Here is a 72,089-nt window from a genome sequence, read left to right on the forward strand (position 1 = left end):
GCTTTTGTATCAAAGCACTCAATTCCTGTTTTGCCTCGGTCCATTCCGCTTGCTATTGAGGCCATTGATGGCAGGCCCCTTCAGCCCGCATTCGTTACTCACGAAACTGTTCATGGCTGTTGGGGTTCTCCATTTTGAAACCCTCCAGTTCCAGGTGATAAAATTATCCGCATTTTCCAGTTGTTCTGGGTTATCCCTGGCTCCAAAAGCACAATCCCAGTCTCGACTGGCGCAGGTCCGAAATTTTGTTGTGGTCCCCGCAATGTATTTCCACTTGTCTTCAGAAACCAGTTAAAGTCTTGTGCACTTTTTTGGTATCTCAATTGCCAGAGGAGTACCGAGAGTTCAGAGACATATTTGACAAGGTGCGTGCCGGTACGTTGCCTCCTCACCGGTCTTACTATTGTGCCATAGACCTGTAACCCGGAGCCATTCCTCCTCGGGACCGGGTGTACCCTCTGTCTGTTGCAGAGAATTGTGCTATGGAGGAGTATGTTGCTGATGCTCTGTCGCGGGGGATCATCCGCAAATCCTGCTCTCCTGCAGGGGCTGGCTTCTTCTTTGTGAAGAAAAAGGGTGGCGAGTTAAGACCATGTATCGATTATAGGGGTCTTAATCGTCTTACCATTAAGAATGCTTACCCTATTCCGCTCATTACGGAACTCTTTGACCGCCTCAAGGGAGCTACGGTCTTTTCTAAACTTGATTTGAGAGGAGCGTACAATCTCGTTAGGATTAAGGAGGGTCACAAATGGAAAACAGCATTTAACACCAGGGAGGCGGGCATTATGAGTATCTTGTAATGCCCCTTTGGCCTATGTAATGCTTCTGCTGTTTTTCAGGAATTTATTAATGATGTCCTACGAGATATGATGAAACAGTGTGTTGTGGTGTACTTAGACGACATCATCATACACTCACCCACACTTGAGGCTCATCGTTCTGATGTTACACAGGTTCTTCAGAGACTACGTGAGAACGGCCTGTTTTGTAAACTTCAGAAATGTGAGTTCCATCAGACTCAAGTAACTTTCCTAGGTTATGTTATCTCTGTTGCAGGTTCTCCATGGATCCTGACAAGTTATCTGCAGTTCTGCAGTGGCCTCGCCCCAGTTGGTCTTCGGTCTATTCAACGTTTTTTGGGGTTCGCCAATTACTATAGAAAGTTTATTAAAAACTTTTCTTCCTTGGTCAAACCTATCAAAGACATGACCCGTAAAGAGAATGATCCACTCCATTGGTCACCTACTGCCATTGAGGCCTTTGATAGTCTTAAGACTGCCTTTGCTGCCGCTCCAGTTCTGGCTCATCCTAACCCTGTCCTGCCTTTCGTTCTTGAGGTCGATGCGTCTGAGACTGGAGTAGGTGCCCTCTTGTCTCAACGTCCTACGCCTGACGGTTCCTTGCATCCATGTGGTTTCTACTCTAAGAAATTGTCTCCAGCGGAGTGCAATTATGAAATTGGCGACAGGGAATTACTGGCCATAATTTTGAGACTCAAGGAATGGAGGCATCTTCTCGAGGGTACTAGCGTGCCAGTGCTCATTCTTACTGACCACAATAATTTAACTTATCTATCTGAAGCAAAACGTTTGTTGCCCCGACAGGCCAGATGGGTGCTATTTTTGTCTCAATTTAATTATGTGGTCTCCTACCTGCCTGGTAGTAAGAATATTAGGGCTAATGCCCTCTCTCAACAATTTTCGCCTCTGTCCAAGGAGGAGTCTGTACCTACTCCTGTTATACCTCCTGACCATATTTTGGCTACCATAAGTACTAATTTGACTTCTCCCTTGGGGGAGCAGATCCTGGCTGCACAAACCAATGCCCCGCCTGAGAAACCTAGTGGTAAGTGTTTTGTTCCTGAGAATCTTCAAACTAAACTTATGCACACTTACCACTATCCTAAAGCCGCAGGTCACCCAGGCAAGAACCAAATAATTTAGTCTGTCACTCGACAATTCTGGTGGCCAGGTCTTCGTTCTGATGTTGCTGCGTATGTTGCCTCCTGCTCAGTTTGTGCACAGAATAAGACTCCCCGTCGTCTTCCTGTGGGTCTTCTTCAACCTATTGCTAATGGTGAGCGTCCTTGGACACATCTTTCCATGGACTTCATTGTCGAGCTCCCTGTTTCCAATGGCAATACTGTTATCCTTATGGTGGTTGACCGTTTTTCTAAAATCTCACATTGCATTCCCCTTGATGAAGCTGCCTACCGCTCAGGAGCTTGCTTCAATTTTTGCCCGGGAGGTCTTCCGTTTACATGGGTTACCCAAGGAGATAGTGTCGGACCGTGGTAGCCAGTTTGTCTCCAGATTTTGGCGTTCCTTTTGTGCTCAAATGGGGATCCAGCTTTCCTTCTCCTCAGCATATCACCCTCAATCCAATGGGGCTGCAGAAAGGTCTAATCAAGCTCTGGAACAGTTCCTCCGTTGCCTATGTCTCAGATCACCACAATAATTGGTCTGAACTGTTACCTTGGGCAGAGTTTGCTCGTAATAGTGCTATTAATGCTTCCTCCAAGTTATCCCCGTTCATGGCGAATTAAGGGTTTCAACCATACTTGTTGCCCAATTCATTAATGTCTCAGGGTATTCCGGCTTTGGAGGAGCATCTCCGGCAACTCCGTTCAACGTGGGTGCAGATTCAGGATTGCCTTCATCGTTCTATGCAGCGCCAAAAGTTCCAGGCTGATCGTAGGCGTCTGCCCGCACCTTCCTACCAGGTTGGTGAGAGAGTTTGGCTGTCCTCCCGCAACTTGAACCTTCATGTGCCTTCCAATAAATTGGCTCCCCGTTATGTTGGTCCTTTTCGAATACTCCGACGGGTTAATCCTGTGGCCTACACTCTTGACCTTCCTCATGCTATGCGCATCTCCAATGTTTTTCATGTCTCTCTCTTGAAACCATTGGTTTGTAATCGGTTTACCACTGTGTTGCCTCATCCCCGTCATATCTTTGTTGACAACCATGAGAAGTATGAGGTCAGCAGCATTATTGACTCTCGTTTGTCCAGGGACCGTGTACAGTATTTGGTTCACTGGAGGGGCTACGGTCCCGGAGGAGCGTTCTTGGGTTCCCTCCTCTGATGTTCATGCTCCCGCCCTCCTCCGTGCCTTCCATGCCCGTTTCCCCAATAAGCCTTTTGTCCTCCCGCGGGGGAGGGGTCGTTGAGGGGAGGGTACTGTCAGGGTTTTTCCCTGTTGTGTTTGCCATGTTCTACTGGCAGCCATTTTACTCACCTCTCTTCCTGACTTGGTGCATTGTGGGGGATGCTGCTCACTTCCAGCACTTCCTTGTATGACCAGACTGTTGTGCATCATCCATGTGAGACAAGATGCAGTCTCAGAATTGTGATGTCATCATTTATTATTTAAAGGGCCTCTGTTCAGTATGCTTTGCCTTTGCGTTGTCTGAGACCTGTTTGTGAGAGTTCCTGTGTATTACCTGGCTGCCTGACGTCCTTCCTGGTTCCTGATCTCTGGCTTGTTCCTGACTCTGCTGTTCTCCTTGTTCCTGATTCCGGCTAGTCTGACTATTCGCTTTGGCTCCTGACTCGGCTCGTCTGACTACCAGCTCTGGTTTTGACTCCTGGCTTGTTATTTGACTTGTGGACATTTTTAAATTTTTTGCTATTAATAAAGGTGTGATTATTTTTGCACTTCTCGTCTCAGTCTGATTCCTGGCACCCTGACACAATGACCGACTCAGAGAAACCACGCTTTGATAGAATCAGGCGTTCAATCACCAAGCAGTCAGACACAGAGAAATTAGATTTGGATGCTTGAACAGACCCTTGGATTAGAAGGTCCTGCCTCATTGGCAGAGTCCACGGTGGAACAGATGGCATGTCACCAGGTCTGCATCCCAAGATTCAAGCAACCAGACGTGGCAGGAGAGGAAACGGTGGAAATACATAAGCCAGATTGAAGGACCAGGGCACTGCTAGAGCATCTATTAGTACCGCCTGGGGATCCCAGGACCTGGACCCGTAACAAGGAAGTTTGGCGTCCTGACGGGACGCAATAAGATCCAATTCTGGTGTGCCCCATAGCTGAGTCAACTGGGCAAATACCTCCGGATGGAGCTCCCCAGGATGAAAAGTCTGACGACTTAGGAAATCCGCCTCCCAGTTCTCTACCCCTGGGATATGGATTGCTGAGAGATGGCAAGAGTGATCCTGCGCCCATCGGATTATTTTGGTTACCTCCATCATCGCTAGAGAACTCCGTGTTCCTCCTTGATGATTGATATAGGCTACAGTTGTGATGTTGTACGACTGAAATCTGATGAATTTGGCCGCAGCTAGCTGAGGCCACGCCTGAAGCGCATTAAAAATCGCTCTCAGTTCCTAGAATGTTTATCCGGAGGAGAGATTCCTCCCGAGACCATAAGCCCTGTGCTTTCAGGGATTTCCAGACTGCACCCCCAGCCTAGCAGGCTGGCATCTGTCGTTACTATGAGCCCACTCTGGCCTGCGGAAACACATTCCCTGAGGACAGGTGGTCCTGAGACAACCACCAGAAAAGAGAATCTCTGGTCTCTTGGTCCAGATGCAGTTGAGGAGATAAATCTGCATAATCCGCATTCCACTGTTTGAGCATGCATAGTTGCAGTGGTCTGAGGTGTAGGCGGGCATAAGGAACTATGTCCATTGCTTCTACCATGAGTCTGATTACCTCCATACATTGAGCCACTGATGGCGAGGAATGGAATGAAGAGCTCGGCAGGTGATTAAAAGTTTTGATTTTCTGACCTCCGTCAGAAATATTTTCATTTCTACAGAGTCTATCAGAGTCCCTTGGAAGGAAACTCTTGTGAGAGGGACGAGATAACTCTTTTTTATGTTCACCTTCGACCCTTGAGATCTCAGAAAAGCCAACACGATGTCCGTGTGAGACTTGGCTAGCTGGAAAGTCGACGCGCTCTGAATTAAGATGTCGTCTAGATAAGGCGCCACTGCTATACCCCACGGTCTTAGAACCGCCAAAAGGGACCCTAGCACCTTTGTGAAAATTCTGGGAGCCCGTGGCCAACCCGAAGGGAAGGGCCACAAACTGGGTAATGCCTGTCCAGAAAGGCGAATCTGAGGAATTGATGATGATCTCTGTGAATAGGAATGTGTAGATACGCATCCTTTAAGTTCAAATAGTCTCCATCTTGAAAGATGGTACCCTGAGGAATTTGTTTAGAATTTTGAGATCCAAGATTGGTCTGAAAGTTCCCTCTTTTTTTGGGAACCACAAACAGGTTGGAGTAAAAACCTAGCCCTTGTTCGCTCTTGGAACTGGGCGGATCACTCCCATGGTATGTAGGTCTTCTACACAGCGTAAGAACGCCTCTCTCTTTGTCTGGTTTGCAGGACAATTGAGAAATGTTAAATCTCCCCCTTGGGGGGAGTCTTTGAAGTCCAGAAGATATCCTTGGGGACACAATTTCTAAAGCCCAGGAATCGTGAACATCTCTTGCCCAAGCCTGAGCAAAGAGAGAGAGTCTGCCCCCTACTAGATCCTGTCCCGGATCGGGGGCTACCCCTTCATGCTGTCTTAGAGGCAGCAGCAGGCTTCTTGGCCTGTTTACCTTTGTCCCAAGCCTGGTTAGGTCTCCAGACTGACTTGGATTGGACAGAATTCCCCTCTTGCTTTGCTGCAGGGGAAGCTGAAGCGGGACCACCCTTGAAGTTCCGAAAGGAACGAAAATTATTTTGTTTGGTCCTCATCTTATTTGTTTTATCCTGAGGGAGGGCATAGCCTTTCCCTCCAGTGATGTCTGAAATAATTTCTTTCAGTGCAGGCCCAAATAGGGTATTTCCTTTGAAAGGGATGTTCAACAATTTAGATTTTGATGACACATCAGCAGACCAGGACTTAAGCCATAACGCCCTGCGTGCTAAAATGGCAAAACCTGAATTCTTTGCCGCTAATTTAGATTTGGAAAGCGGGCATCTGTAATGAAAGAATTAGCCAACTTAAGGGCCTTAATTCTATCCATAATATCTTCTAATGGAGTCTCCACCTGGAGAGCCTCTTCTAGAGCCTCAAACCAGAAAGCAGCTGCAGTAGTTACAGAACAATGCATTCAATAGGTTGGAGAAGAAATCCTTGATGAACAAAAATTTTCTTTAGGAAAACCCTCTAATTTTTTATCCATAGGATCTTTGAAAGCACAACTGTATGCGATAGATATAGTTCTACGCTTAGCAAGAGTAGAAATAGCTGCCTCCACCTTAGGAACAGTCTGCCACGAGTCCTGTATGGTGTCAGATATGGGAACCATTTTCTTAAAAACAGGAGGGGGGCAAACGGAATACCTAGTCTATCCCACTCCTTGGTAACAATAGTCACAATCCTCTTAGGGACTGGAAAAACATCAGTGTAAACAAGAACCTCTAAGTAACTGTCCATTTTACACAATTTCTCTGGGACCACTATAGGGTCACAATCGTCTAGAGTAGCTAATACCTCCTTGAGCAATAAGCGGAGGTGTTCAAGCTTAATTTAAAGGCCGTCATATCAGAATCTGTCTGAGGGAGCGTCTTTCCTGAATCAGAAATCTCTCCCTCAGATAACAAATCCCTTACCCCTACTTCAGAATATTGTGAGGGTATATCGGATACGGCTACTAAAGCGTCAAACGGCTCAGCATTTGTTCTTAACCCAGAGCTGTCACGCTTTCCTTGTAAACCAGGCAGTTTAGAGAAAACCTCTGTGAGGGTTTTATTCATAACTGTGGCCATGTCTTGTAAAGTAAATGAATTAGACGCACTAGACGTACTTGGCGTCACTTGTGCGGGCGTTACTGGTTGTGACACTTGGGGAGAGCTAGATGCTAAACCCTCATTTCCTTCTAACTGAAAATCATCTATTGGAATATTTTTTAAGTGCTAAAATATGCTCTTTATAATTTATAGACATATCAGTGCAAGTGGGACACATTCTAAGAGGGGGTTCCACAATGGCTTCTAAACACATAGAACAAGGATTTTCCTTGGTGTCAGACATGTTAACAGGTAGTAATTAACACAACAAGCTTGGAAAACACTTTAATCAAAGAAAATAACACTTTAAACAAAAACGGTACTGTGCCTTTAAGAGAAAAAAAGCTGCACACACTCTGCAAAACAGTGTAAAAAAGCAGTAAACAAAACAAAATTTTTACAGTAGCATCATAAAGCCTTAGGCCCTAGATTTAGAGTTGGGCGATAGCCGTGAAAACCAGCGTTAGAGGGTCCTAACGCTGGTTTTGGGCTACCGCCGGTATTTAGAGTCAGTCAGGAAAGGGTCTAACGCTCACTTTCCAGCCGCAACTTTTCCATACCGCAGATCCCCTTACATCAATTGCGTATCCTATCTTTTCAATGGGATCTTTCTAACGCCGGTATTTAGAGTCGTGGCTGAAGTGAGCGTTAGAATTCTAACAACAAAACTCCAGCCGCAGAAAAAAGTCAGTAGTTAAGAGCTTTCTGGGCTAACGTCGGTTTATAAAGCTCTTAACTACTGTGCTCTAAAGTACACTAACACCCATAAACTACCTATGTACCCCTAAACCGAGGTCCCCCCACATCGCCGCCACTCGATTAAATTTTTTTAACCCCTAATCTGCCGACCGCCACCTACGTTAAACTTATGTACCCCTATTCTGCTGCCCCTAACACCGCCGACCCCTATATTATATTTATTAACCCCTAATCTGCCCCTCACAACGTCGCCGCCAGCTACCTACAATAATTAATCCCTAATCTGCCGACCGCAAAGCGCCGCCACCTACGTTATCCTTATGTACCCCTAATCTGCTGCCCCTAACACCGCCGACCCCTATATTATATTTATTAACCCCTAATCTGCACCCCACAACGTCGCCTCCACCTGCCTACACTTATTAACCCCTAATCTGCCGAGCGGACCCACACTGCTACTATAATAAAGTGATTAACCCCTAATCCGCCTCAATAACCCTATTATAAATAGTATCAACCCCTAATCTGCCCTCCTTAACATCGCCGACACCTAACTTCAATTATTAACCCCTAATCTGCTGACCGAATCTTGCCGCTACTGTAATAAATGGATTAACCCCTAAAGCTAAGTCTAACCCTAACACTAACACCCCCCTAAGTTAAATATAATTTAAATCTAACGAAATAAATTAACTCTTATTAAATAAATTATTCCTATTTAAAGCTAAATACTTACCTGTAAAATGAAACCCTAATATAGCTACAATATAAATTATAATTATATTATAGCTATTTTAGGATTTATATTTATTTTACAGGTAACTTTGTATTTATTTTAACCAGGTACAATAGCTATTAAATAGTTAAGAACTATTTAATAGCTAAAATAGTTAAAATAATTACAAAATTACCTGTAAAATAAATCCTAACCTAAGTTACAATTAAACCTAAAACTACACTATCAATAAATTAATTAAATACAATATCTACAAATAAATACAATGAAATAAAACTAACTAAAGTACAAAAAATAAAAAAATATTTACAAACGTTAGAAAAATATTACAACAATTTTAAACTAATTACACCTACTCTAAGCCCCCTAATAAAATAACAAAGCCCCCAAAATAAAAAAATGCCCTACCCTATTCTAAATTAAAAAGTTCAAAGCTCTTTTACCTTACCAGCCCTGAACAGGGCCCTTTGCGGGGCATGCCCCAAAGAATTCAGCTCTTTTGCCTGGAAAAAAAAACACATACAATACCCCCCCCAACATTACAACCCACCACCCACAGACCCCTAATCTAACCCAAACCCCCCTTAAATAAACCTAACACTAAGCCCCTGAAGATCTTCCTACTTATCTTCACCATACCAGGTTCACCGATCCGTTCCTCGGAAGTCTTGATCCAAGCCTCGGAAGTGTTGATCCAAGCCCAAGCGGGGGGCTGAAAAGTGACGTCCATCCTCGGGCTGAAGTCTGGATCCAAGCAGCGGCTGAAGAACTCCATCATCGGGCTGAAGTCGGAAGTCCATCATCAGGATGAAGTCTTCTATCAAGCCGCATCTTCAATCTTCTTTCTTCTGGAGCGGAGCGGAGCCATCTTCTTTCCAACTGACGCGGATCCAACCTCTTCAACCGACGCCTACTCGCCGAATGACGGTTCCTTTAAATGACGTCATCCAAGATGGCGTCCCTCGAATTCCCGATTGGCTGATAGGATTCTATCAGCCAATCGGAATTAAGGTAGAAATATTCTGATTGGCTGATGGAATCAGCCAATCAGAATCAAGTTCAATCCGATTGGCTGATCCAATCAGCCAATCAGATTGAGCTTGCATTCTATTGGCTGTTCCAATCAGCCAATAGAATGCGAGCTCAATCTGATTGGCTGATTGGATCAGCCAATCGGATTGAACTTGATTCTGATTGACTGATTCCATCAATCAGAATTTTCCTACCTTAATTCCGATTGGCTGATAGAATCCTATCAGCCAATCGGAACTCGAGGGACGCCATCTTGGATGACGTCATTTAAAGGAACCGTCATTCGGCGAGTAGGCGTCGGTTGAAGAGGTTGGCTCCGCGTCGGTTGGAAAGAAGATGGCTCCGCTCCGCTCCAGAAGAAAGAAGATTGAAGATGCGGCTTGATAGAAGACTTCATCCCGATGAAGGACTTCCGACTTCAGCCCGATGATGGAGTTCTTCAGCCGCCGCTTGGATCCAGACTTCAGCCCGAGGATGGACGTCACTCTTCAGCCCCCCGCTTGGGCTTGGATCAAGACTTCGAGGACGGATCAGTGAACCTGGTATGGTGAAGATAAGGTAGGAAGATCTTCAGGGGCTTAGTGTTAGGTTTAAGGGGGGTTTGGGTTAGATTAGGGGTATGTGGGGTGGTGGGTTGTAATGCTGGGGGGGGAATTGTATGTGTTTTTTTACAGGCAAAAGAGCTGAATTCTTTGGGTCATGCCCCGCAAAGGGCCCTGTTCAGGGCTGGTAAGGTTAAAAGAGCTTTGAACTTTTTTAATTTAGAATAGGGTAGGGCATTTTTTTTATTTTGGGGGGCTTTGTTATTTTATTAGGGGGCTTAGAGTAGGTGTAATTAGTTTAAAATTGTTGTAATTATTTTTCTAATGTTTGTGAATATTTTTTTATTTTTTGTACTTTAGTTAGTTTATTTCATTGTATTTATTTGTAGATATTGTATTTAATTAATTTATTGATAGTGTAGTGTTAGGTTTAATTGTAGATAATTGTAGATATTTTATTTCATTAATTTATTGATCGTGTAGTGTTAGGTTAATTGTAACTTAGGTTAGGATTTATTTTACAGGTAATTTTGTAATTATTTTAGCTATTAAATAGTTCTTAACTATTTAATAGCTATAGTACCTGGTTAAAATAAATACAAAGTAGCTATATTAAGGTTTATTTTACAGGTAAGTATTTAGCTTTAAATAGGAATAATTTATTTAATAAGAGTTAATTTATTTCGTTAGATTTAAATTATATTTAACTTAGGGGGGTGTTAGTGTTAGGGTTAGACTTAGCTTTAGGGGTTAATCCCATTTATTACAGTAGCAGCGAGATTCGGTCGGCAGATTAGGGGTTAATAATTGGAAGTTAGGTGTCGGCGATGTTAGGGAGGGCAGATTAGGGGTTAATACTATTTATTATAGGGTTATTGAGGCGGGAGTGAGGCGGATTAGGGGTTAATAACTTTAATATAGTAGCGGTGCGGTCCGCTCGGCAGATTAGGGTTAATAAGGTGTAGGCAGGTGGAGGCGACGTTGAGGGGGGCAGATTAGGGGTTAATAAATATAATATAGGGGTCGGCGGTGTTAGGGGCAGCAGATTAGGGGTACATAAGGATAACGTAGGTGGCGGCGCTTTGCGGTCGGCAGATTAGGGGGTTAATTATTGTAGGTAGCTGGCGGCGACGTGTGTGGGGGGCAGGTTAGGGGTTAATAAATATAATATAGGGGTCGGCGGTGTTAGGGGCAGCAGAATTAGGGGTACATAAGTATAACGTAGGTGGCGGTCGGCAGATTAGGGGTTAAAAAAATTTAATCGAGTGGCGGCGATGTGGGGGGACCTCGGTTTAGGGGTACATAGGAAGTTTATGGGTGTTAGTGTACTTTAGAGCACAGTAGTTAAGAGCTTTATAAACCGGTGTTAGCCCAGAAAGCTCTTAACTACTGACTTTTTTCTGCGGCTGGAGTTTTGTCGTTAGATTTCTAACGTCTCACTTCAGCCACAACTCTAAATACCAGTGTTAGAAAGATCCCATTGAAAAGATAGGATACGCAAATGACGTAAGGGGATCTGCGGTATGGAAAAGTCGCGGCTGGAAAGTGAGCGTTAGACCCTTTAATGACTGACTCTAATACCGGCGGTAGCCCAAAACCAGCGTTAGGAGCCTCTAACGCTGGTTTTGACGGCTACCGCCCCAACTCTAAATCTAGGCCCATATCTAGGCGTCGTAACTTTGGCACCACTATGCAAATAAACAGTTAACCCTTTAATGTAAAAACCGGATTGAAAAAACTTCAAAAGCGGTAAAATAACGTTCAGCACCTTGCCACAGCTCTGCTGTGCCGCCTACCTGCCTTTTAGGAACGATTTGTGGAGGAAAAAACCTCTTTTCAGCCTCAAATACAGCAGGAATCTCTGGAGAAGTATCTGGATGCTTCTGAGGTAAATAAACTGTGCAACTGAAAATAGGCCCCTCCACACTCACTCGATGTTATGGGGCCTAAAAGAAACACACAGAGTGTTTCTTAAACTAGCCATGTGGGTTAATAACCCTTAACAAGCCACAAAGACCCCTTAAAGTCCCTCAAAAACGTTTTATTTGTAATTAAACCAAAACGTTTTTTCGTATTAGTGTCACCAGTAACTATGAGCCCTTTATGCAAGCTTGGATTCCTCTTTTACTGAATACAGCTTACCTTTCCCTCATGGGGATATTGCCAGCCTTTTCTAGAAATAACACAGTCTGTCTAGAAAAAAATATACTTAACATACCTTAATGCAGTTTAGCCTGCAAACTGTTCCCCCAACTGAAGTTTTCCTCTACTCTTCAGCCCTTGTGAGAACAGCAGTGGATCTTAGTTACAAAATGCTAAGATCATCATCCTCCTTGCAGAAATCTCCATCCCTTTTCTGCCAGAGAGTAAATAGTACACACCGGGTACCATTTAAAATAACAAACTTTTGCTTGAGAAAATAAAAACTAACATTTTTGTCCAGCACACTCCCTTTGCCCTTCCTAGCAGTTAAGCAGGCAGAGAGAATGACTGGGGGGTGGAGCTAAGGGAAGGTGCTATTATGGACAGCTCTGCTGTGGGTGCTCTCTCTTGCCACTTCCTGTAGGGAAGGAGAATATCCCATAAGTATGGATGAATCTGTGGACTCGATACATTTTACAAGAGAAAACATTGCGCGAATAACATAGCATATTTGAATTAGCAAATGTGAAATTATTACAATAAATACATAGTTAAGATCTTTATTAAATATGAATATTGCATAAAATATGTTTTATCATGTTTTCATCTACTTAATGGCAAAGAGTTATAATACACTATATATATATATATATATATATATATATAATATATAAATATATATATGTGTGTGTGTGTACATATATATTAATGTTTTATATTGCTAAAAGAAACAGAAAAAGAAAACAGAAAAAGAAATTGCTAAAAGAAACAATACTTTCCAAGACAAAAGGTATCTATATTATACATGGGCTCAAAAAGTGAGCCTGAAAAACCCTTAAAACATTTTAGGGGCTAGATTACAAGTGGAGCACTAATTTATTGTGCACCCATAAATGGGCAAATTCGATAAATAACCAGTCACTACTTGTAATGGCTGGTTGTTGCTACCGCGAGCTCGCAGTAGTAATAGGCACTCCAAAAATTAAACGAGAGATCAAACGTTTGGTTAATTTCAAAATGTCCCCAATTGCCCCCAAATTAAGTTTAAGGTAGTTTTTTTATTTTTAAAGAATGTAGCTTTTAAAAAAAAAAAAAAAATAACTGTACAAAGCAGTTGTTAGGGGTTAACGTGAGGTGGGTGTGGTGTCCTTTACATTGCGGTCTATTGGGACTGTGTGTTCCCTGTAAATATAAATGCATATGCTTATATACAGTATCTCACAAAAGTGAGTACACCCTCCCATTTTTATAAATATTTTATTATATCTTTTCATGTGACAACACTGAAGAAATGTCACTTTGCTTCATGTAAAGTATGATGTATGATTAAAGGGGAGACCCGAAACATCACTATTCGTTCTTATGCTGTTACCAATAAAGTTAATACTTTTATAATAGTGCTGAGGACCATCTACGTGTTTTATCACTTTTTTTGGGAAAAGGCAGTACCCCAGGTCTTCACGTGCACTGCATTGGTTCTACTCACAGCTGTATAACTTGGTGGATATTACAATGTAGTGAGTGTGCAGCCTGTATAACAGTGTAAATTTGCTGTCCCATCAAAATAACTCAACACACAGCCATTAATGTTTAAACCCGTTGGCAACAAAAGTGCGTACACCCCTAAGTGGAAATGTCCAAATTGGGTACAAAGTGTCAATATTTTGTGTGGCCACCATAATTTTCCAGCACTGCCTTAATGTCAGGGTTTTACCCTGCTTTGTGTGCTATTTGCTGCTGGCTGCCATTTTACTTACCTCTCTCACACTGAATCTGCTACAGAGTGTGTAACACTGCTCACTCATCTGGGTGCCCTCTTATGGCCAAACTGGTGAACATCATCAGTGTGAGACAGGTTGCAGTCCCCAGGATATGATGTCACACTTATTATTTAAAGGGCCTCTGTTCAGTGATGCTTTCGCCCTTGCATTGTCTCAGACTTGTTTGTGAGTTCCTGTGTTCCAGTTCCTGGCTTGTCTGATGGGCCAACTTTGCTTTTTATTTTTGTTAATAGGTGGTTGTGGGTAGCATAATTTAACCACTAGGGATGTTCATCCTGGTTTTACTTAATAATAATAAAGTAGAAAAGTTTTTATTTTATATCTCCAATTAGAGTGAGAGTGAGTGCTACAGTAACCCCTTACTTTCCTGTCCTTTGTTCCAAATATAGATTTGAGGGGTAAGCACCGGAATTTTATAAATCCTATCTCATCTATCATTACAGTTGTAGTGCCAGTTTGTCCTTTCTTTTTGTTCCTTGTCTGATGTCCCTTCTGGTTCCTGATCCCTGGCTTGTTCCTGACTTTGCTGTTTTCTAGTTACTGATCCCGGCTCGTCTGACTACTTACTTTGACTCCTGACTTGGCTCGTCTGACTACCAGCTTTGGCTTTGACTCCTGGCTTGTCATTTGGCGTGGGAACTTTCTATTATTTCTTGTTATTAATAAAGGTGTGATTATTATTTGCACTTCACGTCTCTGTCCTGATTCCTGGTACCCTGACACTTAACCCTCTTGGGCATAGAGTTCACTAGAGCTTCACAGGTTGCCACTGGAGTCCTCTTCCACTCCTCCATGATGACATCATGGAGCTGGTGGATGTTAGAGACCTTGCGCTCCCCCCACCTTCTGTTTGAGGATGCTCCACAGATGCTCAATAGGGTTTAGGTCTGGAGACATGCTTGGCCAGTCCATCACCTTAACCCTCCCTGCTTCTTTAGCAAGGCAGTGGTCGTCTTGGAGGTGTGTTTGGGGTTGTTATCATGTCCGAATACTGCCCTGCGGCCCCAGTCTCCGAAGGTAGGGGATCTTGCTCTGTTTTCAGTATGTCACAGTACATGTTGGCATTAATGGTTCTATCAATAAATTTCCGAGAATAATTTGTCATACCAGGATTGATCTTAATTCTTTAAATTAGTTGGGGTTTTTTAGAATTTATTATAGCTTCGATTTTTTTTCTTCTGAGGATTTAACCCTTCAGAAGTAAACTTCATGTACCAATAAGTTTTCTCGAGTGCGGCAACCATATGAGCTTTTTGTAGGGATAATTTGGACACCTGCCCTTTAAGTTGGCTGAGGACGTGCTTAAATTAAGTGATGTGTTTTTCAAGTCTGTGCTTCTCGATTAAAACATCATCAACATAAGATAAGGTCCCCGTTTTCCAGGGCATCAGGCATAGCCTTATGCATGAATACAGCAAATTCATGTCCTGAATTTATGTATCCAAACGGAGCCTTTGGAATGCATACTGGACCATTTGGAATAAGAATGCAAGCTTATACTGGTCCTCCTCAATGTACCTTTATGGTCCAATATCCCTGTGCATAATTAATGGCAGTGAATATTTTGGAACCCTGCATCTGCGCTAGGCACTGGTCAATGTATGGTACAGGCCAGCCAAACATGTACACTCGTTTGTTTAGCTGTCCTAAGTCAGCACACAACGTCATTGTCCATTGGGCTTAAGAACACCTAGAATAGGATTGTTATAAGAGCTGTGCACCTGGTCGGATTAATACCCCTCTTTCTTCCAAGTTCCTTTTGATTTCTGCAAGAGAATCATATGAGGCTAAAGGAAGTCTGTATCGTTTAACAAATACAGGTGGTGCATTGGGATCTGTTTGGATTCTTGCAATGTGCAAGTCTGTAGTTCCAACAGTCATAAGAATCCCTAGCAAAAATATCCTTGTACTCCATGAGGAGTTTCTTGTAGCTGTCGGCGTTCATCATCGCTGGAACAGCCATTAGCTAAGGAAATTTGCTCTTCAACTATTTGCTGAAATTCTGGAAAGATTTCAGGCTGTCCTATCTCATAGGCTTTTCCAACCTAGAGGTGAGATCACCCTTGAAAATAATTTTACATTGCCCCCATGGTTCTGGAATTGAGGTATTCTTGCTCTTTGATCGGCTGATCAAATACTAGGGAGGCTTCTTCAATTTTACAGATGCCTTTCTCTGAGCTGAAGGAATAAATAGACTGAATTGTAAACATTCCCTCTGGCATAGATGCAAAAGAATGTTCTATAATTATTCTTCAGTTAAGTATCCTTCAGGTATTAGCCCAATCACATTATTCTGGAATCCAAAAGTGTAATAACTAGATTCCAGGCATATCCTAATATAGTTCCCTTGATAAGGTGATATCCTGAGGGGTCATGTTATGCACAATAACATGTATTGGAATAGTTTCAATATTTAACATAGGAGTATGGGTCATTGTTATAACCAGATTTTTGCATTCTATGGGAGAGGCATATTAGTGTTTCAGAAGTTTTTAATTGCTAACCTCTTTTACCTGTAAGGATAAGAGGAATTTATCAACCCCAGCAGGGATTACAGCATTGTTAGACCACCTGCATATTCACAGCATATGGTATTTGCTGGTTCGATTTCCAGGGCCGCATTTTCATCCTGAAATACTTCAGGGTCCCCTTTTAACCTGCTCCAAAGGCAAAGATTAATCAAATCTATTTGTATGGCATATCTATGTAAGAGATCATTGCTAATGTATATTTGATTATGGGGAGTATTTAAAACTAAAAAACGGGTGCTTCGCTGATTTATTACCTATGGAGATAGATCATAGACACTTAGCTGAGATGTTATAGCTTTCACACTTGTCATCCAGGCCATGGACCAAGAGATCTTGGGGAGAAAGATATTAATCACTTTAGGTTCATCTGCGCTAATAAACCTTTACTTATGTAGCTAGCTTCCTTTTTTAAGTTTAATTTAGCATACTTGGTTTTCCCAAGGTCATACACTTGCATAGGGATAATAGATCATCCTTAACTATCTCAATTTCTGTGAAGAATTGAGAATGATCTCCCCCTTTAGGGAATTTATGATCCCCTTGTGGCGAGATATGGTTAATAAATCACTGTCTAAGGAAATATTTGCTATCTTTCCAGGCAAAATTTTAAAAAGTATTACCGTCAGAGCTGCTTAAGGGGAGTCTGATCATCTATTTGTAGGATAGTAATTTCAGGTACAGAGTTATTCCTTAAATTAATCTCCACAGCATCTGGCTTCTCTTCCACCGCATGATAGTTATGTCTGGTGAGAGATATGCCGGACCGCTCATAAATTATAGGCCTTTTTACTTATTTTTATTATTTATGCAATCAATTATGGTGCTTAACTTTTTCAGGAGATCACTACCAATTATTAAATGATCAGTTGGCAGATCCACTATAATGACAGGGTGTCTTATTATCCTGTTCACCAGTTTTAGCTTTAACCATGCTGTGCCGTAGACTTTGAGGGGGACTATCTATCAAGCTGGTCAACTTTGTTGCATTCGACAGCACCATATGCTCGCCTAACATCGCCTAACATCGCGGCCGCGGACCTGAATATGCTCTCCATATTTATATAAAAAGCCGGCAAAAAGCTGTGCACCAAGTACCCTGTCACTAAACGCTGCCACTATACTAAAATGTTTAAACCCCTATCCCTCCACTCCCGGACCCCATCGCAACTAAATAAAAGTATTAACCCCTATTCCGCTACTCCCGGACCCCACCGCAACTAAATAAAAATATTAAACCTCTATTCCGCTGCTTCCGGACCCCATTGCAACTAAATAAAAGTATTAACCCCTAAACCCCCTGGCGTCCCACATTACTACCACTAACTAAACCCTATTAACCCCTAAACTGCCAGCCCCACATTGCCATAAACTAAATTAAGCTATTAACCCCCTAAAGCTAACAACCCTCTAACTTTACATTAAAATCACAACATCCCTATCTTATAATAAATTAAAACGTACCTGTAGAAATAAATTAAACTATATTAAACTATTAATTAACCTACCCTAACTATTATAACTAAAATACATTAAACTACAATTAAATTAACTATATTACATATTAAAAAAAAAAACCCTACTCAAATTATTTAAATCTATAATTAAAAATTACAACAACAAAAAAAACACTATGTTGCTGATTTCTTTGGGGCAATGCCCCACAAAAGGCCCTTTAAGGACCATTGGTAGTATATTGTAGGCTAGGTTTTTTTTTTTTATTTTGGGGGGACTTTTTTATATTGATAGGGCTATTAGATTATTAGAGTGTAATTTGTTTTTATTTTTGATACTGTGGTTTGTTTTTTATTTGTATCTTAGTGTTTGTTTGTTTTTTGTAAACTTAGTAATTTTTAATAGTAGATTAAAAAGTTTAAGTAGGGTTAGGGTTTTTTTTAAATATGTAATATAGTTAATTAATTGGGTAGTTTAATGTAATTTTAGTATAATAGTTAGGGTAGGTTAATTAATAATTAAATATAGTTTAATTTAATTATACAGGTAAGTTTAAATTTATTATAAGATAGGGGATGTTGTTAATTTTAATGTAAAAGTTAGCGAGTTGTTAGGTTTAGGGGTTAATAGCTTAATTTATTTCATGGTGATGTGGGAGGCCAGGGGTTTTAGGGCTTAATAATTTTATTTAGTTGCGGTGGGGTCCGGGAGCGGCGGGATAGGGGTTACTACTTTTATTTAGTTGCGGTGGGGTCTGGGAGCGGTGGGATAGGGGTTAATACTTTTATTTAGTTGCTGTGGGGTCCGGGGAGCAGCGGAATAAGGGGTTAATACATTTATTCAGTAGTGGCGATGTCGGGCGGCAGGATAGGGGGTGTTAGACTCGGGCGCTTTATGTTAGGGTGTTAGGTGTAAACGTAACTGGTTTTTTCTACCATATAAATCAAGGGATATCTGGCAGCATCGAACAAAAGCTTTTGCTGCTTTCAGCACTCCCATTGATTCTTATGACATCTGCAGCCTCCAGGGTGGCGGATTGAAACCCAGGTACGCTGGGCCGGAATAGACGCAAGCACACAGGTTAACTATTTGATAACTTTTAAAAGGGTCAAATAGTGCTGAATGTGTATTCCGGAACATCTGTAATGACCTAAGCATCTATCTGTGTCACATTGAGACCCGGCGGATTGTATGTTATGTCACATATTTCAACTTTGCGGTCTGTAGGGTTTGATAACTAGGTCGAATCAAGCTTGCATAATTACGCCTGCAGAATTCCAGCGTATTTGCGGTTGACGGCTTGATAAATATCCCTCTGAGAGAGTCACCCTCAACACCTATTAGTGAACCATTGAATTCTTTTTTTTTTTAGGTTTGTGGGGTGTTAGCTCATTTACCTGTGTGTAGTAAACAGGATATAGGAGAGGAGAGAAGCACAGACACAATTGAAGTGTAGAGTAAAGTTTTATTTATAGTCAACACACGCTAATATATGTTCTCACAAGAAATTCATAAAATATAGGCACATCCAGGTGTGAAATCCTCAGTGCTCCAAAAAAATAATGCCCAGGCTTAGAAAGCTAGATAAGATGTATATGCATAAACGTCCAATCCCTGGGTGTGGATAACGCAGCAAACAGTTCAAAACACCCGGCTCAGCACCGTAGGAGGAATGAGACACACACCCTCGGCTGTGATCCAATAGGATACCTCAAAAAGTGCATTGTAGCACAAGAGTACCTAAGGCAGCCTCACTGGGCTAAAACAGTACGTTCTACATGTTTCATCCCGAACGACGAGGACTTTCTCAAGAACTGACCTACAATCAATGCTAAACTCTTTCCATTAAGGGGAAATTCCCCAAGAACCACCTTCCCATTAGACCAATCAAACTACAGCAAATTCCGCCATATAGACCGTGTTATAAAGAGTGGGTATCGTAACAAAATTAAAAAAGGTAAATTGCTCTCTATAAATAAGTGTGTAATGATTCTTAGGAATTAAACAGTTATACCGGATCCAAACCATTGATTGCAAGCCACTAGGTTCAACCAATGATACATCTTGGCAATAAAAAAAATATACATACAAATACTTTCTAAAAATGCATTACTAAATAAATAATTATTAAATAATAAACCCCCTATTATAGTAAAACCATAGTTAATAATTACATGATAAAAACAAATACGAGATATTACACTGGAATACATACAATAATTATAAATATGTATAAATCAAAATAATAAATACGTCAAATGGTCACAGTATTCATTTAATAAATATAGCCTATATACGTGCACAAAAATAATAATAGATGATGTTGCTAATACCGTAGGAAATAACAAACACTAAATATACCCTATACAAACCCCCAAAACGGTATAATAAAAAGTGGAATCCAGAGGGAATTATAAAAAAAAAGCTAAAATATCAAGCTCAATATTGAGCCCCTTAGGATCAAGACAATCTAAAGTCCTTGACCAAAAAAAGTTTCTATTCTGTTCTTAGCTTCAATAACCTGTTAGTATCCCCATTTGTTGGAGCAACCCATTCTACAATGTTATGGCAAGATCATTTATACATAATATATTTAATTTTTTTTTATATTGTACTATTTTTGTGTTTATATTTATCCTACACACCTCATAGCACTAACATGAATCCAAATATGATCCCATACTGATATTCATGACAACCCCTTTTCTCACTCCAATTTTGTTCCTATCATTTACCACCATAAGCACACACCTCAAACTGAAAAACAAATTTTCATTACACATGGCCTGCTCTGTTGCTGTAACTTATCTGCTGAGTGCTGGTGGAGATTTATAAAAAATAGCGCTCCTAACCCCACCTCACAAAATTTATTAAAGTATCCCATTCACTATATGGCCAAACAAAAACTATGTCCAAATTCCTATTCCTTATGTTACTTGCCCTTGCAAATGATGTAGAGTCCAAACCCTGGTCCCCCAGCAAATTCCAATCCTAGCCTTCCAACTAAAAAAAGGCCTCTCCTTTGTGCACTGTAATATCCGCAGCTTACTACCAAAAATCGAATGCACTGCAAAGCTTGGTGTTTACAATACAAAGCCCAAAATCATTGTTATCTCTGAATCGTGGGCTAACTGCACAAAATACCTGACTCTGCAATTGCAATACAAGGGTATTCATGCCATAGAATTGACAGAGCAAAGAGAGGAGGCGGGTATTGTAATTTATGTTACCAATTCCACAAAGTTCACACCCCCCTTACAAAAATCTAGCTCTCCTGCCAACCTTTGATTTCCTTTGTGGCACAATTGAGGACACCGTGCAGTAAATCAATCATTGTTGCAGGGAATCTACCGCCCACACTAGCTCCCCTGTGCATTCCGTTTCTGACATAGACCATCTCTTAGTGAAACCATAGCTCAAAACCCCAAAAAGTGAAATTTTTGTTTTCGGAGATTTTAATATTGATTGGCCTGAATCCAAAAAATAACAGTTGTCGCACACTATTTAAATCTTTTGCAGCTAACGCCAATTAATCTTCCTCCCCAACTCGCATAAACATCAAAAGCCCTTAATCATACCCTGCTCGACTTGATTCTCTCCACTTCTCTCCGACCGAATCCAGGAGGCAGGTGTTCTCCCCTAACAATTTCAGTGACCACTGCATAGTGTACTGCGTGCGCAAAATAAAGGCAACTAAATCCCACTCCCAAGGTTAAAATCACCAGTCCTTCAAAAAATTTAAATATTCAATCATTTCTAAATGACATCAAGAACCTCCCCTGGCACAGATTAACCAATCCCAGATCTAGACTCTGCAGTTGAATTCTTTCAGTCTGAACTCCTACTAGTTTGGAATTTACATGCCTCGCTGGGTAAGGTGAGAGTAAAGGAGCAAACTTAAATAGGATCACAACTGACCTCATTCAAATGTACCAGTTTTCGGGATTCATTGTGGACAAAGTCAAACAAACTGGCTCCTATGAACGATCACTGTGTATATTGACAATGGCGAAATATATGCACTAAACAAACAAAATTGGCCAAGGCCCCAATATTTCCTGTGAAAATCTGAACAATAACATATCTAACCCTAAAAAGTTTTGGGAAACTCATAAATAACTTACAAAACCCCACCATCCACTCCCAACCCTCCACTGTTAATGTGATGAAACAAACCCTGCAACTCCCTTAGAAGTAGCAAATGCCTTTAACAATTATTTTGTCGGATGCTCCACCACCCCTGATCTGACAAACTAAAAATGGCACGCATCTTGAAACTAGAAATGTGGATCAGGCCCCCACTAAAACAGCAAAGATCTCAATATAGAGAAGTTAAATTTTAGACCTGTACCCATCAATGTCGTTAAGAAACACTTAATAATCTAAAAATGAAAAACCAGTCTGGACTGATCAAATCCCAGCAATGCTGTTGAAGCTCAGTGTGCGGCAATTGCTAAGCCTGTCACAACCCTAATTAATGATTCCTTGATGTCCTGGATACATACCTAAACTCTGGAAAACTGCAAGAGTAGTGCATATTCCATAAAAGTGGGTTAACCTTGGTTTCCTAACTATGCCCCTATATCATTGCTCCCCAGTATTGTCAAAAATTTAGAGAAAAATGCGTCCATACGCAATTATGCGAGTATTACCAACTTTCTAACTATCTGACCCCCTGATCAATCAGGTTTTCGCCTGAATCACTCCACTACACAACTGCCCCTCCTAAAAGTTTGCAACGACATCCAAACTGGCATGGAACAAGGAGAACTAACTGTAGCTATTTTCCTTGATTTTGCAAAGGTCTTTGACACAGTAGACCATGACATACTACTGCTCAAACTAAAAAACTCTGGTATTGCTGATCGTCCGTTAACCTGGTTTCAATCATATGTATCGGATCGATCACAATATGTGTCCATTTCTAACAGTGACTCCCTCCCTCTCCCAGTCACGTGTGGTGTTCCCGAAGGGTCCATTCTCGGCCCCCTACTATTAACATTATTTATAAATGACCTGCCTAATGTCTGCAAATCCTCAACTGTACACATGTATGCAGATGACACGGTAATCTATGCAAACAATTCCAATCTGCAGCAGCTTGAAGCAGTGCTCCAAGACCAGTTCACAGAGGTAGAAAAGTGGATCTCAAAAAACAAACTATTCCTAAACACTGACAAAACAGTCACAATGATCTTTGGAACGAGACCTAAATTACACAAATTACAAAATTCCCATCTACGCATCAAAACAAAATCCAATTGCACGCTGACCGCAGTCCACACTTTTAAATACTTGGGTATGTTGTTAGACCCTAATCTATCCTTTTGGCCTCACACTAGAAAAACTTGCCATCTAAACTTTAACCAAAACTAGGTGCCCCTGTACAGAAACAAATCTTGCCTCAGCCCTACAGTAAAAGAAAAGATTGTACAGCAAATGCCTGATGCCTATCATGGATTATGGGGACGTAGTATACGCACCTGCACCCGCAAACTCAACTTCATAACTTAATACAATATATAAACTCGTTCTGCCGCTTTGTGCTACCAATGTAACTACAGGACCCACCATTGTGACATGCTAAAAAGAACTAAACTGGCTGACGTTGGAATCCAGGACCGCACCCTCCATCTTTCCTGTCTCTGTGCTTAAGAGCCTTTCTGGGAAGCTCCCACCCTACCTGAGCAGAATGCTCTCCCCCGGCTATTCCCACCTCCTATAACCTCCGATCCAGTACCAGCACATTATTTAGCTTGCCTCAATACAAAAGAAAACAGCTCGATCTTCCTTTTCCTACAGAGCGCCACAGTTATGGAATGACCTCCCACACACTTTAAAACCTTCCCCAGGCCTAATATCCTTTAAGAGATCCCTCTCTATATATCTCAAACAGAATGCACCTGTCATGGTTGATTATATATTTCCTACCTGTTCTATGTTAATTTTTGCATATATTGTGGTATTATTATTGTTTTTGTATTTTATTGTACCCTATTGTATCAATGCAATGTTTTGTGATCCCAGGACATACTTGAAAATGAGAGAAATCTCAATGTATCCTTCCTGGTAAAATATTTTTATAAATAAAATAAATAAATAAAAAATTACAATGTATCTAATTACAAAAATAAAAAATACTAAATTACAAAAAATAAAAAAACACTAAATTACGAAAAATAACAAACAAAATTTTCAAAAATAAAAAAGAATTACACCTAATCAAATAGCCCTATAAAAATAAAAAGCCCACCCAAAATAAAAAAAAACCCTAGCCTACAATAAACTACCAATAGCCCTTAAAAGGGCCTTTTGTGGGGCATTGCTCCAAAGATATCAGCTCTTTTACCTGTAAAAAAAACCCCACAAAGACACTCCAACAGTAAAACTCAAAACCCAACCAACCCCCCAAATAATAAACTTAACTAAAAAAAAACCTAAGCTACCCATTGCCCTGAAAAGGACATTTGTATGGGCATTGTCCTTAAAAGGGCATTCAGCTCTATTGCTTGCCCTGAAAAGGGCATTCAGCTCTTTTAAGAAAAGTCCAAACCAAAAACTAAAAAAAAAAAAAAAAAAGTTTAAAAAATCCTAACAATAACCCCTGAAGATCCACTTACAGTTCCTGAAGTCCGGACATCCAGGTGGTGAGAAGTCTTCATCCAGGCGGCGAGGTCTTCATCCATTCAGGCGGCGTCTTCTATCTTCCTCCAGGCGGCATCTTCTATCTTTATCCGGCGGCGTCTTCTATCTTCATCCCGTGCGGAGCGGGTCCATCCTGAAGACATCAAGCGCGGAGCATCCTCTTCATACGGTCGCCGCCGTATACTGCATCCTCAATGCAAGGGAGCCTTTTCAAAATGGCGCCCCTTGCATTCCTATTGGAATCAGTCAATAGGAATGCAAGGGACGACATTTTGAAAAGGCTCCCTTGTATTGAAGATTCAGTATATGGAGGTGACTGTATGAAGAGGATGCTCCGTGCTGGATGTCTTCAGGATGGACCCGCTCCGAGCCGCCGGGATGAAGATAGAAGACGCCTCCGGGATGAAGATAGAAGATGCCGCCTGGATGAAGATAGAAGATGCCACCTGGATGGATGAAGACCTCTCGCCGCCTGGATGTCCGGACTTCAGTAACTGTAAGTGGATCTTCTGGGGTTAGTGTTAGGATTTTTTAAACTTTTTTGGGTGTTTTTTTTTTTTTAGTTTAGGGTTTGGGCTTTTCTTAAAAGAACTGAATGCCCTTTTCAGGGCAATGCCCATACAAATGTCCTTTTCAGGGCAATGGGTAGCTTAGGTTTTTGTTAGAGTTAGGTTTATTATTTTGGGGAGTTGGTTGTGTGATGGGTTTTACTGTTGGGGGGTCTTTGTGTTTTTTTTTACAGGTAAGATCTGATATCTTTGGGGCAATGCCCCACAAAAGGCCCTTTTAAGTGCTATTGGTAGTTTATTGTAGGCTAGGTTTTTTTTATTTTAGGTGGGCTTTTTTATTTTTATAGGGCTATTAGATTAGGTGTAATCAATTTTTATTTTTGATAATTTCGTTTGTTATATTTTGTAATTTAGTGTTTGTTATTTTTTGTAATTAGATACTTTGTCATTTTTATAGTAGTATTAGGATTTTTTATTGTGTATTTTAGTTTTCTTTAATTGGTAGTTAGTTTAAGTTTAGTTTAATAGTTATATTAGTTTAATTGTTAGTTTAAACTTAGTTTTTTTAATTTGACAGGTAAGTTTTAATTTAATTTAAGATAAGGAAATCGTAATTTTAATATAAAGTTAGGGGGACGTTAGGTTTAGGGGTTACTAGTTTAAATTAGTTAATTGCGATGTGGGGGGCTTTCGGTTTAGGGGTTAATAGTTTAATTTAGTATATTTTGTTCTGGGGGCTTGCGGTTTAGGGGTTAATAGTTTAATTTAGTATATTTCATTGTGGGGGCATGCAGTTTAGGGGTTAATAGTTTAATTTAGTATATTTCATTGTGGGGGCTTGTAGTTTAGGGATTAATAGTTTAATTTTGTATATTTTATTGTAAGGGCTTGCGGTTTAGGGGATAATATGTTTGATATAGTGGCGGCAGTGGCGGGATAACATAATGTAGGTGTCACAATGTCGGGGGCGGCAGATTAGGCGTCAATAACTTTTATTAGTGCCGGCGATGTAGAGGGCAGCAGATTAGGGGTGTTTAGACATGGGGTTTTAGTTAGGGTGTTAGGTTTAAACATAACTTTTTTTTCCCCCATAGACATCAATAGGGCTGCGTTACACAGCTTTTCATTCCATGATCGCAGGTGTTAGTTTTTATTTCTAACACGCTTTCCCCATTGATGTCTATGAGTAAACCGTGCACGAGCACGTCAAAACAGCGCTTGTATTTTGTGCGGTATGGAGCTCAATACAACCATATTGCACGCACAAGCCGGCTGTTTGAAAACTTGTAATGGCAGCGCTATGGAGGGTGAAATAATGCAACTTGTGTTGCGTTCGTTAAATACCCTCTAACGCGCATAACTTGTAATCTACCTGAAAGGTTCTGAGATAGACTTTGAGATCTTGATTCACTCTCTCAGTTAGCCCAATAGTCTGAGGATGGTAGCCAGAAGACAAGGAAACAGTGGTTCCAATCAACTTGCAAAAGGCTCTCCAAAAAGTAGAGATGAATTGTGGACCTCTGTCGGAAACAATATTCACGGGAATGCCATGAAGTTGTACCACATGCAACAGAAAAGGAAACGATAATTCTTGGGCAAATGGCAGTTTCTTTAAGGGTACAAAATGAGCCAGTCTGGAAAATCGATCCACCACAACCCAGATAACCATAAGATGGTCAGAAGGAGGGAGGTCCAGAATGAAGTCCATTGTTGTGTGTGTCTAAGGCTGTTTGGTAATGGACAACGGTTGGAGTAAGCCAGAAGGTAAGGATCGGGGAGTCCTATTGGCAGCACAAGTCGTGCAGGCTTTCACATAATCCTGAGCGTCAGACTTCATGATAGGCCACCATACATGTTGGGAAAGAAGCTTAAAAGTCCTTGTCAAACCAGGATGTCCTAAAAGTTTACTATCATGAGCCCAGGATAGCACAGGGGTGCGTAGGTTTAAAGGTACAAAGAAGATATCGGGAGCCACGGGGGCTTCAGGAGACCTTCTTGTTTTTGGTCTCAGGAAGATAAGAGACCACAAAGTTAAAATGGGAAAAGAACAAGGCCAACCTGGTCTGTTGAGGATTGAGTCGATGAGCAGTCTCTAGGTACGTCAGATTCTTGTGGTTAGTGAGAATCTGAATGGAATTGGCTGGACCCTCTAGCCAATGACACCATTTAGTCAGGGCTATCTTAATGGATAAGAGTTCATGATTACCCACGTTGTAATTCTGCAGGAGTAAAGCGTTTAGAGAAAAGGGCTACAGGGTACAACTTGGAGGTCGAAGGATCCCTTTGAGTTAGAACAGCTCAAGCTCCTATCTCGGAGGCATCAAGCTCTAGAGTGAACTGCAGGTCAGGATCAGGATGGCGAAGCACAGGAGCAGAACAAAAGGTGTTTTTCAGACGAGAGAAGGCATCTACGGCTTCAGGAGGCCAATTTTTACAGTCTTTGTTCCGTTTTGTCAACTCAGCGACTATTTGGGAAAAGTTATTTTTTAACTTGCAGTAATAATTGGAGAACCCCAAGAATCTCTGTAGTTCCTTTAATGAAGTGGGTTGAGGTCATTCCAGAACTGTGGTGAGCTTAGAAGGATCCATGGCAAAACCCTCCTTTGAGATGACATAGCCAAGGAGCTGGATCTGAACTTTATCGAACTCACATTTTTCCAGTTTGGCTACCAGAGAATTGTCTCTAAGACGTAGAAGTACTGTCATGACACTACACCTTTAACTGGAATTCTCCTCCCAGGGTTACACTCCTTTATAAGGTGGAGTCCTAGCAGTCACTAGTTGCTTGATTATTAGCTATTGTTAGTTAACTATAGAGCTCAACAAAAGGCTACCTGATAATCTGCCTTGTACTTATTCACCAGTAATATTTTGAGGTTCGCTGCTTCTAACTTCAATTCAGCCTCTATTTCAACTGTTCTTTTCACTCACCATTTTGCTTGTTAAAGACTCTCTGCTGAAGATGTTATCGCAATCTGCTTTCACTAAGGAACCGGTGAGTTCAAGCTGAGGACCGGATCTGACATCATCGGAGACGACTCCCAGTCTCATTCAACGGATCACAGTTTCCCTATCTGTAAGCCGACACACGCTACACATTCATCGAGTAGCGAGCATATTCATCGAGTAGCGCTTCAGTGTGACAGCTCCTGACCAAACTCACCACCTGGAATCTGCCTCTCACAGCGGTTTGTGTTTACAGGCCTCAGTGCTGCACCATAACATAATATATCCCTCCTGAGCCAAAACCGCAAGTATTTCAGCTTTCCTCTTAATCTATTGACATTTGCTACAATTGTGTCTAAGACATTTCTTTTGAGTGAAACACATAAGCGTATTTAACATAGGAAACTGTGTCATTAAGTGCATTTAAACCTAAAGCTTTATCTGTGAATGGGAGTAATATGCAGTAAGGAAGTTACATCAGAATAAGATTCTATACAAGATTTAACAGCGTTATTTCTACTTAAAGACATAGTCACAAAATAACCAAATTATATTTTGTGTACTTTATCAATTTAATAGAAAATGTGTTATTCCTTAGGAGAACCCTCTCATTCTGTTTCAACATTGAGATGGTATAAAGGAATACCTACAAATGTATAGTAACATATTGAACATTCTTAACAACACAGGAATAGTTCATTACAAGTACCTGTCTCATGTGTTCATGATGATCCTCAAGGGTGGAGGAGAAAATAAGGATATCATCCAGGTAGACGATGACAGTGCGATTGAGGAAGTCACGGAAGACATTGTTGACAAATGCCTGGAAGACTGCAGGGGCATTATGAGGTATTCATAATGCCCTGACCTCGTGTTAAAGGCAGTCTTCCATTCCTGCCCTGGGAATATACGAATAAGATTGTACGCCCCACGTAGATCCAACTTAGTGAAGTAGCGAGCATCTTGGAGCAAATCATAAATTTCAGTGATTAAGGGAATAGGATAGCGATTATTGATGATGATGTTGTTTAGGGCTCTGTAGTCAATACAGGGTCTGAGCCCACCATCCTTCTTACTGACCAAAAAAAAAAAAAAGCCAGCCCCGGCAGGAGAAGAGGAAGGGTGAATAAAACCTTTGGATAGTTTATCTTGAATATAGTCCTCCATGGCCTTGGTTTCAGCTTCGGAGAGTGGATAAGTTCTCCCTTTAGGAAGTGGGGCTCCAGGAAAGAGATCAATTTTGGAGTAGTATAGACGGTGGGGGTGGCAGCACATCAGCTGCTTTTTTTTAAAACACATCTGTAAAATCTGTGTATATTGAGGGAAGGCTGGAAGGAGTCTGTAGACTGGCTATGGGGATGTGGTGCAGAGGAGTAACCTTATCCAGGTAGGAGTGGAAGCAGGATGTACCCCAAGAGGCCAACTGACCCTCAGTCCAGTCGAAATACCAGGCAATCCCTCTCTGAACAAGGGAAATGGCAAAACCTCAGATGTAAGTTTCGGCCTAGTGTGGGCTTTGTCAGTGAGGTGCAGCCATATCCCTCTAGGCACACTGAGCAACGGGTCCATGTCTGGATTCCCACATCACACTTAGGGAGACTTCCCTAAGAGTCAAAATTTGCATAAATTAAAAGAGAGAAGCGCTCAACCTGGGAACGAACAATATCTTAATAGCTTGTCTTATGGCTAGTTACCCATCCAAGAAGCAGCCTCTTTTTGTTCAACATGTGCCTTTCACAGAGAGGAACTTTCCTGTAGCATATACAGTCTGATCCTGCGTTAACAGTGTACAGCCCAGCCCCGAAATACCAGGCAATCCCTCTCTGAACAAGAGAAACAGCAAAACCCCAGATGTACATTTCGGCCTATTGTGGGCGTCGTCAGTGATGTGCAGCCATATTCTCTAGGCACACTGAGCAACGGGTCCACGTTTGGATTCCCACATTACGCTTAGGGAGACTTCCCTAAGAGTCATAATTTGCATAAATAAAAACAGAGAAGCGCTCAACATACGTTTATCCGGCAGATACTGAACATTAATTATGAATATTTTCTTTAACAATGTACATTGTGTAAATAAAAAGAGAGAAGCGCTCAACCTGGGAACGAACAATAGCATAATAGCTTGTACTATGGCTAGTTACCACCCAAGAAGCGGCCTCTTTTTGCTCAACATGTGCCTTTCACAGAGAAGAATTTTCCTGAAGCATATCAGTCTGTTCTCTGTGAAAGGCACATGTTGAGCAAAAAGAGGCGGCTTCTTGGATGGTAACTAGCCATAGAACAAGCTATTATGCTATTGTTCGTTCCCAGGTTGAGCGCTTCTCTCTTTTTATTTACACAATGTACATTGTTAAAGAAAATATTCATAATTAATGTTCAATATCTGCCAGATAAACATATGTGCATACATATAAAAGACTTATACAATAGGTATAAAATAAATACCAGTACATCTTATCTCTAAAGATCTCCACTGTTAATGAAAATATTCATGGTCAATGTTCAGTATAGCATAATATAACCTTTGAGCATAGATATAAATTACACATAATATAAGTATAAAAGAGATACCAATAGATTTATCTCTAAACTAGCTCCACTGTTGTTCTAAAATATAGAGAAATCATGTATGACTGTTTTTGGAATTAAACATGCAAAGTAATATTCATGAAAGGTATATGCCTAGAAAATAATATATCATATTATTGTGTACACTAATAGCATAGAACATATTTACGGCTAGATTACGAGTTTTGCTGTGAGCTGAAAAAGCAGCGTTAACAGGTCCTAACGCTGCTTTTTCACTACTGCTGGTATTACGAGTCTTGCAGGTTTAGGGGCACCGCACACTTTTTTGGTCTTACCGCAAACCGACTTACGTAAACTTTGTAAAGTCTTTTTTTCTATGGAACTTCCATAGCGCCGGTATTACAAATCTGTCCTGGGAGGCCAAAAAGTGAGCGGTACACCCTCTACCTCCAAGATTCCTAACGCAAGTCAGTAGTTATGAGTTTTACACTACAACGCTGTAGCATAAAACTCATAACTAAAGTGCTAAAAAGTACACTAACACCCATAAACTACCTATAAACCCCTAAACTGAGGCTCTCCCACACTGCAAACACTATAATAGAATTTTTAACCCCTAATCTTCCACTCCGGACATCGCTGCCACTAGAATAAACATATTAACCCCTAAACTGCCGCACTCCCGCCTCGCAAACACTAGTTAAAAAATATTAACCTCTAATCTGCCGCCCTTAACATCGCCGCAACCTACATTATATTTATTAACCCCTAATCTGCCGCCCCTAACATTGCCACAACCTACATTATAATTATTTACCCCTAATCTGCTGCCCCCAACATCGCCCGCTGCCACCTACCTACATTTATTAACCCCTAATCTGCCGTCCCCAACGTCGCTGCCACTATTCTAAATGTATTAACCCTTTAAACCTAAGTCTAACCCTAACACCCCCTAACTTAAATATAATTTAAATAAATCTAAATAAATATTACTATCATTAACTAAATTATTCCTATTTAAAACTAAATACTTACCTATAAAATAAACCCTAAGGTAGCTACAATATAACTAGTAGTTACATTGTATCTAGCTTAGGGTTTATTTTTATTTTTACAGGAAAGTTTGTATTTATTTTAACTAGGTAGAATAGTTATAAAATAATTATTAACTATTTTATAACTACCTAGCTAAAATAAATTCAAATGTACCTGTAGAATAAAACCTAACCTAAGTTACACTAACACCTAACACTACACTACAATTAAATAAATTACCTAAATGAAATACAATTAAATAAATTAAATTAAATTAGATAAATCACACAAAAAACACTAAATTACAGAAAATAAAAAACAAATTACAAGATATTTAAACTAATTACACCTAATCTAATAGCCCAATCAAAATAAAAAAAGCCGCCCCAAAATAAAAAAAACCTAGCCTAAACTAAACTATCAATAGCCCGTAAAAGTGCCTTTTTACGGGGCATTGCCCCAAAGAAATCAGCTCTTTTACCTGTAAAAAAAAAATACAAACAATCCTCCCAACAGTAAAACCCACCACCCATACAACCAACCCCCCAAATAAAATACTACCTAAAAACCTAAGCTCCCCATTGCCCTGAAAAGGGCATTTGGATGGGCATTGCCTTAAAAGGGCATTTAGCTCTATTGCAGGCAAAAAAAGCCCTAACCTAAAAAATAAACCCACCCAATGCACCCTTAAAAAAATCCTATTACTAACCCCCGAATATTCACTTACCGGGAGAAGTCTTCATCCAAGCGGCAAGATGTCCTCAAGGAAGCCGGCAGAAGTGGTCCTCCAGACGGGCAGAACTGGTTCTCTAGACGGGCAGAAGTCTTCATGCAGATGGCATCTTCTATCTTCATCCTTCCGACGAGGAGCGGGTCCATCTTCAAGACATCCGACATATATCAGCCAATCAGAATTAAGGTAGAAAAAATCCTATTGGCTGATTGGATCAGCCAATAGGATTGAACTTCAATCCTTTTGGCTGATCCAATCAGCCAATAGGATTGAGCTCGCATTCTATCGGCTGTTCCAATCAGCCAATGGAATGCAAGCTCAATCCGATTGGCTTATAGAATTCTATCAGCCAATTGGAATCTAACTGACGCCATCTTCAATGACGTCATTTAAAGGTACCTTCATTCATCGTTAGTCCGTCGGTAGAAGAGGATGCTCCTCGTCGGATGTCTTGAAGATGGACCCGCTCCACGCCGGATGGATGAAGATAGAAGATGCCGTCTGGTTGAAGACTTCTGCCCGTCTGGGGGACCACTTCTGCCGGCTTCCTTGAGGACATCTTGCTGCTTGGATGAAGACTTCTCACGGTAAGTGAATCTTCGGGGGTTAGTGTTAGGATTTTTTAAGGGTGTATTGGGTGGGTTTATTTTTTAGGTTAGGGATTTAGGCTTGCAATAGAGCTAAATAGAGGCAATGCCCATCCAAATGCCCTTTTCAGGGCAATAGGGAGCTTAGGTTTTTTAAGTTAGTATTTTATTTGGGGGTTGGCTATGTGGGTGGTGGGTTTTACTGTTGGGGGGGTTGTTTGTATTTTTTTTACAGGTAAAAGAGCTGATTTATTTGGGGCAATGCCCCGCAAAAGGCCCTTTTAAGGGCTATTGATAGTTTCGTTTAGGCTAGGGTTTTTATTTATTTTGGGGGGGCTTTTTTATTTTGATAGGGCTATTAGATAAGGTGTAATTAGTTTAAATATCTTGTAATTTATTTTTTATTTTCTGTAATTTAGTGGGGGTTTTTTTTGTGATTTAGCTCATTTAATTTATTTAATTGTATTTAATTAAGGTAAGTTATTTAATTGTAGTGTAGTGTTAGGTGTTATTGTAACATAGGTTAGGTTTTATTTTACAGGTAAATTTGTATTTATTTTAGATAGGTAGTTATTAAATAGTTAACAACTATTTAGTAACGATTCTACATAGTTAAAATAAATACAAACTTGCCTGTAAAATAAAAATAAACCCTAAGCTAGATTCAAAGGGCTCCATTTATCATTGCAATTCTCCTACATTTACGCCTATAAATACGCCGGCGTAAATTCTCTCCTATGTATTAAAACAAAATACGACCAAAAAAACTGATTTTCGACCGAAAAATCCGACCACTCTATTATATCTCGCCAAGGCGCACATGTGCGCCGATTGAAGCTTAAAACAGCGCTTTTTCGGTCGTATTTTCATCAAATCGACTAACAGATCGCCAAATTTCATATTTATCACTATTTTGCGCCATGGGAGAACCTAATATTCTCCTACAATTACGCCCTCCAAAGTTCTCCATATCCACTGAGGAGAACATTTCATTTACTTCATTTTTTGTGAGAGAGAAGATGGAATATTTTCTGCTGTTGGCTGCTATTTCTTTGGCAAGGGGCCGTGAAAATCGTCTTGATGATGGTAATATGCCCATACGGAGACGCCAAAGAGTGCCTAGAGTTTTTTTACCCCGGTGTGGACTACAGGCATTGTCTGATAAGGAGATAAAGCAAAGATTGCGTATAAATAGGGAGAGTATTATAAATCTTTACTCTCTGATCCAAAATGACATAGACCCTAGGACAAGAAGAACAAGGGCGATACCTGGACTTTTAAAATTATTAGCAGTTTTGCATTTCTTGTCAACTGGTTCATTTCAGGCAGTCTCTAGTGCTGTGGTGGGCATTAGCCAGCCTTCATTTTGCAGGCATCTAAGAATTGTTTTAAAAGCAGTTTTGAAACATCTGAAGAAGTTTATTTTTGTACCCAGGAATGTGCAAGAATGGCACACAGTTAAGGCATCTTTTTATCAAGTAGCTGGTATGCCTAATATTCTTGGTGCAATTGATTGCACACACATAGCTTTAAGACCACCAGCTTTAAGGGAGGAGCAATACAGGAATAGAAAAAGCTTCCATTCACTGAATGTTCAGGCTGTTTGTGATGCCAACCTCAAAATTTGGGCTGTGCGTTCAGGATTTCCAGGTTCCTGCCACGATTACCATATCCTCAAACAATCAGCATTATTTACATCGTTTGAACGTGGAGACATGCCCCACGGTTGGCTATTGGGTGAGTTTAACTTCATATTTTTTGTTGTTATTGTTTTTATGTTTAATTTTGGTTTTCAACTTTGAAGGACATAGATTTTTAGTTAGATGTATATACACTTTAGACCTTTTTTTTTTGTGAAAATTAATTTTATGATCTTTTCATTTATGTTATTATTTATTTCATTAATTTCTGTATTGCTAAAAGTGCATATAGATTGTTATTCCAATGTAATAATTATTTTAATTTTTTTATTTGTAGGTGATAGTGGTTATCCGTGTAGGCCTTGGCTTCTGACACCAGTACCATCGCCCCATACACGTGCAGAGATCAAATTCAACGAGTCACACCGTAGTACAAGAAGTGCTATCGAGAGAACCTTCGGTGTGTTGAAGATGAGATTTCGTGTGTTGGACAGGTCAGGGGGAGACTTGCAATACTCACCAGAGAAGTGCAATGACATTATTTTAGTATGCTGCATGTTACATAATATTGCAATATCTCAAGTTAACGAAGATGATTTGTGTCTTGAGGATCAACCAGATGACATCTATGTCCCCCAACAAATATTAAACAGGCACACTACTAGGGCCGGTGTTCAAAATCGTATGGAAAGTATTGAGAGATATTTTTCATGTAAGTATTTTTTTTTTTTTTTGGGTGGGGGTGGGGCAAAGAATTAGTATTATATTTCTGGATTGCTAATTATCTTTTAACATTGTATTACAGAAACCACGGATAACACAGGAGTTTTTTGAAAATTGGACAATAACAATCATCACTACTGTTATATAATCAGACAGATGAAAAAAAAAAAGTTGTGTTTATTTGTTAATAAAAAAAAAAATTTTTCTTCTTTTAATAAAATTTTTTTGAACAAACAAACAGCCTTAATTCTTTTTTGTATTTAAAATAACATTTTTATTGTAATAACAAAAACTTGAATACTGAAACATGTAACATTTTTTCTAAAATAACTTAAACTGTAACCAAATTCTAGTGTTTAACTTTTCAACATGAAAAAAAATTGGAACATTAAAGTGCAAAAACAAGAAATATTAATAATTAATTATTGAGTCGGAAATCTTCGATTCAAAATTTCTAATTTCTTTTTGGAATAATCCCTCTTAAATTCTGAATCAGCTTTTAAAATTGCATTTCTTTCTTCTTGTAATCTGATCAGTTCTTTAAAAAATGCACTTTGCTCATTCCTGAACCCCAATGCCATGTCTGTGAGGTTTTGGATATCATTTACCCTGCCTGTGACATCTTCTGGGTTTATCAATTGTTCTGGTCTTTCATCTTCTTCAGAGTCATTGACCATGATATTCTGAGGAGTTTCTAGATTTGGTGGTGTTGGTCCCTCTGATGTTTGTCCCTCAACATGAGTCTCATCCTCATCTTCTGGACATACCGAATCCTCAACCAGAGGTTACAAATTGATTTCAACCTGATCTTCTGTATGACATGGAAAATATGTATTATTAATAGGTTACATTCTTAAAAAAACAAAAAATTAACATGACAATTAAATTAGAAGACAACCTACCCTCGAATAATAATATAGAATTGTCCTGCATCGATTGTAGTAAAGCACGAACACCTACAACAACATAAAAATAATATTAGAATATCAACTGCATCGATTTATACAATCAAAATATACATTAGACTACAAGTTATCATCAGTGCTCATCTGGTTTTTAATTATTATTAAAATATATAACAACTATTGTTTGTTTTTTACAAATAACTTACTCTCCCCTTCTTCTCTTTGTACTGTGGATGTGGAGGGTTCTTGGTCTTGTGAGGTGAATTCATTTTCCAAAGGTTGATCCTCTTGTGCATCAATCTCCTCTTCCTGACGTCCCTCATCTTCTTGCTCTAAATAATATAAATATACTTGTATTAAATTTCAATAATTATAGATAAAAACACAATTTCAAATATTTAGATCGATTTTGATAGACAATAGATAGTTATAACACTGACTAGATTACTTTTATTATAGTTCATGTCTCCATTTTCTCCATAATCCTTATCTGACAAATAAAAATGTAAACTAATCACAATTTTAATATCCAATAGCAGAAATCTACAAAATTAAAGAGATAGTGAGCATATCTACATATACTTTCCATAAAGGAATATCTATTGAATCGAAATAATTACATAATAGATTTCAATAATAAAGATATATAGTTTTTCATTCTCTTTTTTTAAATCATGAACAACAAAATTTGGGTGTCGTTTACATTTAACTTACCTCTAAAATCCATAGTGTCTGCTGGGACATCCAGGCCAACCACAACGGCATCACCCATCCGTGCATAAAGCATCTGTTCAAAGTCCGTTAATTCGGCCCTATATCCAGGGCCTCCACCGGTTCCTTTGGCAGATTGCTTTTCCCTGCAAACCTTTTTCTTTATGTTTTTTCTAATATCAGTTACTCTCTTCCGACAAGCCCGCACATCCTTAGGAAAACTTCCTTCAGCTGAAACAGATCTACTGATTTGTGTCCAAATTGTTCTCTTTCTCTGTCGGTTTACAGTTCTTGCTTGGTACCCAATGATTTCATCGTAGTGTTCGATAACAGCTTCGACCAAAATACAATTCTGCCGATGAGTGAACATGATACTTCTACCGCTTTTGGTCTTTCCAGCTTGGGAAGATGCCATTGTAAAAATGTGATACAATAGAGCGCAAAAAATAACTAAAGTGTTGATACAAACTAAATAAAGTTTTCTTTTATAACGGTTTCCAAAAAAGTATCTAAATGTAGTTGATGAAAATGGGCGTATACTGTCTGATGTTCTGGAAAGATATGTCGCAGTTTATTTTTCATATGGAATACCTGGATTTCCATTTTTGTTTTTAATAACAATTTTACATGTAAATAAAGATAATTTTGTTATGAATAACAATATTAAATTTAAATATCATTACATTGTTATATGTATCTTTAATTTTATTTCACCTTATCAACGGATACATGTAACATTTGTTAAAGTTGCCCAAAAAATAGTGCTGTTGTGGCGCAGTTCTATACAATGTTTCATTGTTATTAAAATGGATAAAAAAAAAACATCAAGTTGTATACTAAAATACGATTCTTGATAATATTTTACAAAATATGTATCCAAATTGAGTGCTATTTGTAAAAATAGGTATTAGCTTACAAAATTGCGCATTTAAAAAAAAAAAATTAGTCCCGTCAGTGAGTAGAGATTGAATAATATTTAGAAAATGCCACGATCCAAGAAGTTCTCTATTGGAGAATTATTGATTATTTCTTACACTATGGATAAATATTTTCCAAAAAAAAGGAAAGGGATTTTCACTTTGGACCAGGACACAAGAAACCGAATTCTCTGTGAAATGGTGCGAAGAGTAAGGAGAGTCTCTGGGCAAAAACGAACGAGGAAACAATGTCTGAAAAGATATAACGACTTGTACAGGCAATCTAAAATGCGCACTTTGATAAAGAGTTATCTTAAAAAATGTAAGCAATATAGATATAAATATAGTTTAATTATATAATCTTAAGTATTAAAAATGTATAGTTTTTAATTGGAATATTTTCAATAAGATAAACAAGTTAAACAATAATAGGATTAAAAGATTACCATTGCCTGCAGATAAGTGTGAATGAATCAAGTTTTTATAGGATTTTCAGACAAATTTTTTGTGTGTTTGGATTTTTAAGAATATATTTTCACAAATTTTGTATTTTATATTTTTTAATAGTCAAAAGAAGAAGAGCTCCAAGGTACCTTCTTCCCATTGATACCAATTCTAGTTCTGAAGGGGAATCAGACCCATTGCCCACAGTTTTTATGGATAAAGATAGGACTCAAGACACAGGTATAAAAAATGTAACTGTAATGTCGAGAAAAAAAAAAAATTCAAAGACAGGTATTAAAGTAAATTTATCTTTTAACTATTTTTTTTTATAATGCTATAGATAATAGCACTCCAAATAATAATGCAATGGATGAGCAAGGAGAAGAAGATATCGATAACATTGAAGGTAATCTAAAAAAAAATTCTTTGAGATTTCTTTAACATATATATTTTATAAATATAAATTTATTTGTAATAATAATTTTAGGACATGTAGAGCCTACAGAGTCAGAAGAACATTTGGAACAAGATGAAGAACATTTGGAACAAGAGGACGAGGAGGGCCATGAAGAAGATGAGGTTCATCAAGGAACATCAGGTGATTTTTTTATTTTTTTTATGTTGATATATCCATTCTAAAAACATTATATTTATATATATATATATATATATATATATAAAACAATTGATATGTATGCATATATATATATATATATATACACATATATATATATATCAATTTTATTAATATGTGTATATATTTTTTTTAAAAACAAAAAAATAAAATATATATATATATATATAAAAACACAAACACATATTTTTTTATATATATCAATATATATATATATATATATATATATATATATATATATATATATATATATAGATAGATCAATATATATATATATAGATAGATAGATAGATATATGTAATATATATATCGACAGATAGATATATGTATATAGATCAAAAAAGACAGATGTAAATATAGAAATAAAATTAATTTAAAGATAACATAGATAGAGAGAAAAATATTGTGTAAGATAGATATATTTTAAAATTACATTATCAATACATTGTAATCAAAATTTTGTTTTTTGAAGAAACTCAACAAAATTTAATAAACTTAGAGGTACACGATGAAGACTCTCAGTCACCTCAATATTATAACTGGGGTAAGTGTTATAGCATTTATGAATAAATATATGTTATTGCTGTTGGTAATTCCATTGACAGATATTTTTTTTACTCTCATGTCTATAAATGCTATTCAAAATAATCAAAATATATATATATATATATATATATTTTATTTTTTAGTTCCGGATGATGAAAAAATTGTAATAAGCAAAAAAGAGCTCCTTGAAGTCCTGCTTAAAGCTGAAACTGGACTGATAAGCAGTTACTCAGCAGTCAGGAAAATGAGGCTGAAATATGAAAACATGTAACTTTTTCATTTATGTGTTATTAAAAATTTTATGAATGTGCTGGCAACATTTTTTTTTATTTTATTTTATATACAGAATAAATGCATATATTATTTAACAAATATAAACAATTGTCGTTATTGTGTAATATATATTGAAACATCTTATCAATGAATTGAAACATCTTATCAATGAAAGTGTAAGATTAGGTCAATGTAAGACGTTAATTTGAAAAGAATAGTAGTGAAATGTCTAGAGGGGTTGTGTAAAGTAGGTAGAGAAAAACAAATTAGTTGGTAAAGATAAAAGACGTGTTGAAAATCAAAAGGAATAATAGTTAAAGGTCTGCATGGGGTGTCTAAAATAGCTAAACAAAAGACAAAAAAAAAAAGACTTTGTAAGACGTGCTAAAATAACGTAGAATAATAGTAAAAGGTCTGTATGGGGTGTCTAAAGTAGATAAACCAAAAAATAAGGACTTTGTAATATGTGAGACGTGTTAAAATAAAGTGGAATAATAGTATGGGCTCCATTTATCATGATAAACGGAGGCCTAAAAGGTCTTTATGGGGTGTGTAATGTAGAGAAACCAAAACACATGACTTTGTAATAAGTAAGACATGTGTTAAAAATAACGTTGAATAGTAGAAAAAGGTCTGCATGCGGTGTGTTAAGTAGATAAACCAAAAAAAATTACTTTGTAATATGGAAGCCATCTGTTAAAAATAACGTGGAATAGTAGTAAAAGGTTATGGTTTGTAAAAAAAACACAAAAAGAATAATAATATAGAAATTTGTTCAATTCATATTACAAATATAAATGTTTATATAACCTTAAATTACAACAATTATAACATTAATAAAAAGAATGGCTATATCCAGTAATAAAAAAGGAAAATACCAAAAATATGCGCTTTTTTACGATGATGGAATGGTAAATATAGTCGAGATTTATCATTAACACGCCGCATCTCGACTTTGGAAAAAAGCGGTATAATACGACCAGTTTTTTGATAAATATTGGCGCACAAGTGCGCCTCACAGAGGGCGAGCTGCGGAGAACTTCTTGGAGAACTGAAAGTCGGATTTCTCCAAACAATGATAAATGGAGCCCAATGTAACTATCAGTTATATTGTAGCTAGCTTAGGGTTTATTTTACAGGTAAGTATTTAGTTTTATATAGGAAATATTTAGGTAATGATAGTAATTTATTTAGATTTATTTAAATTATATTTAAGTTAGGGGGTGTTAGGGATAGACTTAGATTTAGGTTTTAATACATTTAATATAGTGGCGGTGACGTTGGGGGCAGCAGATTAGGGGTTAATAAGTGTAGGTAGGTTGCAGCGACATTGGGGGTGGGAGATTAGGGGTTAATAAATATAATGTAGGTGTCGGCAATGTTCGGGGTTCATGCTAGGGTGTTAGGTGTAAACATAAAATGTGTTTCCCCATAGGAATCAATAAGGCTGCGTTACTGAGTTTTACTCTGCTTTTTGGCAGGTGTTAGACTTTTTCTCAGCCGGCTCTCCCCATTGATGTCTATGGGGAAATGGTGCACGAGCACGTACGACCAGCTCACCGCTGACTTAAGCAGTGCTGGTATTGGAGTGTAATGTGGAGCAAAATTTTGCTCTACGCTCACTTCTTGCCTTTTAACGCCGGGTTTGTAAAAACCTGTAATACCAGCGCTGTAGGTAAGTGAGCGGTGAGAAAAAACTGCTCGTTAGCACCGCACAGCTCCTAACGCAAAACTCGTAATCTCGCCGATAGTGTCTTGCATATCTACAGAGACAGAAGAAGTTCTGCCTATGTAAACATTATTATATGTGTTACTATAAACAAATAACTATAAACAAATAGCTTCTAGAGATTTGCATATAATAATATTGCACATAAAGTAGATCAGTGCACATAACATTTCTAAAAGTATAACAATTACAACAGTATATAAAATGCAGACTCACAAAAACTATCTTTTTACATCCCCTGGCAATGATGGGAGTACAATGCTTAATTGATTTATAAAGAAGTATTAATAGTGCAGATAGTTATAATTAATGATAATGGCACCATATATCATTATGTTCACTACAATAGATAATTTCACATATTATAGTAAATTGAGTACACTACAGATCACATAAAAATGTGCTGAGGTTTACAGCTGCCTAAAGTTCTTTGTAAAAACACCTACAAGATATTATCAAATCTGAACCCTTCGTATTAAATTATTACACCTGTGTATGTACAGCATGTAGTGCTTTATTAGCAGAGAGTATGAAACTCAATAATAATAGCCCCAAAATATGTTGCCATAGCCTTTCCAGCTATTCGTATACTCCATAGGTAAAGTGAGTAGGTTCTGAGCAACATAAACAGTACATAATTCCTTAAAGGAAGTCAAAAGGTTGTGGTCAAATCACATGCACAATCTGAGGTAAATATCTCTCATAAAGTGTATTGATCTAACATAATGGAACAAGCTTGTAAAACACCTTTAATGTATGTACAAGAAGGGTGATCAGGAAATTGTTACTCTAATGTGCTGTTTTACATGTTTTTAGTGGGGACATAATACATTTTTTTCCATGGTGTGCAATGGCAGAGTATGTAGAGATACCAGTCATACACAAACAATAAAACTGGTAGAGAAAATTCTACACTAAGGTTAAGAGTCCATGGGGGGGTAGTTATCATCGTGTCAACTTTCCTGCCTTCGCCGGCCCAATACGCCCGCCTAAGCTCGCCTCACATCGCCGCTGCGGACCTGAAAAAATACGCCTAAGTTATCAAATAAAGCTGTCAAAAAGCCGCGGGGCGATGAACAGCGGACTGTGACAGTTATCACTCATCCGATCTCGCTGCCCTTCGGCTTTTTCCCAGCTTTATTGCTAGCCTGTCACTAAGCACTCACACTAAACTACACTGTTCTACCCCCTATACTTGCTCCCCCGGAGCCTCCCGCAACTAAACAAAGTTACTAACCCCTAAACCGCCGCTCCTAGACCCTGCCGCAAGTCTTATAAATGTATTAACCCCTAAACCGCCGCTCCTAGACCCTGCCGCAACTCTTATAAATGTATTAACCCCTAAACCGCCGCTCCTAGACCCTGCCGCAACTCTGATAAATGTATTAACCCCTAAACCGCCGCTCCTAGACCCTGCCGCAACTCTTATAAATGTATTAACCCCTAAACCGCCGCTCCTAGACCCTGCCGCAACTCTTATAAATGTATTAACCCCTAAACCGCCGCTGCCACCTACAGTATACCTAGTAACCCCTATCCTGCCCCCCTACACCGTCGCCCTCTATTATAAAGTTATTAACCCCTATCCTGCTGATCCCGCACCTCTCCGCAACTAAATAAATAGTTTAACCCCTAAACCGCCGCTCCCTGAACCCGCTGCAACCTATATTAAACCTATTAACCCCTATCCTGCCCCCCCTACACTGCCGCCACCTATAATAAATTTATTAACCCCTAATCTGCCCCCCACTACACCGCCGCCACTGTAATAAAATTATTAACCCCTAAACCTAAGTCTAACCCTAACCCTAACGCCCCCCTAACTTAAATATTAATTAAATAAATCTAAATAAATTAACTCTTATTAACTAAATGAATCCTATTTAAAACTAAATACTTACCTTTAAAATAAACCCTAATATAGCTACAATATAAATAATAATTATATTCTAGCTATCTTAGGATTTATTTTTATTTTACAGGTAACTTTAAATTTATTTTAACCAGGTACAATAGCTATTAAATAGTTATTAACTATTTAATAGCTTACCTAGCTAAAATAAAGAGAAATGTACCTGTAAAATAAATCCTAACCTAAGTTACAATTACACCTAACACTACACTATACTTTAATAAATTATTCCTATTTAAAAATAAATACTTACCTGTAAAATAAACCCTAAGATAGCTACAATATAATTAATAATTATATTATAGCTATCTTAGGATTTATATTTATTTTACAGGTAACTTTGTATTTATTTTAGCTAGTTAGAATAGTTATTAAATAGTTATTAACTATTTAATAACTACCTAGCTAAAAGAAATACAAAATTACCTGTAAAATAAATCCTAACTTAAGTTACAATTAAACCTAATACTACACTATCATTAAATTAATTAAACTACCTACAAATAACTACAATTAAATACAATTACATCAACTAACTAAAGTACAAAAAATAAAAAAAGCTAAGTTACAAAAAATAAAAAAATAAGTTACAAACATGTTAAAAATATTACAATTTTAAGCTACTTACACCTAATCTAAGCCCCCTAATAAAATAACAAACCACCCCAAAATAAAAAAATGCCCTACCCTATTCTAAATTAAATAAAGTTCAAAGCTCTTTTACTTTACCAGCCCTTAAAAGGGCCATTTGTGGGGGCATGCCCCAAAGAAAACAGCTCTTTTGCCTGTAAAAGAAAAATACAACCCCCCCAACATTAAAACCCACCACCCACATACCCCTAATCTAACCCAAACCCCCCTTACAAAAACCTAACACTAATCCCCTGAAGATCATCCTACCTTTAGTTGTCTTCACTCAGCCGAGCCACCGATGGAACTGAAGAGGACATCCGGAGCGGAAGAAGTTAATCCTCCAAGCGGCGCTGAAGAAATCTTCCATCCGATGAAGTCATCATCCAGGCGGCGCTGAAGAAAAGTCTTCGATCCGGCCGATGTCATCTTCAAAGAGGCGCTGAAGAGGTCTTCTATCCGGGCGATGTCATCTTCCAGGCCGGGTCTTGAATCTTCCTTCCACCGACGCGGAACCTCCTTCTTCACCGACGGACTACGACGAATGAAGCCTCCTTTAAGGGACGTCATCCAAGATGGTGTCCCCTCAATTCCGATTGGCTGATAGGATTCTATCAGCCAATCGGAATTAAGGTAGGAAAAATCTGATTGGCTGATGGAATCAGCCAATCAGATTGAGCTTGCATTCTATTGGCTGTTCCGATCAGCCAATAGAATGCGAGCTCAATCTGATTGGCTGATTGGATCAGCCAATCGTATTGAACTTGAATCTGATTGGCTGATTCCATCAGCCAATCAGAATTTTCCTACCTTAATTCCGAATCGATCTGTGTCGGACGGAGTCCGGCGGATCGAAGTTTACGTCACTAAATTCTACTTTTGCCGGTCTCAAGCCTTTGATAACTAAGGCGTATCAGCCTCGCCACAAATACGCTGCGGAATTCCAGCGTATTTGAGGTTGACGGCTTGATAACTAGGCCCCCATGGCTTCATTCATTACTTGTGGGATTTAAGAACCTGGCCACCAGGAGGGGGCAAAGACACCCTAGCCAAAGGCTTAAATACCTCCCCCACTCCCCTTATCCCCCAGGCATTCTGCCGAGGGAACAAGGAACAGTAGGAGAAATATCAGGGTATAAATGGTGCCAGAAGATGGAAATAAAATTATCAGGTAAGCATAATTTATGTTTTCCATCTAAAGAGGAGAGTCCACGGCTTCATTCATTACTTGTGGGAACAAATACCCAAGCTCTAGAGGACACTGAATGAAAAACGAGAGGGCAAAAAGAAGGCGGACCCTAATCTGAGGGCACCACAGCCTGTAAAACCTTTCTCCCAAAAACTGCTTCCCCCGAAGCAAAAACGTCAAATTTGTAAAATTTTGTAAAGGACGACTAGGTAGCCGCCTTACAAATCTGCTCCATAGAGGCCTCATTCTTAAAGGCCCAAGATGAAGCCACAGCTCTAGTCAAATGAGCCATGATCCTCTGAGGAGGATTATGTCCCGCTGTCTCATAGGCAAAGCGAATCATGCTCCTCAACCAAAAGGACAAAGAAGTTAAAAACACTTTCTGCCCCTTGCACTTCCCTGCATGCACCACAAAAAGAGATGTAGATTGTCTGAAATCCTTTGTAGTCTGAAGATAAAACTTCAAGGCTCGAACCACGTCCAAATTATGAAGTAACCTCTCCTTAGGAGAAGAGAGGTTAGGACACAAAGAAGGAACTACTATTTCCTGATTGATGTTACGGTTAGACACAACTTTGGGAAGAAATCTAAAACCAGTGCGAAGAAAAGCCTTGGCAGCGTGAAAGACCAAATAAGGAGGCTCAAATTGCAAGGCCGCCAGCTCAGAGACTCTGCGAGCAGATGCAATAGCCAACAGAAATAGAACTTTCCAGGAAAGAATCTTAATGACAACAGAGTGCATAGGTTCAAACGGAACCAAATTCAAGCTCCAAGGAGGAGCGGACTGTCTAAAAACAGGCCTGATTCTAGACAAGGTCTGAACAAAAGACTGAATACCCGGATGCTCAACAAGACTCTTGTGCAACAAAGCAGATAATGATGAAATCTGTCCCTTCAAGGAACTGGCGGCAAGCCCCTTCTCCAGTCCATCCTGGAGAAAGGACCGAATCCTGGATACCTTAACCTTGTGCCAAGGATATCCATGCTTCTCACACCAGGACAAATAAGTCCTCCACACCTTATGATAGATGTGACGAGTGACCGGCTTCCTGGCCTGAACGAGAGTATCAATCACTCTCTCAGAAAACCCTCTCCTGGCCAAGACTAAGCGTTCAATCTCTGCGCAGTTAGCCTCAGAGAATCTAAATTTTGATGTTGAAAGGGACCCTGTATGAACAGATCTCTGCAACAGGGTAACCTATATGGAGGAGAAGATGACATCCCCACCAGATCCGCAAACCACGTCCTCCACGGCCACGACAGAGCAATCATGATAGCCGAAGCTTGCTCCTGCTTGATGCAGGCCACTACGCGAGGTAGAAGTGGCAACGGTGGAAAAAATTTAAACTAGGTTGAACCTCCAAGGCACTGCTAAGGCATCTATCAGCTCTGCCTGGGGATCCCTGGATCGCGACCCGTATCTGGGTAGCTTGCAAATGAGTCTGGACGCCAAGAGATCTACACCTCGGGATGGAGAGACCATTCCCCCTCGATGGAAGGATTGTCTGCTGAGAAAATCTGCTTCCCAGTTGTCCACACCCGGAATGTGGATTGCTGAGAGCGAACAGTTGTGGGACTCTGCCCATTCCAATATCCGAGAAACCTCCCTCATTGCTAGGGAGCTTCTCGTCACCCCCCTAATGGTTGATGTAAGCCACCGAGTTAATGTTGTCTGTCTGGAACCTGATGAAGCTGAACGACCCCAGAGGAGGCCACACCTTCAGAGCATTGTAGATTGCTCGAAGTTCCAGAAAATTGATTGGGAGGAGAGTCTTCTCCTGAGACCACTTTCCCTGAGCCATCCTGGCACCCCAAACAGCTCCCCATCCTGCCAGACTCGCGTCTGTGGTCACAATCTCCCAGGACGGTCTCAGGAAGGATGTCCCTTGGGACAGTTGTTCCGGATGGATCCACCAAGAGAGAGAGTCCCTCATCTGATCGGGCAGAGAAATATGTAGGGATAGGTCTGTATGATCACCGTTCCACTGTCTCAACATGCACAACTGAAGAGGTCTTAGATGGAACCTGGCGAATAGAATGACATTGATGCTGGACACCATGAGCTGGATCATCTTCATACTCTGAGCCACAGAGGGACTGGAGGAGGACTGAAGGGCAAGACAGGTGGACGCAATCTTCCTGTGTCCCTGATCTGTGAGAAATATCCTCATGTATATAGACTCTATAATCGTTCCCAGGAACTCCACCCTATTGCTGGGAATCAGGGAGCTCTTTCGTGAGTTTATCTTCCAACCGTGAGATTGGAGCAAAAGATGAAGGGCCCTCAAATGATCCTCTGCGAGACTGAATGACGGCGACTTGAACTAGGATGTCTTCCAGATAGGGCGCCACAGCAATGCCTCTGGATCTGGCTACTGCAAGTAGCGCCCCCAGAACCTTTGTGAAGACTCTCTGGCCCGTCGCCAGACCAAAGGGAAGGGCCACAAACTGGAAATGTTGGTCCAGAAATGTAAATATCAGGAACCTGAAGTGATCCCTGTGGATTGGCACATGAAGGTAGGCATCCGTCAAGTCTATTATCGCCATGAACTGCCCCTCTTGAACTAGAGGCAGACTAGATCTGATTGTTTCCATTTTGAACAATGAAACAGCCAGAAACTTGTTTAAACATTTTAGGTCTAGAATCGGGCGAAATGTGCCCTCCTTCTTTAGAACCACGAAAAGGTTTGAAAAGTACCCTAAACCCCTTTCTGCTGGGGGTACTGGTACAATAACTCAGAGAGAAGAGAGATCCCTCACACATTCTAGAAAGGTGTCTCTCTTTCCTGTTCTGGAAGACAGATTTGACAGGAGGAATTTGCCCCTGAGCGGATGAGATCTGAACCTTATCCTGTATCCCTGTAAAGGTAGTCCAAGAACCCAAGTGTCCTTAACAACCTGCAACCAGGCCTCTGAAAAGAGAGATAATCTGCCCCCTACTTGGTCTGGTGACCGGTCGGCGGCCCCCCCTTCATGCTGACTTTGTGTCAGCGGGCTTCTTGTTCTGCTTGGACTTATTCCAAAACTGAGCTGGCTTCCAAGTGCCCTTGGACTGATCTGTTTTCGAAGCGGGCTGCTGGCGTTGAGCCTTGTACACATGAAAGGGATGAAAAGTAGACCCCTTAGGCTTAAACTTCTTATCCTGCGGTAGGAAATCGCCCTTGCCTCCCGTAAACAGGGCCGAAGAGAATCCTTCCCTGAAAGGGAAGGGATAGCAGTCTAGACTTAGAGGTCATGTCTGCAGACCACGACTTTAGCCACAGAGCCCTGCGAGCTAGTACGAAAAAACCTGATACCTTAGCATTCAAGAGAATGATTTGCATATTGGCATCACAAATAAACGAATTAGCGACCCTCAAGGCCTTAATTCTATCCTGTATCTCGTCAAAGGGAGTCTCCCTCTTGACCATGTTCGACAGAGATTTGCACCAATATGTCACAGCTCCAGCTACCGTAGCAACCACCACTGCCGGCTGAAAAACAAACCCTGTGTGTTGAAACATCTTTCTTAACATGTTTTCTAACTTTTTATCCATGGGCTCTTTAAACAACAAACTATCCTCAAGAGGAATCGTCGTCTGCTTTGCAAGCGTAGAGATAGCACCATCCACCTTAGGGACACCCCCATAGCTCGAGCTGAGAGTCTGGGACAGGGAACATCTTCTTAAAGGAAGAAGGGGAAAAGGAAGAACCTAATCTCTCCAATTCATTCTTAATAATGTTAGCCATCTTAACAGGAACCAGGAAGGTCAGAGGTACCACCCTGTCCTCATATACTTTATCAAGCTTAGGAATCAAAGGTTCCTCTGGTAGTTTCGATTCCCGGAACAGTAGCAATCACTTGCTTCAGCAAAAAGCGCAAATTTTCAATCCTAAACCTAAAGTCAGGCTCCTCTGCAGTTGGAGCTTTAGATGACATAGACTCCGACCCAGAAGCAACGTCCTCCGAAGAGTCGAAGTCGTCCTCATCAGCGAATAATCTTTTCTAAATATCCATTGGAGTATATGACCCCTGGGTCAGATCACCATATTTTACCTTATGCTTGCGTTTAGCAGAACGTGGTAAGACACTAATCCCCTTAGACACCGCCGTTTGCAGTTGATCCACAAAATCTGGCAGCCAACGGATCTCTCCCGTAGGAGAAATGGTCGTGCCTGGGGCGCTGCATGTGTAAACGGAGATGAATGTAGGGAATGCACCTCACGGGGCGGGGAACCCTCAGAGGTGGACGGCTCAGTAGTACTAGACATCCTATTATTTCTAGATGTCATAACTTTATCAAGGTATGTGGAACATAGTTGAAAAGGCGGATCTACCAGAACCTCCTCACAATAAACACAGGTATGAGACTTTGTTAAAGAAGGAGTACCCTCCAACGTGTCAGAGTCCTCCATAGCTTGCGTCTTTATTGCGGACTAAATATATTATATGAAAAATGGCACCTTTATAACCTCCAATGGCCGGGGGACTCACCACCTCCTATGACCCGGACCACAGAAACTGTTTCCTCTCCTGCAACTGCCGGTCAAGCAGAGGAAGTTGATTAGTCCCCCCCCCCCCGGTTAGAAGGAATGCCTTGCAGAACCACCCCTGCACTAGGGAGAAAAACGCGCCAAATTAACAGCGCAAATGAAACCAAAAGTTCCCCTATTGCCAGAGCCTCATCTTCCACAGATTGCAGCAGTGACACAATATACAATATCATGTACAGACCCCCCCCCCCCCCCTGTTCAATAATCCCCCTATCAGGGATATTAACCCTTGATGCTATAAAGATAAATGTATCACACTGTGGCCCTGCCTTCTGCGTTATAATTATGTGTATAAAAAATGAAACAATCTTACCAGAATCTATGCCGTGGAACAGGAACACAGCCTCTTGAAGTGTGACAGTGTAGCAGCATTGCTCCTGACATGGACTTGAGTGTAGAAAGCAGGCAGCGAAACTCGTCAACACTGATTGCTTATGGAGCTGTTAGAATGAGTTGGGATGGTTTTGCAGAAAGACTCTCCCTGCATCTCCAGACTCTAAATTTCACTCAAGCTCTCACTGAGAGGCTGACAGGACAACTTAAAACTCCAGTCCCATTCCGAAGAGTACTACCCTCCATAAGAGACTACTCTGAATCTTCCGACACTTCTCTGCCAATCTCCTGTGATGAAAGGCAAAGAATGACTGGGGGATGAGGGGAGTGGGGGAGGTATTTAAGCCTTTGACTGGGGTGTCTTTGCCTCCTCCTGGTGGCCAGGTTCTTAATTCCCACAAGTAATGAATGAAGTTGTGGACTTTCCTCCCCTTTAGATGGAAAACTTCTATAAGCGCTGCGGAATCTGTTCGTGCTATACAAATAAACGATAATAATAATAATGATTCATTATTTCATGCTCCCAGATTTCATAGTCTAGCCCAAGTAACTTCCTGGAAGCTCTATAATTTCCTGAGCTGATTTCTGCCTAGTAACAGACCCTGAGTGGATTGTAAAGCTTGGCAAGCGGAGGGGTCAGGGCTACCACAGTAGAGAAGCCAATTTACTTCAGTGAAAGACTGAAAGCTATTTTTTTTGTGTAATAAAATTATATAATGTGCACCAAGCATAATAAATATTGTTCACTCATAACAAAATGCTTCCCTGCACAGCTAGAGCTTCCTCTATTGATAAGCTCTCTGCACTGAGCAGTTGATGGTTGTCTTAAAAGGCTATGTCCATTATAAGAATAGGGTAGGTAGGTAATTGAAAAAAATAAAAAAGTGTGTCACGTGGAGAGCAAGCTAAGTCCCTTGGCTTGCTGTACTTGTTGTCAGAGTACCTACAAATAGCCTCTGGGCTGTGTGTGCTGTGTGAAGTCACTTACCTTACGCAGCAGCCCTCCACTGGCTTATCATTCATTTCATATCCATTGTAATGCAGCTGCAGCAGTATCCATTGGAGAGCCCATTCAGTGCAGGTATGGAGTACCACAGAGGATTGCAGTAGGAAATACCTTTGTCCCTCAGGGGGAGGCTAGGGATGAGTCTCTGCAACGCCTGAGGGTAGTTATGGCTGAAACTCTGTATAGGAAATACTGTGCACATCACAGTTTATTCCTATGTCCCTGTATCCTTCAGCTGCTGTGAAGAGTTTTTCTGTTTTATTTGTAAATGATACTCCCCAGGGACTCTGGGTCTCACATAGGTCTGAGCTCCTAATTTGTAATCCATAAGCAAATAGCTGGAACAACTTCTATTCTCAAACGTCTCCTATGAGGACAAGAACAAAACTAATAGAGAGGGAGGTAGGAGACATTTTAAGCTCTGATATAGGTTATTGACCGCCTCCTAGTGGCCGGAAATATATCCCATGTTATTGAGGACTGTGGACTATCATCATTTTAACCGAAAAAAAAACATTTTTCTTTCATGATTCAGATTCAGCATGCTATTCTTTATTCAGAATCCAATCTACAACTATTCGGGCCAATGAGGCCAGGTTGTAAAATTGTATATCCGGCAATGCAAGTCCACCATACTTCCTGGGAAGTGAAAGTTTCATTAACGAAATTCTTGTTTTTTTATTCTGCCATATAAAAATTTTCATCATACTATTCATTTTTTCGATATCCTTCCTTTTAAGAATTATTGGATTGTTCTGTAAAATGAATAATAACTTTGGAAGCAAGATCATTTTAAATGCGGCAATACGACATGAGATCGAGAGTGAGAAATTTTGCCATGATTTTAAACTCGCCTCAATCTCTCTCAGTACTGGTTTTACATTAAGATCATAGCATTTATCTAGGTCGGAAGTGATCATTATCCCCAAATATCTAAATGATTCTGAGACTCTAAAAGGAATTTCTATCGAGGAGTCTGGGTTTTTTCTAATCCATAATAATTCAGATTTTAACGCATTGATCCTATAACCCGAGAAGGATCCGAATTGTTCTATAATTGAAACAAGTATAGGTATATTATTTTGCGTATTAGAGATATAAAGCAGGATGTCATCTGCGTATAACGCAATTTTAAGCTCTGCTCTACCTATTCTGATTCCTTCTATTTGTGTTCTTATCGCTATTGCGAGCGGTTCAATTGAAATATTGAAGAGGAGAGAGGGGGCATCCCTGGCACGTTCCCCTTTCCAGTAATATTTCAGAAGATAATGTATTATTAACAATTAACCTGGTGAATGATTTTTTATATAGGTTCTCCACAAATTTAGAGAAGTGCCCACTAAAGCCAAACCTGTGGAGAGACGAGAGCAGGTGATCCTGATGGATTGAATCAAATGCTTTTTCTGCATCAATTGAAACAATTGCTAGATCTGGAGAGTCCCCCTCTCTCCTCTGCCCCGCCAGCTCAGTAGATTTAAAATAGTCTATAGTGACTAATAATTCCCTAATCTTTGCTGTTAAATTTCGTTTCTGCAAAAATCCTGCTTGATCTTAAATGTATTATTTCCGGGAGTACCAATTGCAGTCTTTTGGCTAAAATAGGGGTCAGGATCTTGTAATCAGAATTTAATAGTGCTATGGGCCTATAAGATTCCTTTTTTGTCGGATCCTTCACGGGTTTAAGAACCAAAGTGGTGTGGGATGCACAGAATTGAGGCGAGACTACCTTTCCATTGATAAACATGTGGTTAACACATTTACTTAACGGTGAAACAACAAATGGTGCAAAAATTTTATAAAATTCATTTGGTAATGCATCCGGACCAGGAGCCTTGTTTGATGGAAGATCCTGAATAATCTTTAGAATTTCTTCCTGTGAAATTGGGGAGTTAACCATTAACATTTTTTCACCGTCAAGTACAGGGTGGGTAATTTTACTCCAGAATTCATCTGATTTAGTTTTATCTGAATCCCTTAGAGAGTAGATCTCTGTGAAGTATTCTAAGAAAATGTTAGAGATATCATCTACATTTGTATGAGTTTTCTTCTTATGCAGAAGCTTATCTATTAATGGAGATCTTTTTTCTCTTTTCATCAAATTGGCCAATAACTTTCCAGCTTTATTGCCATAGCGGTAAAGTCTTGCCTGAAGTTTAAGCTCCTTTTGAGTCTCTCTATAGGTTAGAAATGAGTCTCTTTCATTTTTTGCTTCAATATATCTGATCCAATTTCCCGGGGAGTTATCAAGCAAATAGCGATTATATGAGTTAGTTACAGCTTTTGTTACTTCTGTTTCTCTAATTCTTAGGCCTGGATTTGGAGTTCGGCGGTAAAAGGGCTGTTAACGCTCCGCTGGCTTTTTTCTGGCCGCACCATAAAATTAACTCTGGTATCGAGAGTTCAAAAAAATGCTGCGTTAGGCTCCAAAAAAGGAGCGTAGAGCATTTTTACCGCAAATGCAACTCTCGATACCAGAGTTGCTTACGGACGCGGCCGGCCTCAAAAACGTGCTCGTGCACGATATCCCCATAGGAAACAATGGGGCAGTTTGAGCTGGAAAAAAACCTAACACCTGCAAAAAAGCAGCGTTCAGCTCCTAACGCAGCCCCATTGTTTCCTATGGGGAAACACTTCCTACGTCTGCACCTAACACTCTAACATGTACCCCGAGTCTAAACACCCCTAACCTTACACTTATTAACCCCTAATCTGCCGCACCCGCTATCGCTGACCCCTGCATATTTTTTTTAACCCCTAATCTGCCGCTCCGTAAACCGCCGCCACCTAAGTTATCCTTATGTACCCCTAATCTGCTGCCCCTAACATCGCCGACCCCTATATTATATTTATTAACCCCTAATCTGCCCCCCTCAACGTCGCCGACACCTGCCTACACTTATTAACCCCTAATCTGCCGAGCGGACCTGAGCGCTACTATAATAAAGTTATGAACCCCTAACCCGCCTCACTAACCCTATCATAAATAGTATTAACCCCTAATCTGCCCTCCCTAACATCGCCGACACCTACCTTCAATTATTAACCCCTAATCTGCCGACCGGAGCTCACCGCTATTCTAATAAATGTATTAACCCCTAAAGCTAAGTCTAACCCTAACACTAACACCCCCCTAAGTTAAATATAATTTTTATCTAACGAAATAAATTAACTCTTATTAAATAAATGATTCCTATTTAAAGCTAAATACTTACCTGTAAAATAAATCCTAATATAGCTACAATATAAATTATAATTATATTATAGCTATTTTAGGATTAATATTTATTTTACAGGCAACTTTGTAATTATTTTAACCAGGTACAATAGCTATTAAATAGTTAAGAACTATTTAATAGTTAGGTTTAATTATATCTTAGGTTAGGATTTATTTTACAGGTAAATTTGTTATTATTTTAACTAGGTAACACTACCCTATCAATAAAATAATTAAATAAACTACCTACAATTACCTACAATTAACCTAACACTACACTATCAATAAATTAATTAATTAAACACAATTCCTACAAATAAATACAATTAAATAAACTAGCTAAAGTACAAAAAATAAAAAAGAACTAAGTTACAGAAAATAAAAAAATATTTACAAACATAAGAAAAATATTACAACAATTTTAAACTAATTACACCTACTCTAAGCCCCCTAATAAAATAACAAAGCCCCCCAAAATAAAAAATTCCCTACCCTATTCTAAATTAAAAAAGTTACAAGCTCTTTTACCTTACCAGCCCTGAACAGGGCCCTTTGCGGGGCATGCCCCAAGAATTTCAGCTCTTTTGCCTGTAAAAGAATAAATACAATACCCCCCCCAACATTACAACCCACCACCCACATACCCCTAATCTAACCCAAACCCCCCTTAAATAAACCTAACACTAAGCCCCTGAAGATCTTCCTACCTTGTCTTCACCATACCAGGTTCACCGATCCGTCCTGAAGAGCTCCTCCGATGTCCTGATCCAAGCCCAAGCGGGGGCTGAAGAGGTCCATGATCCGGTCAAAGTCTTCATCCAAGCGGGGCAGAAGAGGATCTTCCATCCGATTGAAGTCATCATCCAGGCGGCATCTTCTATGGTCTTCCATCCGGAGCGAAGCGGCAGGATCCTGAAGACCTCCAGCGCGGAACATCCATCCGGACCGACGACTGAACGACGAATGACTGTTCCTTTAAGGGACGTCATCCAAGATGGCGTCCCTCGAATTCCGATTGGCTGATAGGATTCTATCAGCCAATCGGAATTAAGGTAGGAATTTTCTGATTGGCTGATGGAATCAGCCAATCAGAATCAAGTTCAATCCGATTGGCTGATCCAATCAGCCAATCAGATTGAGCTCGCATTCTATTGGCTGTTCCGATCAGCCAATAGAATGCGAGCTCAATCTGATTGGCTGATTGGATCGGCCAATCGGATTGAACTAGATTTAGTAATTGAACTAGATTCTAATTGGCTGATTCCCCACTGTAGACTTCTGTCTAAGTCTGTCCAGGGGTTGGTGTGGGGCCATGTTATAATCCCCGCCTAGAATTAGGTATCCTGTTGATTCAGAAATTATTTTTGATTGCAGATTATCCCAGAATATTGGATCGAATACATTGGGAGCATATAAATTACAAAGTGTATAAAGGATTCCTTCTATCTTTAATTTTAAAATTATATATCTCCCTTCCAGGTCTGAAATACTGTGCAAAGTTTCATAATTAATTATTTTCCCTAACAAGATTGCCACGCCTCTCTTCCTTTTTGTGCCCGTGGAAGCAAACACTTCCTTTACCCAAGAGGATTTTAGCACTTCCTGCAAATTTAAGTGGGTTTCTTGTAGCATAGCTATATCAATACCAATTTTTTTGCAGGTGAGCCAAAACTGATTTTCGTTTGATAGGGAAGGTGAGACCTCCAATGTTCCAAGAGGTTATTTTACATTTATCTGCCCTACCCATCTCTCAGCCACCTAGAAAAAACAAACACAAGGAGAAAGAGAAAAAAAAAAGAAAAAAAAAAAAAAGAAATTCCTGAAGCTATATACCCTCCTAATGCAGGCATTCCCCCAGGGGCCCTGCATAACCCCTTAATAGAGCTTACACCTTGCATCGCGTTTCAAACTGTAATCTGTAAACTCAAAAAATATGCTGATTTTTCACCTATTATCGTTCCTTCCTAGCTCTTTTACAAATTTCTCTGCTTTTTCTACAGATTCAAACAAATGAACTTTGTCATTAAGAGTAACCTTTAATTTAGCTGGATAAATTATGGTGGCACGGTAACCTGCTTTAATAAGTTTCGTACAGATAGGGGATAACTCTTTTCTTTTCCCCGCTGTTTCAGCGGAGAAATCCTGGAATAATAGTATATTGTTTGTCCCTAAGGAGATAGCTTGATTCTTTCGATAGTACTGGAATATTATCATCTTATCCTGAAAATTTAGTAATTTAGCTATTATTGGTCTAGCTCTAGTCTTCCCTCTTCCTTCATCAGATTGACGCCCTACTCTGTGGGCCCTTTCAACTATTATTGGAGGGTAGGAGGGAGCTAATCCTAATATTTGTACTAAGGTTTCAAATATGAATTTTCCCAAATCTTCATGTTGTTTCCCCTCTGGGACCCCTATTATTCTTAAATTGTTCCTCCTCGAGCGATCTTCAAGATCCTCTATTTTTGCTTGTATTTTGGATAGTGTTATATCTGCAGCTTCTAGTTTAGAGCTGTGGATTGAGCTAATATCCTCCAAGTCTGACACTCTTTGTTCAGCTTCTTGAAGTCTATTTGCAAATTGTCGGATTTCATTAGTGAGAGATATGATATCTTGTTTAATCTCAAGTTTGAGAGATTCAAATCTTGGGGCAAGTGCTTCAGTTATACTGGATATCAATGCTTGAGTATCTGCACTTTCTTTGTTATAGGAGAGATTAGAGGAGAGTGAGTGAATGTCTATCTGTGTTTCTATCGTATTTTTGTTTTTCTTATCTCTATGTCTAGCCGCCATGGCTGGTGAGGGGGTCTTGGTGTGCGTGTGTACAAATTTATCCATGAATTGGTTAAGTGCTTGAAGAAGAAAAAAAAAAAAAAAAGAAGGTGGGGGGAGAATTCCCCCACCTAAGGTGCTAAATAGTGATTTAAAGTGTTTATCTATTGAGGGGGGAGAGAAAAAAAGAAAAAAAAAAAGAAAAAAAGAAAACGGAGCGAGGGAGTTGTGAGGGTATTTGGTGAGGATGTGAGAAAAAAAAAAAGTGAGTTAAAGTGTTTTAAATTATGGCGGTATGTGTTCTTAAAGAGAGTTCAAACAGTTTTTTCTAAATATCGTAATACTTTTTATCTTTTAGTGCATTTGTTTAGATGTTTAATGAATGACTTTATTTATTTATAGAAAATCACTTTTAATTAGCCCTCAGTTTCCTTCAACAAATTCAACCAGTATACTTAAGTAATAGCAGTGTTTATAGTCAACCCCTAATGAAAATATCAAAATTCTATCTGCCAAGGTATAAGACTTTAACCTAGCAACAGAAAATACTATGTCATAAATGTGTCATACATGATTGAATTGCTATCGTAGCTCAGCTAACACTCAAGCAACAGCAAAACCTATATAACAAAAATGCATTTTTATAACTTTTGATAATCTGTTAAACTTATTCGGCCAGTTTAACCAGAAGACTTTCCTATAAATAGGATTCACCAAGCGGATCGGTTAAGACAAATTTTGAATACCTTATTTAATATTAAATCTATCTTTGTGTGCTACTGAGTAAAGGATACATGCTGTGTAATCGAATCACATTAATTGCACCTTATATCTGAGGCTACCTATCCCTAGATTTAAATGGAGTATATTTAAGGGAGGGTAGTTGGTTACCAATACCAGCTGAGCACAATGTTTGTTTCCTAAAAGGATTTTTCAGTATTCTTTAGGAGAGTATAATTTTGGAGGAGACAATCTCTAATAACTATGCATATGTTTAGACAGGTTGGAATCATACATTTAAGACGCCCCAAGAGTTGAGTAAATTGCCCGCATAACAGAGAAAATATTAAACAAACTCCTAATCCACTGACAAACTTATATCTCGTGTTTTCTGTCTGTGAAGACAAGCTAATGTTCACAACAACAGCCTACGTCTTGGAGTGTCAGTTTATCTGTATATATTTATTTAAACAATTAAATTACTAAACTAAGCTTGAAACTCAATCAAGGCACCTTTTTGTATCTGAGCCACGCAGAGATTACCTGTGGGTTATACCCCAGTTAAACAATATTAACTTATACAATGGTGTGAACCTTTTTGTAGCCTCTAAAGATACCAGAAAACAGCAGAGTCAGGACAAAAATATACATATACTATCAACCAGATAAATCAATTTTCAGTTGTCCCAACAGATCTTTAACAATTGCAATACGTTTATACAACCAATTTGTACCTTTTGCCAGTAGTCAAAAAGCCCCCTATAATTTGCAGGATAACAATTTTTGTTTTATAGGGAGTAACTTTTGAAAAATGTTGCCTAGGTGTAGATATTGAATTCTATAGATATTACGTGTCTACATGAATTAACTTAACATCCTTTAGAATATACGTAGGACCAATTTTATGTGTAATAAAACTATTACTTCGTTTGAGAGTTCAGAAATTTTCAAGCTTACATGGGAAGAATATAATCAACAGCCCAATCATTTAGGCCACAAACAGTTATAAAAAAAGGTAAAAGTCATTTAAACCTGTTTTCTTTTTTTTCCAGATTTTAAATGTCCCAGATAAGCCAAACAAATAACAGAGTTATCAGAATATATACAATAATCTTAGTTCTGTCCGCAAAGACTTTTTATATTCCAACTTAGATAGTTTGTTGCAAGCCAGCTCCCATTTGTTAGGCTAGTAACTTTTCTCCTGTTTGTTATTAAGATTTTGAAACAATGTTCCCTTTTAATTTTCTCTTTTCCCCCTTCTCCTTTATACCCTTAGATTTCAATTTTTTCCACCTCTTTTCTTTTTGCTGGAGCTGTATCAGCTGTAGCCCAGGGCGATTTTTTCAGTTTTTTAGATATAAAAGAGTTTCTCCCCCTTCTTTAAAAAATCACTTGGATGTGTTTTGCTCCATAAATAAATTTCTCCCTTAGAGATTCAACCATCTCTCCCAGCTCCCCCTGTTCTTTCCTTCTGTGAATGTGTTTGTCAGTCTTCCCTTCCTTGCACATAAGTGGAACGTCTTACCTCCTCACTAATCCCGGCTTGTAGTGTATAGGATCCGACTGAAGCTGAGACCGTAGCAGGGGCACTTTGTTCAAGAAGCTGTATCCAGAGAGCCTCTTTCTTGCCTGACCACACAAACCGGATCTCCGGCCGCAGCCCAACTTAGTCTCACCTCCTCTCACGCAACAACGGTGGGAGAGGAGGGAATGAAATCCGGACAGCAGCCCGACGAGGGCAAGGTGCCGTGTAGAACATGTTCCTCTGATCTCAAGCCGGGCAAGCTCCGGCAGCAACGGTGGGAGAGGGGGGAAAGTCTCCAGCCGCAATACCAAGGAAGGGACCCCAGGTAGACCCGCAGGTACAAAATAATTTTTCTCTCTTTAGTGAGACTGTCCTTCAGCGGGTATAGTAGGGATTATAGCAGGGTAAGAGTGCTGGCAATTTTAATTTCAGGAGTATTCTGTGCAGTATGGGGAGCGCCGGAGTGTCCTTAGCGAACAATGCCAGGTTTACAATGCTCCTATCTCCGCTGCTGAGTTGATGTAAGCCGGGAAAAAGGGAGGGGAGAACAAAGGAAGCAGGCTGGATGTAACAGTTAGGGTGATTTTTAGGGTATTCAATTCAGTTATATCAAGGGGGAAAATATATATTTTTAAGTATTCCTTAAAGGTTTATTGTATCTTGACAGTGGGATGGATTACCACTGTTTAGGTTCCAGGAGCGATATTTCAGCATATCCAAGAAGCAACCCCATATGTCGGGGAAGGCGCGCAACCCCACCGCCAAACGCTGTAAGACTGGAGAGCACAGCTCAGCTGCACCTGTTCAGCTCCTCCTCCACCTGGAACCACGAGTCTCAGCATGCTATTCTAATCAACTTTCTAATTTACTTTTATTATTATCAATTGTTCTTTGTATTTTTGGTTGAAAAGCAGAAATGTATGCTTAGGAGACAGCCCATTTCTGGAGCACTTTATGGCAACAGTTTTGCAAGAATGTTATCCATTTGCAAGAATACTAGATGGCTACACTGTTTCCTGACATGCAGTGCACCAGATGCCTACCTAGGTATCTCTTTAACACAAAATATAATGGGAATTAAGCAAATTTGATGACATAAGTAAATATGGAAACCTTTTTAAAATAATATGCTCCATCACAAAAAAAAAAATTCTGGTATAATGTGATTTGTCAAATATGCACTTTTTTTCTCGTACAGGAAAGTCCATTTTACTTAACAATGTAACATGTTAAAAGCCATAACTTAGACACAACAAATAAAAAAATAGTAACTGTCATAATCTCATTCTTTTGAAAAGATGTTTCATGTTTGATGAACCTTCAAATGTTTTCAGAGAAAAGACAAAAACAAAAAAGTAGAAAACTTTATTTTGTACTAGTTTAATTTCATTTTAATAATTTGTATTCATAACACAATAATGATAGTTTTGGGTAAAGAAAAAAAGTTTAAAATATGATAACTATGACAAATAAAATTAGTTGGTGAAGGGAAAATTTAAAAGGTTGAATAAAACAAAATAAGTACTTTGAATAAAGAAAAGAACTGTACACAGACATGAATGTAAGACTGTTTATATTACAAACCTGTTGTTTACTTGCATTTATTTCAAACATGTAATCATTTTCTTTCTTCTTTCGTTTTTCAGCTTCTTCTTGTACTTAAAAAAAAAGGACTAAATTAAAAATTCACATTTCCACAACATTACTATTAAATGACAGCATGGCTTATATTAGCATTACAAGGGCTTTGTAATGTAGTAATATAGGGTTTGATCTAAACCTATACGTATACATTAAATTTCTAATCAAAACCTGTAATTTTCTTGCTTATTTTGGTTAACATATATGTTTTAATATTTTATTTTATTTTTGCTAATTGTAATTTAGTTGTAATGGAAAACAAGGGAAAGTTATAAAGAGAGGGAGTGGCGTGAAGGAAGTTAGAGGTAGACTATAGCCAAGCGTGTTGGCTATCCCATTCCAAAACCATGGGCATTAATATGGAGTTGCCACTCCCCATGCTAGCTATAACAGCAGCAACTCTTCTGGAAAAGCTTTCCACAAGATTTTGTAGAATTTCTATGGGAATTGTACAAATTAAACCAAAACAGCATTTGTGAGGTTGGTAACTGATATTGGACAAGAAGGGCTGGCTCACAATTTGTGTTCCAAATCATCCAAAAGGTATTCAATTGTGTTCAGATCAGCACAGTGCAAGCTATTCAAGTTCCTCCATGTCAAGCTCATCAAACCATGTATTCATGGGCCTTACTTTGTGCACAGGTACATAGTCATGTAGGAAATTGATTTCCCCAAATTGTTGCCACAAAAACAAAATGTATGCTTACCTGATAAATTATTTTATTTCAGAATGATGATGGTCCACAGTCCTTCATAACATATAGGATATATTTCCCGTCAGTAGGAGGAGGTCAAGAACCCATATCAAAACTTTAAAATCCTTCCCATCTCTCTCTTAGTTTAACATATAGCCAAGTAGAGAATAGGAAACATATACGCTTAGATTTAGAGTTCTGCGTTAGCCGTCAAAAGCAGCGTTAAGGGGTCCTAACGCTGCTTTTGGCCGCCCGCTGGTATTTAGAGTCAGCCAGGAAAGGGTCTACCGCTCACTTCCTAACGCTGGTATTTAGAGTCTTGGCTGAAGTGAGCGGTAGACCCTCTACCGACAAGACTCCTAACGCCCATGGAAAGGCTGTAGTTAAGAGCTCTATGGGCTAACGCCGGTATATAAAGCTCTTAACTACAGTGCTCTAAAGTACACTAACACCCATAAACTACCTATGTACCCCTAAACCGAGGTCCCCCACATCGCCGCCACTATAATAAATATTTTGAACCCCTAATCTGCCGACCACACATCGACGCCACCTACATTATCCCTATGAACCCCTAATCTGCTGCCCCTAACATCGTCAACACCTACATATTTATTACCCCCTAATCTGCCCCCCCCCAACGTCACTGCCACCTAACTTCAAGTATTAACCCCTAATCTGCCGACCGGACCTCGCCACTATTATAATAAATTTATTAACCCCTAAAGCTAAGTCTAACCCTAACCCTAACACCCCCCTAAATTAAATATAATTTTAATCTAATAAAATAAATTAACTAAAGTATTCCTATTTAAAACTAAATACTTACCTGTAAAATAAACCCTAATATAGCTACAATATAACGAATAATTATATTGTAGCTATTTTAGGATTTATATTTATTTTACAGGCAACTTTGTATTTATTTTAACTAGGTACAATAGCTATTAAATAGTTATTAACTATTTAATAGCTACCTAGTTAAAATAATTACAAAATTACCTGTAAAATAAATCCTAACCTAAGTTACAATTAAACCTAACACTACACTATCATTAAATTAATTAAATAAATTAGCTACCAATACCTACAATTAAATACAATTAAATAAACTAAATTACAAAAAAAAAAAACACTAAAGTACAGAAAATAAAAAAATATTACAAGAATTTTAAACTAATTACACCTAATCTAAACCCCTTAATAAAATAATAATAATAAAAAAATAATAAAAGTCCCTACCCTATTCTACATTACAAAGTAAACAGCTCTTTTACCAGCCCTTAAAAGGGCTTTTTGCGGGGCATGCCCCAAAGTAATCAGCTTTTTTGCCTGTAAAAAAAAATACAACCCCTCCAACATTAAAACCCACCACCCACATACCCCTACTCTAACCCACCCAAACCCCCTTAAATAAACCTAACACTACCCCCTGAAAATCTCCCTACCTTGAGTCGTCTTCACCCAGCCGGGCCGAAGTCTTCATCCGATGGGGCAGAAGAGGACATTCAGACCGGCAGAAGTCTTCATCCTATCCGGGCAGAAGAGGACATCCGGACCGGCAGACATCTTCATCCAAGCGGCATCTTCTATCTTCATCCATCCGGAGCGGAGCAGAGCCATTTTCTTCCCAGCCGACGCGGATCCATCCTCTTCAACCGACGCCTACTCGCCGAATGAAGGTTCCTTTAAATGATGTCATCCAAGACGGCGTCCCTCGAATTCCAATTGACTGATAGGATTCTATCAGCCAATCGGAATTAAGGCATGAAAAATCTGATTGGCTGATTCAATCAGCCAATCAGATTCAAGTTCAATCCGATTGGCTGATCCAATCAGCCAATAAGATTGAGCTCGCATTCTATTGGCTGTTCCGATCAGCCAAAAGAATGCAAGCTCAATCTAATTGGCTATCATAGGCAACGCTGGTATTGAGAGTTGAAGTGGAGCTAAGTTAGGCTCAATGCACCCTTTTTTGAGCCTAACGCAGCCCCTCAGACAACTCTAAATACCAGCGTTGTTGGAAGGGTGCGTTGGGAAAAAAAGCAGCGTTAGCTACGCGGGTCTTTACCGACAAAACTCTAAATCTAGCCGATAGGTAGGAAAGATAAAGCAGGGTCAGTAGAGGTGTCATTAGAACTGTTGCCAAAATTAAACGTGCAGTGCCGGTGGACCATCATCATTCTGAAAGAAAAACATAATTTATGCTTACCTGATAAATTCCTTTCTTCTGTAGTGTGATCAGTCCACGGGTCATCATTACTTCTGGGATATTACTCCTCCCCAACAGGAAGTGCAAGAGGATTCACCCAGCAGAGCTGCATATAGCTCTTCCCCTCTACGTCACTCCCAGTCATTCGACCAAGGACCAACGAGAAAGGAAAAGCCAAGGGTGAAGTGGTGACTGGAGTATAAATTAAAAAATATTTACCTGCCTTAAAAACAGGGCGGGCCGTGGACTGATCACACTACAGAAGAAAGGAATTTATCAGGTAAGCATAAATTATGTTTTCTTCTGTTAAGTGTGATCAGTCCACGGGTCATCATTACTTCTGGGATACCAATACCAAAGCAAAAGTACACGGATGACGGGAGGGATAGGCAGGCTCTTTATACAGAAGGAACCACTGCCTGAAGAACCTTTCTCCCAAAAATAGCCTCCGATGAAGCAAAAGTGTCAAATTTGTAAAATTTGGAAAAAGTATGAAGCGAAGACCAAGTTGCAGCCTTGCAAATCTGTTCAACAGAGGCCTCATTCTTGAAGGCCCAAGTGGAAGCCACAGCTCTAGTAGAATGAGCTGTAATTCTTTCAGGAGGCTGCTGTCCAGCAGTCTCATAAGCTAAACAAATTATGCTACGAAGCCAAAAAGAAAGAGAGGTAGCGGAAGCTTTTTGACCTCTCCTCTGCCCAGAGTAAATGACAAACAGAGAAGACGTTTGTCGAAATTCCTTAGTTGCCTGTAAGTAAAATTTTAGAGCACGGACTACATCCAGGTTGTGCAGTAGACGTTCCTTCTTTGAAGAAGGATTTGGGCATAAAGAAGGAACAACAATCTCTTGATTGATATTCCTGTTAGTAACTACCTTAGGTAAGAACCCAGGTTTAGTACGCAGGACTACCTTATCCGAATGAAAAATCAAATAAGGAGAATCACAATGTAAGGCTGATAATTCAGAGACTCTTCGAGCCGAGGAAATAGCCATTAAAAATAGAATTTTCCAAGATAACAACTTTATATCAATGGAATGAAGGGGTTCAAACGGAACGCCCTGTAAAACATTAAGAACAAGGTTTAAACTCCATGGTGGAGCAACAGTTTTAAACACAGGCTTAATCCTGGCCAAAGCCTGACAAAAAGCCTGGACGTCAGGAACTTCTGACAGACGTTTGTGTAACAGAATGGACAGAGCTGAGATCTGTCCCTTTAATGAACTAGCAGATAAACCCTTTTCTAAACCTTCTTGTAGAAAAGACAATATCCTAGGAATCCTAACCTTACTCCAAGAGTAACCTTTGGATTCACACCAATATAGGTATTTACGCCATATCTTATGGTAAATCTTTCTGGTAACAGGTTTCCTAGCCTGTATTAAGGTATCAATAACTGACTCAGAAAACCCACGTCTTGATAAAATCAAGCGTTCAATTTCCAAGCAGTCAGCTTCAGAGAAGTTAGATTTTGATGTTTGAAGGGACCCTGTATCAGAAGGTCCTGTTTCAGAGGTAGAGACCAAGGTAGACAGGATGACAAGTCCACCAGGTCTGCATACCAAGTCCTGCGTGGCCACGCAGGTGCTATTAGAATCACTGATGCTCTCTCTTGTTTGATTCTGGCAATCAATCGAGGAAGTAACGGGAAGGGTGGAAACACGTAAGCCATCCTGAAGTCCCAAGGTGCTGTCAGAGCATCTATCAGGACTGCTCCTGGATCCCTGGATCTGGACCCGTAACGAGGAAGCTTGGCGTTCTGTCGAGACGCCATGAGATCTATCTCTGGTTTGCCCCAACGTCGAAGTATTTGGGCAAAGACCTCCGGATGAAGTTCCCACTCCCCCGGATGAAAAGTCTGACGACTTAAGAAATCCGCCTCCCAGTTCTCCACTCCCGGGATGTGGATTGCTGACAGGTGGCAAGAGTGAGACTCTGCCCAGCGAATTATCTTTGATACTTCCATCATAGCTAGGGAGCTTCTTGTCCCTCCCTGATGGTTGATGTAAGCTACAGTCGTGATGTTGTCCGACTGAAACCTGATGAACCCCCGAGTTGTCAACTGGGGCCAAGCCAGGAGGGCATTGAGAACTGCTCTCAATTCCAGAATGTTTATTGGCAGGAGACTCTCCTCCTGACTCCATTGTCCCTGAGCCTTCAGAGAATTCCAGACGGCACCCCAACCTAGAAGGCTGGCGTCTGTTGTTACAATTGTCCAGTCTGGTCTGCTGAATGGCATCCCCCTGGACAGATGTGGCCGAGAAAGCCACCATAGAAGAGAATTTCTGGTCTCTTGATCCAGATTCAGAGAAGGGGATAAGTCTGAGTAATCCCCATTCCACTGACTTAGCATGCACAGTTGCAGTGGTCTGAGGTGTAAGCGTGCAAAGGGTACTATGTCCATTGCCGCTACCATTAAGCCGATTACCTCCATGCATTGAGCCACTGACGGGTGTTGAATGGAATGAAGGGTGCGGCAAGCACTTTGAAGTCTTGTTAGCCTGTCCTCTGTCAGGTAAATCTTCATTTCTACAGAATCTATAAGAGTCCCCAGGAAGGGAACTCTTGTGAGTGGAACGAGTGAACTTTTCTTTTCGTTCACCTTACATCCATGTGACCTTAGAAATGCCAGCACTAACTCTGTATGAGACTTGGCAGTTTGAAAGCTTGAAGCTTGTATCAGAATGTCGTCTAGGTATGGAGCTACCGAGATTCCCCGCGGTCTTAGTACCGCCAGAAGAGCACCCAGAACCTTTGTGAAGATTCTTGGAGCTGTAGCCAATCCGAATGGAAGAGCCACAAACTGGTAATGCCTGTCTAGGAAGGCAAACCTTAGGTACCGATAATGATCTTTGTGAATCGGTATGTGAAGGTAAGCATCTTTTAAATCTACAGTGGTCATGTACTGACCCTCTTGGATCATAGGTAAAATTGTCCGAATAGTCTCCATCTTGAACGATGGAACTCTTAGGAATTTGTTTAGGATCTTTAAGTCCAGGATTGGTCTGAAAGTTCCCTCTTTTTTGGGAACCACAAACAGATTTGAGTAAAACCCCTGTCCCTGTTCCGATCGTGGAACTGGATGGATTACTCCCATTAACAAGAGCTCTTGTACGCAGCGTAGAAACGCCTCTTTCTTTGTCTGGATTGTTGACAATCTTGACAGATGAAATCTCTCTCTTGGAGGAGAGTATTTGAAGTCCAGAAGGTATCCCTGAGATATTATCTCTAGCGCCCAGGGATCCTGAACATCTCTTGCCCAAGCCTGGGCGAAGAGAGAAAGTCTGCCCCCCACTAGATCCGATCCCGGATCGGGGGCCCTCAATTCATGCTGTTTTAGGGGCAGCAGCAGGTTTCCTAGTCTGCTTGCCCTTGTTCCAGGACTGGTTAGGTTTCCAGCCTTGTCTGTAGCGAGCAACAGCTCCTTCCTGTTTTGGTGCAGAGGAAGTTGATGCTGCTCCTGATTTGAAATTACGAAAGGAACGAAAATTAGACTGTCTAGTCTTGGCTTTGGCTTTGTCCTGAGGCAGGGCATGGCCTTTACCTCCTGTAATGTCAGCGATAATCTCTTTCAACCCGGGCCCGAATAAGGTCTGCCCTTTGAAAGGTATATTAAGCAATTTAGACTTAGAAGTAACATCAGCTGACCAGGATTTTAGCCACAGCGCCCTGCGTGCCTGAATGGTGAATCCTGAATTCTTGGCCGTAAGTTTAGTAAGATTTACTACGGCCTCCGAAATGAATGAATTAGCTAGTTTAAGGACTCTAAGCCTGTCCGTAATGTCGTCCAGAGTAGCTGAACCAATGTTCTCTTCCAGAGACTCAATCCAGAATGCCGCTGCAGCCGTGATCGGCGCAATGCATGCAAGGGGTTGCAATATAAAACCTTGTTGAACAAACATTTTCTTAAGGTAACCCTCTAATTTTTTATCCATTGGATCTGAAAAAGCACAGCTATCCTCCACCGGGATAGTGGTACGCTTAGCTAAGGTAGAAACTGCTCCCTCCACCTTAGGGACCGTTTGCCATAAGTCCCTTGTGGTGGCGTCTATTGGAAACATTTTTCTAAATATCGGAGGGGGTGAGAACGGCACACCGGGTCTATCCCACTCCTTAGTAACAATTTCAGTAAGTCTCTTAGGTATAGGAAAAACCTCAGTACTCGTCGGTACCGCAAAATATTTATCCAACCTACACATTTTCTCTGGTATTGCAACTGTGTTACAATCATTCAGAGCCGCTAACACCTCCCCTAGTAATACACGGAGGTTTTCCAGTTTAAATTTAAAATTTGAAATATCCGAATCCAGTCTGTTTGGATCAGAACCGTCACCCACAGAATGAAGCTCTCCGTCCTCATGTTCTGCCACCTGTGACGCAGTGTCTGACATGGCCCTAATATTATCAGCGCACTCTGTTCTCACCCCAGAGTGATCACGCTTACCTCTTAGCTCTGGTAATTTAGCCAAAACCTCAGTCATAACAGTAGCCATATCCTGTAATGTGATTTGTAATGGCCGCCCAGATGTACTCGGCGCTACAATATCACGCACCTCCCTGTGAGCGGGAGATGTAGGTACTGACACATGAGGCGAGTTAGTCGGCATAACTCTCCCCTCGTTGTTTGGTGAAATTTGTTCAATTTGTACAGATTGACTTTTATTTAAAGTAGCATCAATACAGTTAGTACATAAATTTCTATTGGGCTCCACTTTGGCATTGCAACAAATGACACAGGTATCATCCTCTGAATCAGACATGTTTAACACACTAGCAAATAAACTTGTAACTTGGAAATACAATTCAATTAGAATAATATTAAAACGTACTGTGCCTTTAAGAAGCACAGAAGATCTATGACAGTTGAAAATTAATAAATTGAAACAGTTATAGCCTCAATCCTTGTAAATAACACAACTTTAGCAAAGGTTTAATCCCATTAGCAAAGATAACAAATTCTGAAAGCAGGAAACAAATTACAGAATAAACGTTTTTTATCTCAGTCAAACTATAATTCTCACAGCTCTGCTGAGAGAAATTACCTCCCTCAAAATAAGTTTTGAAGACCCCTGAGCTCTGTAGAGATGAACCGGATCATGCAGGGAATACAATGAGTTGCTGACTGAAATATTTGATGTGTAGTAAAAGCGCTAAAAAAAACGGCCCCTCCCCCTCACACACAGCAGTGAGGGAGAACAGAAACTGTCAGAAAACAGATTAAGCAACTGCCAAGTGGAAAAATAGTGCCCAAACATTTATTCACTCAGTACCTCAGTAAATGAAAACGATTTTACATTCCAGCAAAAACGTTAAACATAATCTCTAGTTATTAAACAGCTTTATGTATTTCTTACAGTGTAATTCTAGTGAAGTACCATTCCCCAGAATACTGAAGTGTAAAGTATACATACATGACATTATATCGGTATGGCAGGATTTTCTCATCAATTCCATTGTCAGAAAATAAAAACTGCTACATACCTCTATGCAGATTCATCTGCCCGCTGTCCCCTGATCTGAAGTTTACCTCTCCTCAGATGGCCGAGAAACAGCAATATGATCTTAACTACTCCGGCTAAAATCATAACAAAAACTCTGGTAGATTCTTCTTCAAACTCTGCCAGAGAGATAATAACACACTCCGGTGCTATTTTAAAATAACAAACTTTTGATTGAAGATATAAAACTAAGTATAATCACCATAGTCCTCTCACACATCCTATCTAGTTGTTGGGTGCAAGAGAATGACTGGGAGTGACGTAGAGGGGAGGAGCTATATGCAGCTCTGCTGGGTGAATCCTCTTGCACTTCCTGTTGGGGAGGAGTAATATCCCAGAAGTAATGATGACCCGTGGACTGATCACACTTAACAGAAGAAATAATTTATCAGGTAATTAATTTTGCATTCATTTTGTTTTCTTTTGTAAAATGATGATGGTCCACATTCCATAACATATGGTATTAATACACAAGAAAATGGTCTATTTTATGGAAAGGATGAAACTATTTTTTTAGCAGTTCTTATTTAGCCGATACTGCGGCATAAAGGACTTTCCTGCCAAATGTTTGCGAAAAAGCAAAACCTCAATGTGATAAACACTGAAAACGTACAAATAGAAGACATGTTGCAGCTTTGCAAATCTGCTCCAAAGATGTATAATTTGTTAAAACCCCACAATGTTGCAACTGCTCTTGTTTAGGAATCCTAGAGTAATACCAAGAAAAACTTCTGGAAGAACGCCACTCAAAATATATCTTTCAAATCTTGTGGTAAATCTTTTGTGTCACAAGTTTTTTAGCCTGCATCAAATTTTTAATGACTGAATCTGAGAAACCTCTATGTCTCAAAACTAGGCGTTCAACCTCCACGCCATTACATTAAGATATTTGAGATCCTAATTCAAAAGAGGACCTTGAGACAACAGATCTTGTCTCAGAGGAAGAATCCATGGAAGAGATGAGGACATCTGCTTTAGATCTGCATACCAGGCTGGAGCAATTAATATTACTAGTGTTGACTACTGTTTGATCCGAGTAATAAATCTTGTAAGAAGAACAAACAAAGGGAATAGGTATAATAGATGAAACTCCCATGGACATACCAAGGCGTCTATTATTTGAATATATATATCAAAATTAAATAAAATTTAAGTATTTTGGATGTTCACCCTACAAATAGTCCACAGTGACTAAATATGAGACGGGATTTAAATTTGTATGTATAACTCATTGATATCCCCCAAAACATATATTTTTTTTTAGTTTCATATCCGTTTGCCGGTGTATACCCTAAATACAATTATCTGTTAATCTATATCATGTAGTCTCAAATATGTTTGACATATATTACCTATATGAGAATTGGCGAAATTACATTTTGTTTAACATATAAGGAATTAAATGTATAATTTTCTACGTGTCTATGTAGGCTATATATTATACTACACATCTGATGAAAATGTGCAATATAAAGCTATAATTGTCTGTTGCATTTGTTAAGGCTAAATACATCTATAAATGAGTATAGCTAAGTAATCCCTTTTGTGGTATCACAAATATACAAGGTTAAATATACAATGGAATCAAATATTTGCCCACTATGTTGCATAGACATATATTCGTGTATCTAGTTTGACTTCAATATAATGTGCATAATCAGGTTCAATGTAAGTTTATAAATGAGAGTATGTTTCTTCAAATTTTTCACCATAAAAGGTGAGTGGACAGGCTCACAAGTTAGCAGTGACCAAGTGTGCATGCACACTAAATGCGTCTGAAGGTGCGTCTGAAGGTGAACCTGTCTACTACCTGATTGTTTTTATATGTGCTGACCAATGTCTATCGATGCCTGTTTTTAACCGTTGTAAATAAAAATTAAATTATGCTTACCTGATAATTTTCTTTTCTTCAGATGGAAAGATTCCACAGCTGCATTCATTACTTTTGGGAATTCAGAACCTGGCCAAGGCAAAGACACCCCAGCCAAAGGCTTAAATACCTCCCCCACTTCCCTCATCCTCCAGTTATTCTGCTGAGGGAACAAGGAACAGTAAAAGAAATATCAGGGTGAAAAGGTGCCAGAAGAAAAATAACAGAATTTATGCTTACCTGATAAATTACTTTCTCTTGTGGTGTATCCAGTCCACGGATTTATCCTTACTTGTGGGATATTCTCATTCCCTACAGGAAGTGGCAAAGAGAGCACACAGCAGAGCTGTCCATATAGCTCCCCCCTAGCTCCACCCCCCAGTCATTCGACCGAAGGCTAGGAGAAAAGGAGAAACCATAGGGTGCAGTGGTGACTGTAGTTTAAACAAAAAAAATTTAACCTGACTTAATTGCCAGGGCGAGCCGTGGACTGGATACACCGCAAGAGAAAGTAATTTATCAGGTAAGCATGAATTCTGTTTTCTCTTGCAAGGTGTATCCAGTCCACGGATTCATCCTTACTTGTGGGATACCAATATCAAAGCTTTAGGACACGGATAAAAGGGAGGGAACAAGACAGGCACCACTGCTTGCAAAACCTTTCTCCCAAAAATAGCCTCCGAAGAAGCAAAAGTATCGAATTTGTAAAATTTGGCAAAAGTATGCAGTGAAGACCAAGTCGCTGCCTTACAAATCTGTTCAACAGAAGCCTAATTTTTGAAAGCCCATGTGGAAGCCACAGCTCTGGTGGAATGAGCTGTAATTCGTTCAGGAGGCTGCTGCCCAGCAGTCTCATAAGCCAATCGGATGATGCTTTTCAGCCAGAAGGAAAGAGAGGTAGCAGTCACTTTCTGACCTCTCCTCTTACCAGAATAAACGACAAACAAGGATGATGTTTGTCTGAAATCTTTAGTTGCTTGTAAATAGAATTTCAAAGCACGAACCACATCAAGATTGTGTAATAGCTGTTCCTTCTTAGAAGCTGGATTAGGACACAGGGAAGGAACAATGATTTCCTGGTTAATATTCTTATTAGAAACAACCTTAGGAAGAAAACCAGGTTTGGTACGTAAAACTACCTTATCTGCATGGAACACCAGATAGG

The 72,089-nt window shown here is 39.7% G+C and overlaps 1 long non-coding RNA gene across 1 annotated transcript; it reads left to right on the forward strand.

Annotated features, from left to right (window-relative positions):
• Positions 1 to 37,856: 37,856 nt before the first annotated feature.
• Positions 37,857 to 38,577, forward strand: LOC128651661 (uncharacterized). Its single transcript, XR_008401150.1, has 3 exons — positions 37,857 to 38,238; positions 38,339 to 38,404; positions 38,486 to 38,577. It is a non-coding gene; the product is annotated as an uncharacterized LOC128651661 (long non-coding RNA).
• Positions 38,578 to 72,089: the final 33,512 nt, after the last annotated feature.

The sequence above is a fragment of the Bombina bombina genome, chromosome 3 (assembly GCF_027579735.1).
Source record: "Bombina bombina isolate aBomBom1 chromosome 3, aBomBom1.pri, whole genome shotgun sequence".
In the NCBI taxonomy this organism is placed as follows: domain Eukaryota; kingdom Metazoa; phylum Chordata; class Amphibia; order Anura; family Bombinatoridae; genus Bombina; species Bombina bombina.